Source organism: Stegostoma tigrinum, chromosome 39, assembly GCF_030684315.1.
Source record: "Stegostoma tigrinum isolate sSteTig4 chromosome 39, sSteTig4.hap1, whole genome shotgun sequence".
NCBI lineage: Eukaryota > Metazoa > Chordata > Chondrichthyes > Orectolobiformes > Stegostomatidae > Stegostoma > Stegostoma tigrinum.
The window spans coordinates 6,730,802-6,802,890 of NC_081392.1; positions in this window are offsets into that span (position 1 = coordinate 6,730,802).

The following is a 72,089-nucleotide window of genomic DNA, read 5'->3' on the forward strand; positions in this document are numbered from 1 at the left end:
AACTGCAGATGCTGGAGAATTCCAAGATAATAAAATGTAAGGCTGGATGAACACAGCAGGCCAAGCAGCATCTCAGGAGCACAAAAGCTGACGTTTCGGGCCTAGACCCTTCATCAGAGAGGGGGATGGGGAGAGGGAACTGGAATAAATAGGGAGAGAGGGGGAGGCGGACCGAAGATGGAGAGTAAGAGATTACAAGAGAGTTGCAATGGGAGAGAGATTCTCCATCTTCGGTCCGCCTCCCCCTCTCTCCCTATTTATTCCAGTTCCCTCTCCCCATCCCCCTCTCTGATGAAGGGTCTAGGCCCGAAACGTCAGCTTTTGTGCTCCTGAGATGCTGCTTGGCCTGCTGTGTTCATCCAGCCTCACATTTTATTATCTTGGAATTCTCCAGCATCTGCAGTTCCCATTATCTCTGATACTATTTTAACCTCACTGCGAAGCCTCTTCCAGGGATGCCTAACCTGAAGAAGTTACCCTCCTCCCTCCGGACCAACCTCAGGGAATCTCTCTCCCATTGCAACTCTCTTGTAATCTCTTACTCTCCATCTTCGGTCCGCCTCCCCCTCTCGCCCTATTTATTCCAGTTCCCTCTCCCCATCCCCCTCTCTGATGAAGGGTCTAGGCCCGAAACATCAGCTTTTGTGCTCCTGAGATGCTGCTTGGCCTGCTGTGTTCATCCAGCCTCACATTTTATAATCTTTGTGGTACCCCACTTTCTATCATACATGCATTACTTGTGTGGTAGAATTGCAAAGGAATGTGTTAAGCCAGGGCTCCCTAATGTCCTTCAAGGAAAGAAATCTGCCATCCTCATTTTGTCTGGCCTAAACGACTCCAGATCTACAGCAATGTGGATGATTCTCTGAGCGCTCTGAAATGGCCAGACAAGCTATTCCGTTGTAACAATTACAACAGTCTCAATGAAATGAAACTGGATGGATCACCTGGCAGCAACTTAAGCAGCAGGAAAAAGCACTGTCGACCCTGATAAACCCTCTTTACTAACATTTAGGGGCTAGTGCCAAAGTTGGGAGCACTGCCTCACAAACGAGTCAAGCAACAATCTGACACAGTCATATTCACAGAATCATACCTTACAGACAATGTCCCAAATACCACCATCACCATCCTTGGATATGTCCTGTCCCACTGGCAGGACAGACCCAGCACAGATGGCAGCACTGTGATATACAGTCGAGAGGGAGTGGCTCTGGAAGTCCTCAACTTCATGATGTCTCACAGCTTCAGGTTAAAAATGTGCAAGAAAATCTCTTGCTGATTACCATGTATCATCCTCCCTTGGCTGATGAATCTCTACACCCCCATGTTGAGCAACACTTAGAGGAAACTCTAGGGTGACAAGGGCACAAACAGTACTCTGCTTGGGGGATTTCAATGTCCACCACCAAGTGTGACTTGGCAGCAGTATTAGCGATTGTGTTGGTCAGGTCCTAAAGGGTACAACTGTGAAAATGGTTCTGCATTAGGTGGTTAGAGAACCAACAAGCAAGAAAACCATACCTGACTTCCTCCTTACCAATCTGTCGGTTGCAGCTGTATCTGTCCATGACAGTATTGGTGAGAGTGACCACCATACAGTCCTTATGAAGATGAAGTCTCATTTTCACATTGAGAATAACCTCCATCATGTTGTGTGGCATTATCACTGTGCTAAATGAGACTTCACACAGATGTAGCAACTTAAGAGTGGACATCCATGCCCAACAGCAACATCTCTGCACCCTGAGGACCGAACATATCCCCCGCTTGACCCTCACCATCAAGCCAGAGGATCAACCTTGGTTCAACAGACAGTGCAGGAGAGCATGCCAGGAGCAGCATCTGGTGTACCTGAAAATGAGCTGTCAACTTGGTGAAGCTAATGAGCAGGACTACTTGCATGCCAAACAGAATAAGCACCAAATGATAGACAGAGTTAAGTGATCCCACAACCAGTGGATCAGATGTGAGCTCTGCACTCCTGTCACATTTAGTCATGAATGATAGTGGACAACACACTGGGGGAGAAGGGTAAACAAATATCCTGATCCTCATGATGGAAGAGCTCAACACATCAGCGCAAAAGATAAGGCCAAAGCATTTGCAGTAATCTTCAGTGGGAAATGCTGAGTGGATCATCTATCTCGGCCTCCTCCTGTGGTCCCCAGCATCACAGGTACCATCCAATTTGATTCACTCTACGTGATGTCAAGAAATGGTTGGAGGCATTGGATACTGCTCAGGCTATGTCCAATGTTGTTCGGGTCCAATGTCCTGTACAGAAAAAGCAGAACAAATCCAACCTGGCCAAGTATCACCCCATCAGTCGATCATCAGTAAAGTGATGGAAGGTGTCATCAAGTGCTATCAAGAGCACCTGCTTAGCAATAATCTGCTTAGTGATGCCCAGTTTGAGTTCTACCAGGGCTACTCAGCTTCTGACTTCATTACAGCCTTGGTTCAAACATGGACAACAGAACTGAATTTCAGAGATGAGGTGAGAGCGACAGCCCTTGACATCAAAGCCACATTTGATTAAGTGTAGCATCAATGAATCCTAGCAAAGCTGGAATCAACAGGTATCAGGGAGCAAACACTTCACGGCTTGGAGTCATACTTGGCAGATAGGAAGATGGTTGTGGTTGCTGGAGATTAATCATCTCAGCTCCTGGACATCTCTGCAGGAGTTCCTCAGGGTAGTGTGCTAGGTCCAACTGGTTTCAGCTGCTTCAGCATCTTCCCTCCATCATAATTTGATTTATTTGATTTGTTTACTGTAGTCACATGTAACTAAGTACAGTGATAAGTTTTGTTTCATGAGCAGTACAGGAGATTGTAGCAAACACGGGCATACAGATCATGAGGTGGTAAGACAAAGCAAGGAATACGAGGTTACAACTCTGCAGAAGATGCACAAAGTAAGATCATCATTATTTGAAGTTAGAGAGGATCATTCAGCAGTCTAATAACTGCTGGGAATAAGCTGTTTTCAAACCTTTTGGTGCATGTGTTCAAACTTCTGTATCTTCATAAGGTCAGAAGTGGGGATGCTCACCAATGACGGCACAATATCCAGCAATATTTGCAAAATCTCGATATTGATCAGTTCATGTTCAAATGCAACAAAATCTGGAAAATATTCAGGCTTAGGCTGACAAGTGGTAAGTAACATTTGTGCCACATAACTGCCAGGCTATGACCATCACCAATAAAAGACATTCAATGGTGTTACCATCACTGAGTTCCCTCACTAGCAACGTTCTGAGAGTTACCATTGACCAGAAACTGAACTGGACTTGCCACATAAACATAAAAGCTACAAGACTTCCAATTCCCTGGCCCCCCCAACACCTCATCTTCACCACTGACATCCCTGTACACTTGTATCTCCCATACAAATGGCCTAAAGCCCTCCACTTCTTCCTCTCTTGCATCCCTACCAGTGTTCCTCCACTGATACCCTCATCCGCTTAACAGAACCTGTTCTTACCCTGAACAACTTTTCCTTTAACTCCTCCCACTTCCTACAAACTAAAGGGGTGGCTATGGGCACCTGTGCGGGTCCAAACAAGGCCTATCTCTTGGTAGGATATATGCAACAGTCCCTCTTCAGCTGTTACACTGGCAATAGAATTCACCAGTTTCAATATCTGCCCACCCCGCCCCGGCCTCAGCCTATGTACAACCCTCCCTCTCATCCCCACCTCCTTGACCTGACACAACACATCCATCTTCTTTCTTACCTACAGGCCCACCATTCCTACAAGCTATCTCTACAATGCCCGAACTGCATCCACCTATCACCATTCCACCTACCTTCCTGCAACATCAGTCCATCTCCGTCAATTTACTTCCTAGTCCCTTCCCCATCCCCAGTCCTGATGAAGGATCCCGACCTGAAACATCAACTTTCCTGCTGCCTTACCTGCTGTATTCTTCCAGCTCCACCCTGTATGTGCAATAGCTACAAGAGCAGGTCAGAGGCTTGGAATACAGCAGCAAGTAACTCCCCTCCTGACTCCCCAAAGCCTGTCCACCATCTACAAGGCACAAGTCAGGAGTGTAATGGAATAGTCCACACTTACCTGAACGGATACACTCCAACAACACTCAAAAAGCTGACACCATCCGGGACAAAGCCACACATTTGACTGACACTACATCTACAAGCACCCACTCCGTCTACCACAGCATGCCACAAGATGCACTGCAGAAATTCCCCAAAGACTTTCAAACGGAACCTTCCAATCCCATGACTACTTTGATCTAGAAGGACAAGGGCAGCAGATACGTGGCAACACCACCACCTTCAAGTTCCCTTCCAAGCCACTCACCATCCTAACTTGGAAATATATCACACTTCTTCACTGTCATTGGGTCAATATTCTGAAATTCCATCCCTAATGGAATTGTGGGTCAACCTAGAGCACGAGGACTGCAGTAGCTCAAGAAAGCAGCTCACCACCACCCTCTCAATGGCAATTCGGGGCAAACAATAAATGTTGGTTAGCCAGTGGTGTCCACATTCCAAAAATGAATAAAAAGAAATGTTGCATGGGTAACCCATATCACCACATTCAGCAGAGGGTTAAATTATGGAGAAGGAGACTAGTTGACTCAACAGCTGGTTTGCAATGCAGAGTGATGCCAACAGCATGGGTTCAATTCCTGTGACAGTGGAGATTTCCATGAACGTCCTTCTTCTCAACCTTTCCCACTGCCTGAGGTATGGTGAGCCTCAGGTTAAGTCTCTCTCTCTCGTGAGACAGCAGCCCTATGGTCCTCTGAGATTATGGTGACCTTACATTTACCTAAATACTGGGGGATGATATAATGTCTCAAGTTAAGGAACACTTTAAAGAAAGATGCAGGGCCTTGCATGACCCTGCTTCTGTGATTATCCATGTGTTGCATGTTAATGGATTGTTATTATTTTCCATTTTAAAATGTTGTTCATTGGTGAGGTGGCTCCATGAAGAAAAAGTATGTGGTGTCAATGATATCCTGTACATAGGGAAAGTGGTCCAGTGTTGAATCTCTGAGCTCTCTTCAGATGCTGGCAGAATTGAAAGGGAAGGTAACATATTGGTTAGCTGTGACAAATAGGGCATCAGCAGACTTCTTTAATCCAGCTATGAATTGCAGAGTTAGAGATATTAGTGATAGCTCCTGTAGCAAACTCAAGAGAAAAGATGGGAAAGAAGTTGGGGGCTGTGGTGGCCTTCAGAATCCTCAATTCTGCGTTACTTGGCAGTAGGTCTGCTCTTGGAAGCTTTTAGAAGATGCCTAGTTACTGATCCTTAATCAGGTCTGGAATAGTTAATGCAAACCCATAGGCCATGTATATCTGATATGATCTCTTCGCGTAAAGACTGTACCTTTTTATTTCTCCTGCTTTTTAAAACCATGGCCTGAAATGTGAAAGATCTGTTTTGAAACCCATAGATTAAGCAAGGAGTTTGATACCCCTTGTGAACCCTGTTTTTTATAATGGTGGATTCCAGCAATGAGCAGATGAATTGAAGTCAAAGGGTTGTTTACAAATGTAGCTGATGGGTGTGGATAAATGGAGCATTATCAATGAGAAATGTCCTCTGCCTGTTCACACCATGTGACTGGTTGTCAGATAGCTGAACAGCTTGGACTGTGAACAAGACATAAAGAAGCCAGTCAAACCAAAAAAGAAACCAACAGGTCTGCGGCAAAAGTCTCTCGTTCTCCATTGTCTGCAGATAAACAAAAAGAAAACCAGCCGATCTTTCCTTCATCAGCTAATACAAGCTGAGGGTTTACGTTTGATAAGTCAACCTAAAACTGGCCACCCCATGTCACTTGCAGGCCATGGAGACATTCAGAAAAAGGTAGATAATCAAAAAACATTCAGAACTGCATGAATAACGCAAACAGTTTTTGTGACAAAGACTACGGAACAGTTCCTCCAGTTTTCCCTATGCTCATGTGTTTTTGTTTTACTCTTTATGTTTATCTGCTTCTGTGGGGAAGTTTATACAAGGTTCAGAGATTTACCTTGTAAAATTTACTCAATTTAGTTTAATTGCTTACCTGCAGCTAAAATCCAATTACCTATAATAGTGAATAGTGATTCTTGTTTAGTACAGAAATCTGGCCTTGTGCTTTCTACCAGCTTGGATCTGAAAATCAGGCAGCTTGGAGATTTTTCATGTTTCTTTTAAAAACTTTTAACTTTTGTGATAACTCTAAAATAGCAAGGCTTGATATCCAGTATGCTATCTCAGTGAGTTATGACATTATGCCTTCCCCTCACCTTATATATTTTCAAAATTCTAACTGATCTCCGGTATAAGTTTTACATTCAACTAAAATGGTGTTAGATACCAATACATCAAGGAAGTATCACAAATTCCCCAGCATTTTAAATAACTGCCCACTTAATTTTCATAGAATGGGGTGTGATATGTCAGGGCTTAAATGCCTTTGGATGGACCAGGTGCAAATATGGGCTGAGAAATGGCAGATGGGTTTTAATCCAGACAAGTGTGAGATGATGCACTTTAGGAGATCAGATGTTAAGAAAAAGTATACAGTTCATAGGTCCCTGAACAGCACTGATGTACAGAGGGACCTGTACTAGTCCATAGCACCCTGGAAGTGACTATATGAGTAGACAGGGTGGTAAAGAAGGTATATGGCATGCTTGCCTTTATTGGTCAGGGAACTGAGTACAACAGTCAGGATGTTGTTGCAGCTTTAGATGACTTTGGTTAGGCCACTCTTAGAGTGTTGCATTCAATTCTGGTTGCCACATTACAGGAAGGATGTGGAACTTTGGAGAGGGTGCAGAAGAGATTTACCGCATGCTATCCTGATTAGAGGGCGGTTAGTAAATCTCGGGTTGCTTCCTCTGGAGTGGCAGAGGCTGAGGAGAGACATGATAGACGTCTGTAAAATTATGAGGTGCTGTCAAACTGATAGGTTTGGCAGTCAGAATCTTCATCCCAGCGTTGAAATGTCTAATACTAGAGCGGGTAAATTAAAGGAGATGTGTAGGACAAGTTTTTGAGACAGAGAGTGGTAGGAGTGTGAAATGTGCTGCCAGGCGTGGTGGTGGAGGCAGATATGATAGGAGTGATTAAGAGACTTTTAGATAAGCACATGAATTTGCAAGGAATGGAGAAAGGGCAGGCAGAAGGGATTAGTTTAATTTGGCGGGGATGGTAAGAACTGCAGATGCCGGAGAATCTTATCTTCTTTTCTGAAGAAGGGTCTAGGCCCAAAACATCAGCTTTCCTGTTGCTCTGATGCTATTTGGCCTGTTGTCTTCATCCAGCTCTACACCTTGATATCTTAGTTTAATTTGGCATCATGTTTGGCACAACATCATGGGCCAAAGGGTCCATCCCTGTGCTGTATTGTTCTATGAACAAATAAACTTGATAACACATGAACCAGACACCTTCAACTCAATTTCACAACATAGCTGTGTTGAATTGTTAATTAACAATAATGTGAAAGAGCAAAGGTTTGTTTCAGGCAAAAAGACAAAATGAATAGTACTAATACACAGTAGAATAGATGCAGGCAACTCACTAGTCCCACTGCCGACGTCGCTCCGCCCAACGCCTTCACAGCCAGCATCTCCAGACAAGACAATAACACCCAGCCCTGCCGAGTCTTCACCAGCTCCCCAGACCTCCCCCTTACTGAGGACGAACGGTCAGTCCTCAATAAAGGACTCACCTTTGTCCCCCTCCACCCACACATCGACGAATACAACTCTCGTTTGGATATTGAGCAGTTTGTCCGCAGCCTCCGCTTCCGCACTTATTTCTTTAACCATGATCCTAACCGTCCCTCTACTGACCCCTTCTCTGCCTCCAACGTACTCCTCCTCCTGGACACCACCCCAAGGCCTCCTACCCTCCCTCGACATCTTCATCTCCAATTATTGTCGAGACATCGATCGCCTCAACCTCTCCACCCCACTCACCCACTCCAACCTCTCCCCTGCAAAATGTGCAGCCTTGCGCTCCAATCCCAACCTCACCATCAAACCCGCAGAGGGAGGCGCAGTAGTAGTACGGAGCACTGACCTCTACATCGCTGTGGCCAGATGCAAGCTCTCTGACCCCTCCTCCTATCGCTCCCTGGATCATGACCCCACCCCCGAGCACCAAACCATCATCTCCCAAACCATCCACAACCTCATCACCTCAGGTGACCTCCTACCCAAAGCCTCTAACCTCATCGTTCCCCAACCCCGCACCGCCCGCAACTATCTCCTTTCCAAAACCCACAAACCTGACTGCCCTGGTTGACCCATTGTCTCTGCCTGCTCCTGCCCTACCGAACATATCTCCACCTATCTAGACTCCATTTTCTCCCCCTTGGTCCAGGCACTTTTCCCTACAAATGAAGCAAGTGCTACACCTGCCCCTATACCTCCCCCTCACCCCCATCCCTGGCCCTAAGAAGACATTCCACATCAAACAGACGTTCACCTGTACATCTGTTAATGTGATATACTGTATCCGCTGTTCCCGTTGTGGCCTCCTCTACATCGGCGAAACCAAGCGGAGGCTTGGGGACCGCTTTGCGGAACACCTACGCTATAACTACAGCTCCCAGTTGCGAACCTTTTCAACTACCCCCCCAATCCTCAAAAATGTCCATCCTGGGCCTCCTGCATTGCCACGATGACGGCACCCGAAAGATGCAGGAACAGCATCTCATATTTTGCTCGGGAACCCTGCGGACCAAGGGTATCATCGTGGACTGCGCAAGCTTCAAAATCTCCCCTCCCCCAACCACATCCCAAAACCAGCCCAGCTAGTCCCCGCCTCCCTAACCATTCCTCCCACCACAAGCCCCACTCCCACCTCTTACCCACTAAACTCATCCCACCTCCTTGACCTGTCTATCCTCCCTGGACCAACCTGTCCCCTCCCTAACTCCCCACCTAGATTAGATTAGATTCCTGCAGTGTGGAAACAGGCCCTTCACCCCAACACATCCACACCACCCCCTGAAGCATCCCACCCGGACCCATATCCCTATAGCCCACACACCGCTGAACACTACAGGCAATTTAGCATGGCCGAATCCACCTAGCGTGCACATCTTTGGGCTGTGGGAGCACATGGAGGAAGCCCATGCAGACACAGGGAGAACATGCAAACTCCACACAGATAGTCGCCCGAGGCTGGAATTGGACATTGGTCCCTGGCGCTGTGAGGCTGCAGTGCTAACCACTGAGCCACCTACATTCACCTTCACTGGCTCTAACCCTGCCTCTTGACCTGTCTGTCTCCTCTCACACTATCTTCCCCTTTATCCATCTTCTATCCACCTCCCCCGTCTCCCTATTTATTTCAGAATCCCCTTTCCCTTTCTGAAGAAATGTCTCGACCTGAAACGTCAAACTTTCCTGCTCCTCTGATACTGCTTGGCCTGCTGTGTTCATCCAGCTTCACACCGTATTCTCTCAAAAGAGGATATGTTTTTCGACGCAAGTTCCACAAGCATTTCTCTCCTTTCCTTCATAAATAAAGAAGGTACACTACTTTTAAGTGCAGAATGAACAAATGAAGAGTTTTCTTGACATAACTAAAAAGCTAAATGGCTTTTAAAGTGCTTGAAATATTTTTACAAAACGGTAGGCCCTCTTTTCAATATAAGTATTTATTTCGGCAAATGGTTTGTTGTATGTAATACACTTACGGATTTCATAATAGAAGCATGGAATTTCTACATTAGGTTCGATACAGTCAAAGTATATGTTATTTTTCTCGGTGCTGTACTGAAGTGTGTAGGAAATATCAAAAGCAAGTCTGTTTCCAGGTGGACATCCTACATAGACTTTCAATCGTGCATCACCCTGTGAATTACAAAGAACTCGCTCACGATAGTTTCTTTTTATATTGAAGCTAAATCAAATACTCAATAAATGGTCTCCAGATTATCATGGAAATATACTTTGCAATGCCGTGTATGAACAGAGCGTGCAAAGCCCTTCAGATGAGTGTCTACGCAGGCTATATACACTCACCTTATATGTATACAAAACAGTTTAAATTTGCCATGTACTTAAACTAATCGTGTATATCCTCCAAAAATAATTCTTGTGGACAATAGGCACATTGCAAGTTTCTTGTGAGTTACTTAATAAATGCCTTTTAAGAAATACAATTGATTTAAATTTTGTTACCTGCATTACAATGTTATTATTATACTCCTTGAAACAAACAAGATCAGAATTCACCACCTGAGAAAGGAAAGTAGATTTTTATTAGGTAGAAATTCTCCTACATATCAAAAATAAATGTGGAAGTCAACTGCTCCACTGTTTATCTATAAGAACAATCAATAGGTTTTGCAATATTATTGTAACGATTACCATGTTACACTCTGTGAAACATCAGCAAAATATTGAGTCTTTAGCATGCATATGTTGCACCTAAACTAGCACTGTACTTGAATTGTCCAGCTCTGTTATTATCAATCATCACTAATGTCAGTGATGGTCAGTGTATAGCACTCTCATTTCCCAGTTAGTTAAAAAGTGCTATAGTGAGTGGGGCCAGCCTTCAGTAATTTGGGCTATGTCTCACGGGAAGGAGAGATCATGTCCAGAGTGAAACACCACTCAAGTGAATATATCATTTGGGGAATTTGGAGGTCAGGTTGGAATTCGGAGGTAAGATTGGAAATTAGTGCAAAGGGGAAGAGGTGTTTTATGATAACAAAGTGTGGGGCTGGATGAACACAGCAGGCCAAGCAGCATCCATGCCTGCTTTTTCTTTCAGTTCATAGTTTGTAAGTTTTTTTGAAGAAGGTAAATTGAAGGCAGGTTCAGGAACCCAGCACATAAGAGTAACATGAAAGGTAAAGCATAAGTTCGTTGGTTGGCAATTGCTGCTAACGTCACTATCCATTATAGCTTGAAGATAAAGATGAGTAATATTTAGATGCTATAAACTAAAAGACCAATAAAAATGTTTTAAAAATCAAATCAAGACCAAGTAATTAAAATAGAAATGCCGGGCAGGCGATGCATTGTAACTGTATGATGTGGGAGCTGGTGGTCCCCTTTAAGGTTTATAGTGACCGCACTTGTAATACGTGCTGGTTGCTTCAGGAACTCTGGCTCAGAGTTGTGAGCTGGAATCTGAGCTTTGAACACTGTGACACATCATGGGGAGGGATGGTTACCTGGATGCTGTATTTCAGAAGGCAGTCACACCCCTTAGATTAACAAGCTCAAATTTGATCAGTGGTCAGTGTCAGGAGGGTGGGACTAGCAGCAAGGCAGGTAGAGGAATCCAGCAGATAGTGAAGGGGACTCAGTCCTTGAGCTTGTCTAACTTCTTTGAGATTCTTGTTCCTTACGTAGATGAGACTGGGGCTGTAAGGAGGAAACTGATCATACTACCTTGGTACAGCACACCACACAAGAGGTGTGGGGGAAGGAGAGAGAAATGTAGTTGCACTTGGGGAAAGTGGAGTCAGGGCTGTGTTGCCTGCCTGGTGCCAGCATCAGGATATCTCTTCCAGGCTGTAGAGGAACACAGAGTTGGACGGAAAGATAAAGTTGTCATGGTCCACAGGTACCAACAATACAGGTAGAAAGAGGAAAGAGGTTCTGCTGAGGAATACAAGCAGCTAGGGGATAAAATAAAAGCAAAACCAAAAAGATAATAATTTCCAGATTACTACCTGAGCCACCAGCAAATCGGTATAGGTCAACAAGTTTAAAGAGGTAAACGTGTGGCTCAAAGATTGGTGTGGAAGAAATTAGTTCAAATTCATGAGACATAGGGGAAGGAGGGAGCTGTTCTTATGGAACAGACTCCACCTAAATCATACATAAAACTGGAAGAACTACAGATGCTATAAATCAGGAACAAAAACAGAAGTTGCTGGAAAAGCTCAGCAGGTCTGGTAAGATCTGTAAAGAAACAGCTCTGATTTTTTTTTCTTCACAGATGCTGCCAGACCTGCTGAGCTTTTCCAGCAACTTCTGTTTTTCCCATTTGAATAATCCTGGGACCAGAGCCTTGGCAAATTGCACAACTAAGGTTGTGGATAGGGCTTTAAACGAAATAGTGAGGGGTGGGATCAGTTCCATGGAAAACTATGGACAAAATTAAAGGCAGTGAGGGCTTAGCAGAGGTTAAATTTTCCAGAACAAATATTAGGTCAGACAGTATGGAAAGGGTCAGGAATTTAACTTCAGGCACAGCAGATATGTGGACAAAAATGAGAAGGCTGATGGTCAATGCAAGACTGGGGGTCTTGTATTTAAATGCACGCAGTGGCTCAGTGGTTAGCACTGCAGCCTCACAGTGCCAGGGACCTGAGTTAGATTCCAGCCTCGGGCAACTGTCTGTGCAGAGTTTGCACATTCTCCCCGTGTCTGTGTGGGTTTGGTCTGGTTTCCTCCCACAGTCCAAAGACATGCAGGCTAGGTGTGTCGGCCATGCTAAATTTCCTGCAGTGTTCGTGAGTGTGTGGGTTATAGGGGATGAGAGGGGGTGGGATGCTCCAAGTGTGGACTTGTTGGGCCGAAGATAAGAGAGAGGCAAAAGCAGACACAGGATCACTGGAAAATAAGCCTGGAGTAGTAGTAATGGAAATAAAGCAATGGTGGAGTAACTGAATCAATACTTTGCGTCAGTTTTGACAGTGGAAAATTCCCGTGCATGTCAGAAATTCAAGAGTCGGCAGAAGAGGTGAATGTAGTGGCTGTCACTAAAGAAGAGGTGATGGGGAAGCTCAAAGGTCTAAAGATGGATAAATCAGCTGGACCCAACCTGAGTTCTGAAGGAAATAGCTGAGGGATTTACAGGCATTGGTGTTTATCTTCCAGAAATCACTTGAGTCAGGGAGGGCCCCAGAGGACTGGAAAATGGCTAATGTAACCTCCAGATTAAGAAAGGAAGGAGGCAGAAAACAGGAAACTATAACTTGTTTAGCATGACCATGACCGTTGGTGTTTATTATTAAGGAGTACTAGGAATTGCACAATAAAATGGGGCTGAGTCAGCACAGCTTCATCAAGGAGAGATCATACCTGTCAAATCTGTCAGAATACTTTGAGGAGGTCACAGGCAAGTTAGACAAAGGAGAGCCAGTGGATGTGATCTATTTGGATTTCGAAGAGGCCTTCAACAAGGTGCCACACAGGAGGCTGCTAAATAAGAGCCATGGTAATTGGGGTAGGACTCACAGGAATTGAGGACTGAGTGACTGGCAGAAGACAGAGAGTAAGAGTGAAGTGGTCTTTTTCAGGAAAAAAACTGGTCACTAGTGTTCCACAGGTGTACTTGTTGGGACCACAAGTTATATGTTAATGATCTGGACGAAAGAACCGACAGTATTGTTGCTAAGCTTGCAGATTATGTAGCTACAAGCTACATAAGCTTGTAGCTATGTCTACATAGCTTGTAAGCTAAGTAGAGGGGAAGGTAGTGTTGAAGAACCAGGGAGGTTGCAGAAGGACTAGTATAGGCTAGAAAAGTCAGCAAAGAAGTGGCACATGGAGTACAACGTGGGAAAGTGTACGGTTAGGCACTTTGGTAGAAAGAAGAGGCATAGACTATTTTCTAAACAAGGAAAGACTTCAGGAATCTGAAGCAGAAAAGGACTTGGGACACCTTGTTTGGATTTCTCTTAAGGTTAACATGCAGATTCAGGAGCAACTGGGAAGGCAAATGCAATGTTAGCATTCATTTCAAGATCAGAGATGTACTGCTAAGACTGTATAGGGCTCTGGTCAGATTACATTTGGAATACAGTGAGCAGTTTTGGACCCTTATCTAAGAAAGCGTGTGCTGGTTCTGGATGGGGTCCAGAGAAGGGTTTACAAGAATGATCTGGAGATGAAGAATTAAGAACATAGAACACTATAGCACGGTATAGGCCACTCGGCCCATGACAGTGTGCTGACCTATTATCCTACTAAAATCAAATATCCTGCATATCCTACATTACACTATCATCCATGTGCCTATCCAAGATTCACTTCAATGTCCCTAATTTATCTACCACTACCACTGCCGGCAGCACATTCCACATGGCCACCATTCACTATGTACAGAATTTACCTCTGACGTCTCCCCTATACCTTCCTTGAAATTATGCCCCCTCAAAATAGTCAAAGCCACCCTGGAAAAAAAGTCGCTGGCTACCAACTCTATCTATGCCTCTCATCATCTTGTACACCTCCATCAAGTCACCTCTCATCCTTCTTCGCTCCAATGAGAAAAGCCCTAGCTCCCTCAACCTTTTCTCATAAGAGCTCCCCTCCAGTCCAGACAGCATCCTGGTAAATCTCCTCCGCATCTTCTCTAAAGTTTCCACACCATTCCTCTAATGAGGTGACCAGAACTGAACACATTAGTTCCCACAATATTCCACGTGTGGTCTAACCAGGGTTTTATCAAGCTGCCTTCTCACCTCGCGGATCTTAAACTCAATTCTCCTACCAATGAAAACCAACACACCAAATGCCTTCTTTACAACACTATCAACTTGGGTGGAAACTCTGAGGGATCTATGGGCATGGACCCCAAAACCCCTCTGTTCCTCCACACTGCCAAGCATCCTATTATTAACCTTGCACTCTGCATATAAATTTGACCTTCCAAAATGAATCACTTCACACTTTTCTGGGTTGAATTCCATCTGTCACTTCTTTGCCCAACTCTGCATCCTGTCAATGTCCCGTTGCAACCTACTACAGCCCTCCACACTATCCACAAATCCACCAACCTTCATGTCATTGGCAAACTTACTAACCCGCCCTTCCACTTCCACATCCAAGTCATGTATAAAGATCACAAAAAGCAGAGATCCCAGAACAGCTGCCTGCAGAACACCGCTGGTCACCAAACTCCAGGTTGAATATTTTCCATCTACTACCACCCACTGTCTTCTTTTGGCTGGCCAGTTTTGTATCCAGACAGCCAAATTTCCATGAATCCCATGTCTCCTCACCTTCTGAACGAGCTTACAATGGGGAAACTTATTGAATGCCTTGTTAAGATCCATTTCCAACACATCCACTGCTTTGCCTTCATCAATGACTTTTGTCACATCCTCAAAGAATTCAATAATGTTGTGTGGCATGACCTGCCCCTCACAAAGCCATGCTGATTATTTCTAATCAACTATACTTTTCCAAATAATCATAAATACTATCTCTCAGAATCCTCTCCAATAATTTGCCCACTACAGAGGAAAGACTGACTGGTCTGTAATTTCCAAGATTATCCCTATTCCGTTTCTCGAACATGGGAATGACATTTTCCACCCTCCAGTCATCTGGTACTACTCCAGTGGACAGTGAGGACACAAAGATCATTGCCAAAGGGGCAGAAATCTCTTCCCTCGTTTCCCAAAGAAACCTCGCATATCTGGCCCAAGGGACTTACCCATCCTCATGTTTTTCAAAGTTTCTAGCACATTTGCCTTCCTAACCTCAACCTGTTCAAGCATATCTGTCTGTTTCATGCGGTCGTCACCAATGTCAAGGTCCCTCTCACTAGTGAATACTAAAGCAAACTATTCATTAACAACCTCCTCCAAGTCCAGTGTTTCCGCACACAAGTTCCCTCCACTAGCCCTGACTGGCTCCACCCTCACTCTGGCCACCTTCTTGTTCCTCACAGATGCACAGAACACATTGGGTTCTCCTTGATCCTACCTGCCAAGGCTTTTTCATACCCCCTTCCATCTCTCTTGATACCATTCTTCAGTCCCTTCCTGGCTACCTGGCAGCCCTTCAGAGCCCTGTCCAATCCTTGCTTCTTCAACCTTAAGTAAGCTTTCTTCCTCTTGACTGGACGTTCCAGATGTCTTGTCATCCAAGGTTCCTTCACCTTAGCAGCTCTTCCTTGCCTCAGTGGAGCAAACCTATCCAGTACTCTATCCAGCAACTGCTCCCTAAACAACTTCCACATTTCTGTTATGCATTTCCCAGAGAACATCTGTTCCCAATTTATGCTCTTCAGTTCTTGTCTAATAGCATTGTAATTCCCCCTCCCCCAATTAAATGCTTTCCCATACCGGCTGCTCCTGTCCTCTCCATGACTACATTAAAGGTCAGGGAGTTATGATCACTCTCACCGAAATGGTCTCCCACGTGAGATCTGACACCTAGCCTGGTTTGTTGCCAAGCACCAAAACCAATATGCGTCCCCCCCCGTCCCCCCAGCCTCCTAGTCGTCCTATCTACATATTGAGTCAGAAATCCAATGTGTGCACACCTGTCAAAATCTACTACATCCAAATTATTTGTACTTAGGAGCTTCCAGTCTATATTCGGGAAGTTGAAGTCATGCTTGACAACAACCCTATTACTTCAGCACCTTTCCACAATCTGTTCTTGAACCTGTCTCCCATATGTGTCTCTGTTGCGATTGGGGGGGTCTGTAGAAAACTCCCAGTAAAGTGACTGCTCCTTTCCTGTTTCTGATTTCCACCGATACTGAGTCAGTAGACAAACCTTCCTTGACGACCTCCCTTTCTGCAGCTGTGATACCTTCCATGATTAGCAATGCCACTCCCCCACCTCTTTTATCTCCCTATTTCTTTTGAAACATCTATACCCTGGAACATCTAACAACCATTCCTGCCCCTGTGTTATCCAAGTTTCCACAATTGGCCACAACATCATAGTTCCAAGTAGTGAACCATGCTCGAAGTTCGTCACCCTTATTCCCGACAGTTCTTGCATTGAAATAGACACACTTCAACCTGTCGCACTGACTGCAACTTTGCCCTATCAATTGTTTATTCTTCCTCACAGACTCTCTGCATGCTGTATCTGCCTGTGAACTGGCTACCCCATCCGTAGCTCTGGTTCCCATCCCTGTGCCAAACTAGTTTAAACCTTCCTGAAGAGCTCTAGCAAACCTCCCGCCCTGAATATTGGTGTTCCTCCAGTTCAGGTGCAATTCTGTCCTTCCTGTACAGATCCCACCCTTCCTCAGAGGGTATCCCAATGATCCACATATCTAAAGCCCTCCCTCCTATACTAGATCTGTAGCCATGTGTTTAACTACACTTACTCTCTATTCCTGGCCTCACTAGCCCGTGCACCAATAGTAATATGCTTGTCCTGGCTTTTAGTTTCCACCCTAACTCCCTATATTCACTTTTCAGGTACTCATCTCATTTCGTAGCTATGTCACTGATACCGATGTGCACCACGACTTCTGGCTACTCGCCCTCCCCCTTAAGAATCCTGTTGACTCAATCCAAGACATCCCTGACCCTGGCACCCAGGAGGCAACATACCATCTGGGAGAGATAATGGGAGCTGCAGACGCTGGAAAATCCAAGATAACGAAGTGTGGAACTGGATGAACACAGCAGGCCAAACAGCATCTTAGGAGCACAAAAGTTGACGTTTCGGGCCTAGACCCTTCATCAGAAAAGCTTTTCTGATGAAGGGTCTAGGCCCGAAACGTCAACTTTTGTGCTCCTAAGATGCTGTTTGGCCTGCTGTGTTCATCCAGCTCCACACTTTGTTATCTTATACCATCCGGGAGTCTTGCTCGGTACCACAGAATCTCCTGTCTGTTCCCCTAACATCTGAATCTCCTATTGCTATCGCTCTCTTATTCTCCTCCCTTCCCTTCTGAGCCACAGAGCCAGACTCAGTGCTAGAGACTTGGCCGCAATGGCTTTTCCCTGGTAGGTCATCCCCCCAAACAGTATCCAAAGCGGTGTACTTATTATTGGGGAAACGGCCACGGAGGATCCCTGCACAGTTGCCCATTCCCTTTCCTTCTCCTGACGTCATATGAGCTGTAATTGAAGATTCCACATCTGTACTTGACCTATATATGACGGTCCTATGGTCTCATAAATATTGCAAAAGAGCATGGAGAGCAATTCCATAAGCAACTTCATAGAGACAGCAAGGACATCAGTTCTATAAACAGTGATGTGAGAGGGTCGGGACAGCAGATTCGTAAACAGCATGAGATTAAGAGTGAAAATAGCAGATTTATAAACAGTGATAAAGAGACAGTGACGACAGCAACTTCATAAACAACAACAGACAAAAAGCAGAGGCAGCAACTTCATAAATACAGTGAGGTAGCTTTACAAGCAATGATGGAGAGACAGCAAGGAAACCAGCTTCATTAACAGCACACAACAGAAAGCCAGGACAGCAGCCTCCTAAACAATGTGAAACTGGTGAAGACAACAACCAGACACAGAAGACAACAGACACAGTGCAAGAGAGTGCAGGGACATCAGTTGCATAAAACGTGCAAGAGTCAGGACTGTAGCTTCATAATCAGTGCAAGAGAGAGGATGGAGACAGCACTTCATAACTTAACAAATAGCATAACAGAGTGCAGGAACAGCAGCTTCACAAACAACACAAGAGCAGGCACACCAATTCATAAACAACAGTGTGTAGGGTCAGCAACTTTATAAACAGCTTAAAGAGAGCAGAAATATTTGCTTCATACCAATGCAAGGGAGAGCATGGGGGTGAAGCAACCTCATAAACAGTGCAACGGAAAGTAGGGACAGCAGCTTCATAAACTGTACAATAGGGGAAGGTGAAGGGGAGGGGGTAAGTTAGAGCAGTTTCATGAACAGTGAGGAACAGAGAACTTCACAGACAATAGCTCCGTGTCTTACCTGGGAGTAGAGCATGGGGGATGAGGGTGAAGAAATTGAGTGAAAAACATCTATGTCAGCACATTAGTTAGCTGACTAGCCAGTAAATCCTTTGTTTAAGGGATATGTAAAAATAGCTGGTTTAGGGCACCAGAGTTCAGGGTATTCTGTAAGACGGCTCAGGATAAAAAAGCAGATAGCAAAAGTTTCTACAAATATGTAAAACAAAAAATATAAGGTAAATATTGGTCCTTTCATGGACGAGGAGGGAGATTTAATAATGGGAAATAGCCAAGGCATTGAACAGATATTTTCTGTCAGTCCTCAAAGTGGAAGACACAAATAATACAAATAATTGATGACAAGGAGCCAATGGCAGGTAAGGACCTAGGGACCATCATGTAGTGTTAGGCAAGTTAATGGGGCTAAAGGTAGACAAGTCTCTTGGCCCTGATAGAATGCATCCCAGGGTACTAAAATAGATGTCAGGGAAATGTGCTCGCAATAATTTACAAAAATTCGCTGGAGTCTGGGGTGGTTCCGGCAGATTGGAAAACACATATGCGATGCCACTGTTTAAGTAAGGAAATGGATGAAAGGCAGGTAACTATAGACCCCTTAGCTTAACTTCTGTAGTGGGGAAAATGCTTGAATCTATATAAGGAAGAAATGGTGAGGCATCTGGATAGAAACCGTCCCATTGACCAGATGCAGTATGGGTTAATGAAAGGCAGGTCATGTTTAACTAATTTACTGGAATTCTTTGAGAACATTACAACTGCGGTGGACAACAGGGATCTGGTGAATGTGATGCAACTGGATTTCCAGAGGGCATTCAACAAAGTGTCACATAAAGGGCTGCTGCATAAAATAAAGGTGCATGGCATTACAGGTTATGAAGCAACATGGAGAGAGAATTGGTTAACCGAAAGAAAGCAAAGAGTGGGTCTAAAAGGGTTGGCAGTCTATGACTAGTGGTGTGCCTCAGGGATCAGTGTTGGGACCGCAATTGTTCGTAATTTATATCGATGATTTGAAGCTGGGGGCCAAGTATAGTGTGTCAAAGTTCACAGATGATACTAAGATGAGTGCAAAGTGTGCAAAGTGTGCAAAGAAGACAGAACGTCTGCAGAGGGACAGGTTAAGTGAATAGGCGAGGGTCTAGCAGATGGGGAGTACAATGTTCGTAGATGTGAAGTCATCCATTTTGACAGGAATAACAGCAAAACAGGCTATTACTTAAATAGTGAAAAACTGCAGCATACTGCTGTGCAAAGGGGCCTGGATGTCTTCGTGCATGAATCACAAGAAGTTGATTTGCAGGTAGGCAGGGAATTAAAAAGGCAAATGGAATTTTGTCCTTCATGCTAGAGGGGTGAAGTTTAAAATCAGGCAGGTTATGCTACTGCTGTATAGGATGCTGGTGAGGTCACAGCTGGGGTATTGTATACAGGGTGGGGCTCTTTACTTGAGAAATAACATATTGATACTGGAATGGGTGCACAGGAGGCTCACCAGGTTGATTCTGAAGCTGAGAGGGTTTGCTTATGAGGATTGAGTAGACTGGGGCTATACTCATTGGAATTCAGAAGAATGAAGAGGGATCTTATAGAAACATAAAATTATGATGGGAATAGCAAGCAAGGAGGTTATTTTCATGAGCAGGTGAAACTAGAACTAGGGGGCATAGCATCAAAATAAGGGGGACCAAATTTAGGACTAAGGTGAGAAGGAGTTTCTTCTCCCAAAGGGTTGTGAATCTGTGGAATTCCCTGCCCAGTAATGCAGTTGAGGATATCTCATTGAATGTTTTAAAGCAAAGATAGATCGATTTTTGAACTGTAAAGAAATTAAGGATTATGGTAAGCAGACAGTTAGATGGAGCTGAGTCCATTAAAAGATCAACCATGAACTTGTTGAATGGCAGAGCAGGCTCGAGGGGCCAGATGGCCTACATTTGCTCCTATTTCTTATGCTGTTATGTGTGTTCTTAGGTACTTATCTGGCTGAATTCCAGATCAGGTTTATTCATCAGGTACTGTACAACATAAGGGAGGGGTAGAAATACCTAGACACTTTATTCTGGAAGACTGTCACACCTCTTAAAACAGAGTTGTTAGTTTACATCAGCAGTGAGGGCTAGGATGATGTGACTGAATGAGGCAGGTAAAGCATTGAGTAAATAATAGGAGAGAAGCCTTTGAAATTACAAGCAGGTTTGAAGTGTTCTCAGTCTATGTGGATGTAAGTGATGTCTGCACAAGATGGATGAGCAGTTTGGCTATGGCATCACAATAAAGGAAGCCATTCAAGCAGAGGTGAGCAAAATCGACTGTAGTGGTAGCCAGGACAGTAATTACAGAATTGCTACAGTGCAAATAGAGGCCATTTGGCCCATTGAGTCTGCCTCTTTTTATTCATTCACAGCATTTATTGCCCATCCCTAATTGGCTAGAGGGCAGTTAAGAGTCAACCACATTACAGTGAATCTGGAGTCACAAGAAGACCAGACCAGTAAGGATGGCAGTTTCCTTCCCTAAAGGACATTAGTGAACCAGATGGATTTTTCCAACAACCGGCAATGGATTCATGGTCATTATTAGATTCTTAATTCCAGATATTTATTGAATTCAAATTCCACCATCTGCTGTGGCGGGATTTGGACCCCAGACCTCAGAACATTATCTGGTCTCTGGATTAACAGTCCAGCCATAATACCACTAGGCCATTGCCTCGACCCTCTGAAGAGCATCCTACCCAATTCCTGTGTTTATCATTGCTAATCCACCTAGCCTAAACATCCGTAAACACTACAGGGCAAATTTGCTTGGCCAATCCCTCTAACCTGTACATCCTTGGACTATCGCAGGAAACTAGTGGACCTAAAGGAAACCCACAAAGACATGGAGAACATGCAAACTCCACACAGACAGTCATGCAGGCTGGAAGTGAACCCAGGATCCTGGGTTGTGAGACAACAGTGCTAATCATTGTGCCACTGTGCTATTCAAAATTGACGGGGATTTATGCCCTTTATTGCACTGAAGAGTGTAAGTCCAGAAGATGTGTTACCAACTTGGTGCCAGGGTTCAGAACATCTGCGCAGGGCTGGAGAAAACCTTGGAAGTGAAAGGGAAATGATCCGGTTGTCGTGATCCACATACATACCAGCAACATAGGTAAGATAGAGAAAGAAGTTCTGCATAGTCATAATGAGGTGCTTGGCACTAACCCATGTGTCAGATTCAGTGAGAAGACGAGGGTGATTAGGTTTGGTGGAAAGAGAGGTGATTATGTCCAATAGTAGGAAAAGCATTGTCCATCATGGTGGTGTCAGGTTTGTGGGTTGGAGTGTGGTGGGTCATGGAGGACCCAGTCTGCAGTGGAGAGGGGGATGTCTGTTAGCTGACATGAGGGGGTTAGATGGGTCCAGAAGCTGGGGACACAGGTGACTACTGGTTGTGTGTCAGGTCTGGTTGATGGGAAGGGATTTCAGATTCAACTGGGAAATGACAGTGTTGAGGCCAGCATGGATAGCGGGCTGGGTTGGATTGGGTCAGGTGTGGCAATGAGGTATTAGGTCTGAAAGGCAGGAAAAAGTTTATCTGGTCCAATTCCTCCACATCCACCCCCAAGATGAGGCGTTCCACTTCTGGACACCCCAGATGTCCTCATTTTTCAAGGACTGCAATTTCACCCCCTCTCAGTGGTCAAAAACACGCTCCACTGCATCTGTTGTGCTTCCCGCACCGCAGCCCTCACACTCCCTCCCCGCAATAAAAACAAAAACAAAATTCCCCTTGTCCTCATATGTCACCCCATTAACCTCCGGATTCAACGCATTATTCTCTGCCACTTCCACGACCTGCAATCTGACTCCACTACCAAGGATATATTTCCCTCCCCATCCTTATCTGCCTTCTGGAGGGACTGCGCTCTCCGCGACTCCCTCCACACTCCCCACTAGCCCCACTAACTGCAGAAAGTGCTACACCTGCCCCTAAACCTCCCCCCTCACCTCCATCCCAGGCCCCCAAAAAACCTTCCACATTCAACAGATGTTCACCTGCACATCCACTAATGTGATCTATTGAATCTGCTGTTCCTGATATGTCTTCCTCTACACTGGGGAGACCAAGCAGAGGCTTGGAGACCACTTTGTGGAGCACCAACGCTCAGTTCACGACACACACAATCGCCCAGTCGCAAACCACTTCAACTCCCCCTCCCACTCCCTGGTCAACATGTCCATCCTGGGCCTTCTCCGGTTTCACAACGATGCCTACACCCACCTTTACTAGCTTCATTCCCACCTCCTTGACCTGTCCGTCTTCTCTCCCACCTATCTGCTCCACTATCTACCTGCTACCACCACCGCCCCCTCTCTATTTAGGTCAGAGCCCCTTCCCTCACCCAGTTTTGAATAAAAGTCCAGACCCGAAACTTCAGCTTTCCTGTTCCTCTGATGTTGCCTGGCCTGCTGTGTTCCTCCAGCTCCACACCTCGTTATCTCAGACTCCAGCATTGGCAGTTCTTACTATCTCAGACTCCAGCATCGGCAGTTCTTACTATCTCTGAGTGAGTTGAGCAGTATCGGATAGGGTGATGGGTTGAGCATGTTGTCAGGTAAAGTGGGGTTGGGGAGTAGGGTTGGTTCAAATCAAGTCCAGTGGTAGTGGATTGTTGCCATGGTTGCCAGAGATTTAAGATTTAGAAGCAGGCCATTGAGCCCATCAAATCTGTTCCACCATTCAATGACATCATGCTTATCTGATAATCCTCAACTCCACTTCCTTCCTTTTGCCCACAACCCTGATTTCCTCCCCGATTAAAAACTTGTCTACTCGTCTTTGAATATATTTTACAATCCAGTCACAACAGCTCCCTGCAGTAAAGAATTCCACAGATCTGGCCATTAGTTTCCCTGGCACTTTTTCTCAATCAATAGTTAACATATTTATTTTGTCTCCTTCTTCTGTCCCTTGATTACTTAGTGATTTTGGAATGCTATTATTGTGTTCTACAGTGAAGATGCAAAATATCTATTCAATTTCTCCTCCATTTCCTGATTCCCCAATATTACTTGCCAAGCCTCGTTCTCTAAGGAACCTTTGTTCACTCTGGCCTCTCTCTTTCTTTTTATATAGGTAAAAAGGCTCTTGCTGACTATCTTAATACTACTTGCAAGTTTGCCCTTAAAGTTTATGTTCTCGCTCTTTATTATTTATTTTGGTCATCTTTTGTTGGGTTTTAAACGTGTCCCAACACTCATTACCACATCATGTCTTGTCTTTCAATAATACATTATTCTTATCTTACCTAGTTAACCACAGTTGGCTTACCTCCTCTCTAGAATCCTTCTTTCTCAATGCGTTATATCTTTGTTCGGAACCATGAACTGGCAAATGTCTTTCCTAAGGGATCTATTTACGCCGACATAATTTTATTAAAGTTGTCTTCATTTCTCCTCTGTGCTGTACAGTTTTATATGACACTGTTCTTGATTCAAAGCAATATCAGAGAGGTATTCCCAGAAGACCCCTTTCTAAGTATGGTTTTCTAAGGTTAGTTCACCTTTACCTCAAAGGTTTCTTTCAATGCCTTCTGCTCATGATGCTGAAAATACTGTCCCCACACCTAGGTAAGGGCATGTTATTTTCTAAAATAAAGATAGAAAATGCTGGAGAAATGCAGCAGGTCTGACAGCATCCACTGAAAGTGATTAGATATGTTATGAGCTGATTGAGAAAGGTGATTGGTTCCTCTACTTTTAAACCCCTTTCCATCGGTCATAACAAACACATTATTCTATGCTAGCATGCAACTTTTACATTTCATGTACTTTCCTTCAGTGAAAGAGAAAGGAATTTTAGTACCATCACTCCAAAAACAATAAAAATGTGACAACCCACACATATACACAGAAGTTGGGGAGGAATGTCTAGTATAAATAGGATGGTAAAGGCACCTGCAGTGTAAAGATCTTAGAGTCCTTGAGTTATGAGAATGATCTGGATTGCGTTATCATCTTTGAGGTGAAATCCTTTCTAAAACTCAATATGTGGATGAGGCATGCTCTCGAGTTTCTTCTTCCAGAGGACAGGGAGAGCTTTGTGATCAGCTGCCTGAAGGCAAAAGATGGCTTGGTAACGTCATCCCAGTCTGATGTCCTGAGTACCAGCCAATCTTTTATGCCAGACTTTATGACGTGAAGCCCAGAGACACCATGGTCACCCAATTGGTCCTGTCCTCTATCACAGAGGCCATAGATGATAGTACATGGGAGAGGCTGGACCAGCTGTTATCTCTGGATGAGCTGGCCAAGGCCCTCGTGTCCTTTGAAAAGAATAAAACTCCCAGAATCGACAGCTTATTGGTGGAGTTGTGTTCAGCTCAAGGGACTTGATTGGCAAGGACCTGCTTGAGTTGTACGTTGTATGTTTCTGACAAGGACCATATGCAAATTCATGAAGAATGGTATCATCACCCTCTTCTACAAGTGGAAACGGGAGAAGAAGGAAATTAGAAATCAGCAACCTATTTAATTGCTGAATGCAGATTACAAATTACCTGTCTGAGGTGATCGCCATCCGAGTCAGATTTGCTGTGGGATTGGTGATTCACCCTGACCAAACCTGTACTGTACTGGGCAGGATGATCTCTGAGAGCATTCCTTTGGGATATGACCAGCTACATACAGGACAGGGCTTGGGCATCTGCCTCATCTTCCGGGACCAGGAGAAGACCTTTGACAGGATATCGCACATATAGATAAGGGGCGGTACAGTGGCTCAGTAGTTAACTCTGCTGCCTCACAGCGCCAGGGACCCAGGTTTGATTCCAGCCTCAGGCAACTGTCTGTGTGGAGTTTGCACTTTGTCCCTGTGACTGTGTGGATTTCTGTCAGGTGCACCAGTTTCCTCCCACAGTCCAAAAATGTGCAAGTAGGTGGATTACTGCTAAAACATGCTAAATTACCCGTAGTGCTCAGGAATGTGAACGTTAGGTGCATTAGCCATGGGAAATGTAAGGTTACAGGAACAGGGTAGGGGAATGGGTCTGGGTGGAACAATCTTTGAAGGACTGATGTGGACATGATGGCCTGAACGCCCTGTTTCCACACTGTGGGGACTCAAAAGGATGTGGAGCATTCTTTTAAAATTGAACTTTGGTGAGGGAAAATTAAATTTGACTTGCACTACACTAATATTGTTAGTGCAGCCTTTATCAACGGGTGGGAATCAGAAAGCTTCCCAATCCTCATCTGGAATCAGGCAACACTCTGCTACCTTGTCTGTGTGGTGTATAGAACATTTTGCCAAGTCCATCAGGAAGGATGCGAGCCTAAGAAAGGTGACTATTCTGGGTAGCAGATGTCCACAGGTCAGTCCCTCTCTCTACATGGATGACATTGCCATTTTCTGCTTAGATCCCCCAGTGTGCACTCAAGAGAATCTACAGAGTTTGAGCTGACCTTGGGAGCTAAGGTAAATCAAGGCAAGAGAAAGACCATACATTATTTTTCCCGATGAAACCTTTTAGCCTCTACAATTCTATCTACTATATTATGATGTGCAATCAGATCTATTTCTTTGTCAAAGTTTCACGTCACCCCTCCCGTAATTTATTTTATTTGTCCAATTGCATTTCTGCTGTCTTGTCATATTAATGGTTATATTAATACAAGTTGCTATTGTATACATTGAATGTTTAGTTATTCTCATTATTTCAGTTCAGTCTCACCTTTATGGTAACTGAAAGGACCACCAGGTTTTCACCTGACAAACTCTGTTCGGCATAGTATTTTCGATCTTTCACTGTGACCTGAAGAAAAGGAATGCAAGTGAAATAGCACAACTAAAAAGGAAAAACAGCAGTGATTTGAAAAATGTCCTTAAGGTAGCAGGGTAAGGAATGAATTACAGTTTTGAGACATTTCTGCAGCAACTTTACTCTGCTTAACAGTCTTTTAGGTGAGAATATGGGGTGTCTAGATTTATTCATTGATTTGATTGAGAATTAGTGCAATAATTAATGAGCTGAATTTCTAGCACTGCACACAATTTGAGCCTGGATTTTCGGGTGTTGGGCTGGGTGTGACCTGATTACAAGATTCCTATCCCATTCTCATTTCCAGCAATTTTAGCCGATGTGAGATAATGATTCAGGTAGTGAGCCCACATACAGCATTTCCATCTGACACCTCCTAATCTTCAGCAAATAAATGCACAGGCATGGAAAAATCTCTTCAAAGACAAATCAGGTTATTTCCAGGTAATAAAGGTATCAGTAACAAGAGTTATCACTTCCTTGCAAGCTATGTCAATGTTTTCTGTTGGGATTACTGTATTATCTATTCTTGGAACTCAGATGAGCCATCATCATGCAGTTACCTGAAAAGCTAGATATCTGGAAATCTGCTCAGCCTTCTTTTTGATACAATTGACACATTAAGAGATGTGAAGTGAATTAAAGCTTTTTGGCACTAATACTACGAATTAGTACAGTCCATTGGCATCATTGATGAGATTATGAAATAAGTAACTGTTTATAGCAGAATTTTCAAAGTTTCTTTGGCCATGGTGTTGCTGTCAGCAGCATTTCAACACTTCACAACATTTCACGGGTTCTGTCGCAGGTACAAGTAGAGTGGGTATGAAAGATACATGGGAGGGCATGGATGCAGCATTGAAGATATAAGAGATCATTCAGGTGTCATTGTAGGAAGGAAGGGATATATACGGAATTTTGGTGGTTGTGAAGTAAAAGGAGTGCACAGTGTAGGCATGAGGTCTTAACAGTCAAGATTTCAGCTGGGTCAATATCCTAGGAAAAAAACAGTTTGGTCATCTAACCATCCACTTGCTTCCACTGACTGCAGTGAGCCTGACAGGGTTGATATTGAGAGATGCTTCCCCTAGTTAGAACAAAGGGAACAGTTTCAGTATGAGAGATCTCCCAGTGGAGACTAGATGAAGAAGAATTTCTATTATCAAAGGATTACACGATAGAAATGTGGAGATTGTGTAAGGAATGCATACTGCATGTGATCAATATGTTTGTCCTGAGCAGGCAGGGAAGATGCAGTCGAGTGAGAGAGCCTTGGTTCTCGAAAGAGGTCAAATGACTAGTTAAGAGGAAGAAGGATGCTTATATAAGGTTTAGGAAACAAGGATCGGTAAAGGCTCGAGAGGGATACAAGTTAGCCAGGAAGGAATTGAAGAAGGGGCTTAGGAGAGCTGTAAGGGGGCATGAGAAAACCTTGGCAGATAGGATCAAGGAAAACTCCAAGACCTTTTACATGTACGTGAGGAACAAGAGAATCACCAGAGAAAGGGAAGGGCCAATCAAGGAGATGTAAAGGGAATTTGTGCACAGTGCCTAAACACACAGAATAGTTCCTGAATGAAAGATAACGAAGTGTGGGGCTGGATGAACACAGCAGGCCAAGCCGCATCTAAGGAGCACAAAAGCTGACGTTTCAGGCCTCGACCCTTCAAGAGAAAAGGGGGATGGGGAGAGGATTCTGATGGATGAACACAGCAGGCCAAGCAGCATCTTAGGAACACAAAAGCTGACGTTTCAGGCCTAGACCCTTCATCAGATTCTGAAATAAATAGGGAGAGAAGGGGAGGCGGACTGAAGATGGATAGAGGAGAAGATAGGTGGAGAGGAGAGTATGGGTGGGGAGGTAGGGAGGGGATAGGTCAGTCCGGGGAGGACAGACAGGTCAAGGGGGCGGGATGAGTTTAGTAGGTAGGAAATGGAGGTACGGCTTGAGGTGGGAGGAGGGGCTAGGTGAGAGGAAGGACAGGTTAGGCAGGCTGGGACGAGCTGGGCTGGTTTTAGGATGCATTGGGGTAAGGGGGATTTTGAAGCTGGTGAATTCCACATTGATACCATTGGGCTGCAGGGTTCCCAAGCGGAATCTGAGTTGCTGTTCCTGAAACCTAAGGGTGGCATCATTATGGTACAGCAGGAGGCCCAGAATGGACATGTCGTCTGAGGAATGGGAGGGGGAGTTGAAATGGTTCACGACTGGAACGTGCAGTTGTTTACTGCGAACCGAGCGTAGGTGTTCTGCAAAGCGGTCCCCAAACCTCTGCTTGGTATCCCCAATGCAGAGGAAGCCACACCGTGTACAGCGGATGCAGTATACCACATTGGCAGATGTGCAGCTGAACATCTGCTTGATGTAGAAAGCCATCTTGGGGCCTGGGATGGGGCTGAGGGAGGTGGTGTGGGGGCAGGTGTAGCACTTTCTGCGGTTGCAGGGGAAACTGCCGGGTGTGGTGGGGTTGGAGGGGATTGTGGAGCAGACAAGGGAATCGAGTAGAGAGTGGTCTCTCCGGAAGGGAGACAAGGGTGGGGGTGGAAAAATGTTTTGGGTGGTGGAGTCGGATTGTAGATGGCGGAAGTGTCAGAGGATGATGCGTTGTATCTGGAGGTTGGTGGGGGGTGGTATGTGAGGACTAGTGGGTTCTGTTTTGGCGGTTATTGCAGGGCGGGGTGTGAGGGATGAGGTGCGGGAAATGCAGGAGACACGGTTGAGGGTGTTTTCGACCACTGCGGGGGGGATGTTGCGGCTTTTGAAGAACAAGGACATCTGGAATGTGCGGGAGTGGAATGCCTCATCCTGGGAGCAGATGCAGCGGAGGCGAAGGAATTGGGAATAAGGGATGGAATTTTTGCAGGAAGGTGGGTGGGAAGAGGTGTATTCCACTGAGTTGTGGGAGTTGGTAGGCTTAAAATGGACATCGGTTCATAGGTGGCTGCCTGTGATGGAGACAGAAAGGTCCAGGAAGGTAAGGGATGCGTTGGAGATGGTCCAGGTGAACTTAAGGTTGGGGTGGAAGGTGTTGGTGAAATTGATGAACTGTTCGAGCTCCTCTTGGGAGCATGAGGCGGCGCTGATACAGTCATCAATGTAACGCAGGAAGAGGTGGGGTTTAGGGCCAGCGTAGGTGCGAAAGAGGGGCTGTTCCACACAACCCTACAAAGAGGCAGGCATAGCTTGGGCCAATGCGAGTACCCATGGCCACCCACTTCATCTATAGGAAGTGGGAGGAATTGAAAGAGAAGTTGTTGAGGGTGAGGGCGAGTTCAGCTAGGTGGATGAAGGTGTCGGTGGAGGGGGACTGGTCGGGTCTGCGGGACAGGAAGAAGCTGAGGGCTTAAGGTCATCTGCATGGGGAACACAGGTGTATAGGGATTGGACATCCAAGGTGAAAATGAAGTGTTGGGGACCGGGGAATTGGAAGTTCTGGAGGAGGTGGAGGGCGTGGGTGGTGTCACGGACATAGGTAGGGAGTTCCTGGACCAAGGGGGAGAAAATGGAGTCCAGATCGGTGGAGATGAGTTTGGTGGGGCAGGAGCAGTCGGAGACAACAGGTTGACCAGGGCAGGCAGGTTTGTGGATTTTGGGAAGGAGATAGAAGCGGGCCGTGCGGGGTTGGGGAACAATGAGGTTGGAGGCTATGGGTGGGATGTCACCTGAGGTGAGGAGGTCATGGATGGTTTGGGAGATGATGGTTTGGTGCTCAGGGGTGTGGTCATGAACAAGGGGGCGGTAGGAGGAGGTGTCGGAGAGTTGGCGTCTGGCCTTAGCAATGTAAAGGTCAGTGCGCCATACTACATTGCGCCTCCCTTGTCTGCGGGTTTGATGGTGAGGTTGGGATTGGAGCGGAGGGCTGCACATTCTGCAGGGAAGAGGTTGGAGTGGGTGAGAGGGGTGGAGAGGTTGAGGCGGTTGATGTCTCGACGGCAGTTGGAGATGAAGAGATCGAGGGAGGGTAGGAGGCCTGGGGGTGATGTCCAGGAGGAGGACTTGTGTTGGACGCAGGTGAAGGGGTCAGTGGAAGGAGGGTTAAAGAAGCAAGCGTGGAGGCGGAGGCGGCGGAAAACTGCTCGATGTCCAGACGTGACTGATATTCGTTGATGTGTGGGTGGAGGGGGACAAAAGTGAGCCCTTTTTTGAGGACTGACCGTTCGTCTTCCATCAGTGGGAGGTCTGGGGGGATGGTGAAGATTCGGCAGGGCTCAGTGTGGCTGTCTTCTCTGGGGTAGCTGCTGGCTGTGGAGGCTGTGGGCGGAGCAATGTCGGTGTCGGCTGTGGGCGGGGTTGCGTCAACGGTGGGCGGTCCTTAATGAATACTTTTCTTCAGTATTTGCAACTGAGAGGGACCTAGTTGCAGGGGAGGACAGTGTGAAACAGGCTGGTAGGCCTACGAGGTCGCTGTTAGTAAGGGAGATGTACCAGAAATTTTGAGGAACTTGGAGATAGGTAAGTCCCTCAAGCCTGATGGAATTTATCCAAAGATTCTACGGGAAGCGAGGGAAGAGTTCGCAGGGCTTTTGGCGATGATCTTTTCATCCTTACTGTCCACGGGTATAGTGCTGGAAGATTAGAGAGTGGCAAACAGCATTCCCTTGTTCAAAAAAGGGAATAGAGATAACTCGGAAATTACAGGCCAGTTAGTCTTACTTCAGTGGTGGGCAAAACATTGGAAAGGGCTCTGAGAGATAGGATTTATGATCACTTGATCAGGCATGGTTTAATTCCTGATAGCATGGATTTGTGAAGGTTTGTGACCAAACATATGGATGAAGGTACAGCTGTGGATGTAGTATACATGGATTTAAGTAAGGCGTTTGATAAGGTTCCCCATTGTAGGCTCATGCAGAAAGTAAGGAGGCATGGGATAGGGGAAAATGTGGCAGATTGGATTCAGAATTGGCTGACCCTTAGAAGACAAACGGTGATAGTGGACGGAAAATATTCAACATGGTGCTCAGTTACGAATGGTGTACCACAAGGATCCGTTCTGGGTCCTCTTCTATTTGTGATTTTTGTAAATGATCTGGACATAGGAGTGGAAGGATGGATTCGTAAGTTCGCAGACGATACGAAGGTGAGTCAAGTTGTGGATAGTGCGGAGGGTTGTTAGAGGCTACAAAGGCACTTTGACAGGATGCGGAGCTGGGCTGAGAAGTGGCAGATGGAGTTTAACCCTGAAAAATGTGAGGTGATTCATTCTGGAAGGACCAACATGAAAGCAGAATACACGGTTAACAGAAAGATTCTTGGCAGTGTGGAGGAGCAGAGGTATCTCGGGGTTCATGTCCACATTTCCCTGAAAAATGCCACCCAGGTGGATAGAGTTGTTAAAAAGACGCATGGTGTGTTAGCTTTCATTAATTGAGGGATTGAGTTCAACAGCCGTGAAGTTACGCTCTGGCTATACAAAAGCCTGATTCGGCCACATCTGGAGTATTGTGTCCAATTCCGGTCACCTTATTACACGAAAGATGTGGAAGCGTTAGAAAAGGTACAGAGGAGATTTACCAGGATGTTGCCTGGAATGGAGGGAAGGTCTCACTAGGAAGGTTGAGAGAGCTAGGGCTTTTCTTTTTACAGCGACAAAAGATGAGAGGTGACTTGATAGAGGTGTACAAAGTGATCAGACGTATAGACAGTGGACAGCCAGAGACTTTTTCCGAGGATGAGGTAGCTATTACGAGGGGGCACGGTTTTAAAGTGGAGGTACATATAGGGGAGACGTCAGAGGTAGGTTCTTTCCTCAGAGAGTGGTAGGGGTGTGGAATGTATTGCTGGAGACCATAGTGGATTCGGCCTTATTAAGGGCATTTTAGTGGCTATTAGATAGGCATATGGATGATAGTATAAGGTAGGGGTGGAGGTTAGATAGACCTTAGGTTTAGGGTAAACGTTTGGCACAACTTTGTGGGCCAAAAGGCCTGTACTGTGCTGTACTGTTCTATGCTCTATGTTCTGTCTAAGGATTGTTAATCTTTGGAAATCTCTACCCCAAAGAACAACAAAGGTAGGATAACTGAGTATATTCAATCATAAAATCCCCTTCAGTGTGGGAGCATGCCATTCAGCCCAGGAAGACCTCAACAACCCTCTGAAGAGCATCCCACCCAAACTCACCCATATCCACTCCTCCTATAACCCATGGCTCACCCACCTAGCCTACACATTTCTGGACTCTATGGCAATTTAAAGCATGGCCAATCCAGTTAACCTGCATATCTTTGGACAGTGGGAGGAAACCAGAGCACCCGGAGGAAACCCACACATACACGGGGAGACGAGAAGAACGTGCAAACTCCACACAGGCAATCACCTGAGTATGGAATTGAAACTGGGTGTTGGCACTATAAGGTACCTATACTAAGTGCTACAAGGCTGACTTAGATTTCTGATCTATAAGGAAATCAAGGATTATGGGGAGCAGGCAGGAAAGTGAAGTTAATGTCGCAATCTGATCAACCGTAATTTTATTGAATGGCAGTGCAGATTTGACGCACTGCACATTCCTAAATGCTCTTATTTATTATGTTCTTAAGCAGGACATCTGTGGTTAGTTATCTCAGTTGGTTGATGACTACAGTGTAGTACAGAATAAACCCAACAGCAATGGATCAACCCCAACATCAGCTGTTCTGAGGAAGGGTCACCTGACCCAAAACGTTAACTCTGCTTTTTCCTTCACAGGCCTGCCAGACCTGCTGAGATTCTCCAGCAACTTTATTTTTGTTCCCACACCAGCTGTGGTAGTTCATGGATGGCTGCCTCCCCACTTTTCCCAACGCTTTAAAGTGGTTACCTTCAAGCTGTACATAATCAATTCTCTCTCGCTCAGTCTCTAATTGAGAAAAATGCCTATTGTCTTTTGTGGACGATCATTCCCTACTCCTGTAGATCATGACTCAAGAAATGCGCCTCACTTTAACTTGCTAGTTTTTGCACATCCATGATTTTGATTTATTAAGTACCAGCATACAGAGACAACCAGTCAAGAGAAAATCGCTGATTTGGAAGGTAAGATTATCTCTTATTTCAATAGAAGTGGTATTTGTGAAGCATCCTATACCATAGCAAAACACTTTTCATTCCAATCCCAAAACTTATCATCAGATTATTAGTGGGGGGTTTTGCAATTAATTCTCCACGACAATGACCTCCCCAGCACTTTATCCCCATTACCCCCTGTCTTCTCATCTCTCCAACGCAGAATGTTGCAAGTTGCTAATGGTCAAATGAATGACTGGCACAGACAATAAAAAACAGTTTTTTTTTAATGTATCCACATTTCAATTAAGAAAAAAATGGAAAGAAGATGTGAAAGTGTCTGCTGGATTGCCATAAACCAAATTTTATCTGTCAGTAAAACTGAAAGTTAAAGCTATCACTAAATGTGGCAATGACTCCATTGAGTATTAACTTAACTAAATTCTGCCCCATTATCTTTGTATATCTCAATATGCTATACGTACCTTATATATTAGGCTCCCTCGATTTACTATCTCCTTTCTCTCTAGCTTAACCAGAATATATTCTGGGGAGGAAACATGTGCTGACATCCATACCTGATTAATATCATATTCAACACCAGATTTTCCTGTAAGACAGAACATAAATTGTTACCTGTGTGCTCAATCTTGATTGAAAAAAATCTCATTCATAGTTTAGGAAAGGTTTTATAGTATCAATAGAAAACTTTACTTAGAAAAGCAGTGCTAAATCTATCTGTAGTAGGATTCCTATGCTTGTAACATTCTAATGTCAGGTCTTTTCTTCTGTTGTTACCTGTGTTTCAATACACTTTAGAGCTTCCTCATTACAGGTCAAATGTTACGCTCTATAATTCTTAACATAAAATTCAGTATTCCACAGACCAAGTGTGGCTCACAAGCACCAGTACTGACCAAGCTGGCTGAGTCTTAAAGAATTACAAAAATTGTAGGATTCTAGATATCATTCTGATAAATGCGAGCTTCACTTTCTCCAAGACCAATATATTCTTTCCAAGGTGTGCCCAAATCTGCTCACAGTACACTAGGTGTAGCCCGAAAAGTTCATTTTGTACACGTGGAATATGACTGCTACCTCTCTACCTATTCTACTCCTGTTGTTATAAAAGCTGGTATTCCATTGATCTTTCTGATTATTTTCAGTCCCTCTTCAAGATATATTAATAATCCATGCATGTGAGCCTCCAAATGACATTGGCCTCCACTCTTTCCAGATGTTTTCCATTGACAAACAACCCAGGTAATTTTGGTCCATAGTGAATTACCTCGTATCTGCCTACATCAAAATTTATTTGCTAAAGTTTTGTGTATTCAAAATGACCTATCAATACCAATTATAATTGATAAATATGGAGAATAATTGAATCCTCAGATTAATGTGGTCACTAGTAGTCATAATGTCTAATTGAGAGGGAGGTAATGGCTTAGTGGTATTATTGTTGGCCTGCTTTAATCCAGGAACCCTGGTAATGTCCGGGGAACCATGTTTGAATTCTGCCATGGCGTGTGGTCTAATTTGAATTCAAAAAATGTCTGGAATTAAGAACCTAGTGATGACCATGAATCCATTATTGATTGTTGGGGATAAAACCACTCAGTTCACTAATGGCCTTTAGAGAAGGTCTGGCCTACATGTAACTCCAGACCCACAGAAATGTGGCTGACTCTTAACTCCCCTCTGAGTAGATGGGGATGGGCAATAAATGATGGCCTAGCCAGCAAAGCCATTATCCCATGAATGAATAAAATAATCTGCCACTGGAGTTCCTGCCTTACTCAGCCAATTTTCTATCTTGGTTAATAAGCTGCCTTCAATGACCATAACATGAACTGAAAGTCTTTGAAGACTTTTGTGGAAGTTCTTATAAGTAATATCCACAGACATACCATGATACAACACTATATCCATCTCACTAAATATTTAATCCGATTTGTCAGGCAGAGCTGTCCATCACGAAACAATGCTAGTCTCTTTGATCACATGTGTGATGACGCCATGGATTCAAGAGGTTATTTGTCCTGTTTTTTTAGAAGAGGGGTTATTAGATGGAAGTGCCAGCAATCTACCAAAATCACGAAAGCAAACAGCTTGTGAGGCCTTGGATAATTTTTTTAAAGTTGGATCAATAGAAACAGCCTGAATGGGTGGGGTGGAGCTCTCATAGAACCAGGATTTTTAGGCTTTACAGCAGCAGAAGCTGCTAGGGTCTCAGCAGGGTTGTAAGACAGTGAATCTCTCCCAGCTGCTACACGCCCTGAGTTTTCTCTGGATATTTTCTCTCCTGGGTTGCCGGGCCCGTCAGTGAGCTTCAAAACTAGAGATAAATCAATGTAACAGGTTGAGGGGAATCCTGAGAAATTTCCATATCCCCCTTCAATCAGTGACAGCCCTCAATGTTTTAGTGTGTAGACTGCAAAGTTGTCCTTAAATGCTTGACTAGTCTGTAAGACAATGTTGAGCCAGTGAAAGCAACACATTGTGCATCTGTTCTCAGTAGACAAATGCATTACAAGGGAGCGTGAACATCTTCAGCTGCCCTTTGTACATTTCCAAGACTTGAATGGCAGTATAATGTAATAAAAATCTGATAGACAGAAAGGGACTTTCCCTCCAGAGATGTGATAAACCAATGATTCTGCAATCTCACACATAAGACAGATGTAATTGCAGAATGCATGTGTAGGCCTGGCTGTAGCACAATGCTTGCATACACTGTACTGAACTTCAGGCTTATCCAATTAATGTACAATGCACCGAACATGATGGTTCAAGAATCCCGGGCATTTGATGCTATCCACAGTAAAAGATTTGACTGCTTATGAGATGAAATAACTCCGCAGAGGCTGATATCACATCACCAGGTCACCCTTAATTTATACATGAACAGTCCTTGATTTTAGTACTGCTTCTTCAGAGCCAGCTCTCAGAGTGTTGGTATCTCTGATACTCCCTTTTTAATCTGTCATTCAGGGCTCCTTGGTTGGACCAGATTAACAGTCCCAATCAGGCAAATATCTGTTGCTTGGATTGTGGATAAAGTCGTTGGCTTACTGACCAAGCTGGCTTGTTTTTGTTCAGATGTTTCATCCCCATGCTAGGTGACATCATCAGTGGAGCCTCTGATGAAGGGATGCTATTTTACTCTGCTTGGAATTTATACTCTCTGGTCATTTATGGCAAGTACTGTCATTTCTGGTTTTGATCTGTATGGGTCTATATATGGTGTCCAATTCTGTATGTTTGTTGATTGAAGTACGAGTAGAGAGCCATGCCTCTAGGAATTCCCATGCAGGTCTATGTTTGGCTTGGGCTACTATGGTTACTTTGTCCCAGTTAAACTGATGGTCTTCATTATCTGAATGTAAAGAAATTTAGGAGAGTTCATCATGCCGTTCTGCAGCTAGCTGATGTTTGTGTATTCTGGTGGCTAGTTTCCTTCCTGTCTGTCCAATGTTTGACAACTGACCCTATGTATGTCCAACCACTTTGAGTGGGTGTCTACAATGACTAAGAGCATTGGACATATGAAAGGACCTGCCTAGTCAATGTGGAACTAAGTCCAAGGTTTATCCAACCATTCCCACAGATGTGACAGAGCTGCTGGTGGTAATCTTTGTCCTTGTTGGCATTCTGGGCATTGTCCCACCAAAGCAGCCATGGCTGCATTCAGGCCTGGCCATCAGACATAACTTCTTGCCAATATTTTTACTTCGGAGATTCCTCGTGGAGTTTAGCCAGTTTTTGGTGGTGACATCTGCTTGGGACAATTACTCTTGCTCCCTGTAACAATCTTCTGTCTCCTAATCTGAGTTGGTCTCTCCGGCCCAAAAAAGTTTCAACTGTAGTCGTGACGTCCTTTCGTTTCCCCCATCACCACCACTTGTTTCAGTTTTGAAAAGACTAGATCTTTCTGCATCCAAAGTCTGATATGGTCAGCTGTGACTGGGAGCATATCCAGAAAATTCAGTACCATTCCAGGTTTTCCTGTTGGCAGTGCCAGTGGGAGTCAGCTCAATGCATCCACATTCGCTACAGCCCTCCGAGATAGTGTTCTAACTTGTAATTATAAGCACTCAGTATTACAGACCACTGTTGAATGTGGCCCAAGCTGTGGGCAGCATCGACTTGTCCTCTTTAAGCTGACCAATGAGGATGGTAAGAATGGCAGATTTCCCTCCCTGAAGGACTTCAGTGAACCAGATGGATTTTTCCAAACTGCAACGGTTTCATGGCCATCAGTATATTCTTAATTCCAAATTATTCTCGAATTCAAATTCCACCATCTGCCATGGCAGGATTTGACACCGGGTTTCCAGATGAAAAACTAAAGTAGTTGTATCAAAAAGCATAGACAAAGAAAGAATCTTAGTGTGTCCCAGAATGAAGTCTTGATGAAATGGAGACCATCACCTACTCAAGCAGGTAAGAAATGGGCAGCAATTCATTCATGGATTATAGAAACGGGGTGCTGCAGGTAGCATATTAATTACTGGTGGGAGGTCACTTGGGAGTAAGTAAAACTCAAGCAAAAACACAAAAACATTTTGATTGGCTTAGACTGCATAAAGATGTGGTTGAATTTTGCCAGACTTGTCAGGTAATTGGAAACCCTCAGGCAGTGATAAAACCAGCAGCCTTAATACCCATTATGACATTTGAGGAACGTTTTACAATGGTCTTAATTGCTTGCACAGGACCCCTACCTAAAAGATGCGACTCCAAGCCCACGGCAATATGGTTGATTTTCAACTGCTGCCTGAAACAGCCTAGCATTTCTCTGGTTTCAGCCTGTGGCTTTGTTCCAGATTCCCATCACTCTCTGGGTGAAAAAGATTTTGATTCACATCTAAACTTATTGTTCCAGCCAGATTCATCATACTTAATCCACCCTTTGTCTTACTGTAGAGGCTCCTCAGTTTTAATTGGAGAAAATCCTAGAATTGGGAACAGAAGAGCACAAGTTCTCATGTGGAGATGGGAAAAGCTTCCTTGTACATTAGCATTAGCAGCACTCAACAAAGCTCCAACAGAAAGAGGCCAGCACCAGAGATGCTCAGCTCCACCTCTACTTCTAAAGAAGAAGGCACTGAATCTTCAGAAGATGCACCAGCAAGGCTTCCACTTACAAACTCTACGAACTCAGAGATTTCACCCTTGTATGTACTTTATTAGAGACTGTCCCTGCTGCTCAGAAGGGAAGGTGGAAGAGGAGCAGAGCATTAGTCATTGGGGACTCCATAGTTAGGGGGATAGGTAGGAGGTTCTGTGGGGACGAGAGAGACTCACAGTTGGTGTGTTGCCTCCCAGGTGCCAGGGTGCGTGATGTCTCTGATCGTGTTTTTGGGATCCTTAAGGGGGAGGGGGAGCAGCCCCAAGTCGTGGTCCACATTGGCACCAACAACATAGGTAGGAAGAGAGATGGGGATTTAAGGCAGAAATTCAGGGAGCTAGGATGGAAGCTGAGAGCTAGGACAAACAGAGTTGTTGTCTCTGGTTTGTTGCCCGTGCCACGTGCTAGTGAGGCGAGGAATAGGGAGAGAGAGGAGTTGGACACGTGGCTACAGGGATGGTGCAGGAGGGAGGGTTTTGGATTCTTGGATAATTGGGGCTCTTTCTGGGGTAGGTGGGACCTCTACAAGCAAGATGGTCTTCACCTGAACCAGAGGGGTACCGATATCCTGGGGGGGAAATTTGCTAAGGCTGTTCGGGTGGGTTTAAACTAATTCAGCAGGGGGATGGGCACCAAAATTGTAGTTCGACTATAGAAAAGGTTGAGAGTAGGGTGGTCCGAAATAAAGTTTCAGGGAAGCAAGATGGCACCGGCAAGCAAGAAGTTGGATTGAAGTGTGTCTACTTCAATGCCAGGAGCGTCCGGAATAAGGTGGGTGAACTTGCAGCATGGGTTAGTACCTGGGACGTCGATGTTGTGGCCATTTTGGAGACATGGATAGAGCAGGGACAGGAATGGTTGTTGCAGGTTCCGGGATTTAGATGTTTCAGTAAGAACAGAGAAGATGGTAAAAGGGGCGGAGGTGTGGCATTGTTGGTCAAGGACAGTATTACAGTTGCAGAAAGGATGTTTGGGGACTCGTCAACTGAGGTAGTATGGGCTGAGGTTAGAAACAGGAAAGGAGAGGTCACCCTGTTGGGAGTTTTCTATAGGCCTCTGAATAGTTCCAGAAATGTAGAGGAAAGGATAGCAAAGATGACTCTCAATAGGAGTGAGAGAGACAGGTTAGTTGTCATGGGGGACTTCAACTTTCCAGATATTGACTGGGAACACTATAGTTCGAGTACTACAGATGGGTCAGTTTTTGTCCAGAGTGTGCAGGAGGGCTTCCTGACACATTATGTAGATAGGCCAACAAGGGGCGAAGCCACATTAGATTTGGTACTGGGTAATGAGCCTGGCCAGGTGTTAGATTTGGAAGTAGGTGAGCACTTTGGTGACAGCGATCACAATTCTGTTATGTTTACTTTAGTGATGGAAAGGGATAGGTGTATACCACTGGACAAGAGTTATAGCTGGGGGAAAGGCAATTACGATGAGATTAGGCAAGATTTAGGGAGCATAGAATGGGGAAGGAAACTGCAGGGGATGGGCACACTAGAAATGTGGAGCTTATTCAAGGAAAAACTCCTGTGTGTCCTAGATAAATATGTACCTGTCAGGCAAGGAGGAAGCTGTAGAGTGCGGGAGCCGTGGTTTACGAAGGAGGTAGAATCTCTGGTCAATAGGAAGAAGAAGGCTTATGTTAGGATGAGATGTGAAGGCTCAGTGAGGGCACTTGAGGGCTACGAGGTAGCCAGGGAAGACCTAAAGAGAGAGCTCAGAAAAGCCAGGAGGAGATATGAGAAGTTGTTGGCGGATAGGCTCAGGGTAAACCCTAAGGCTTTCTTATAGGTATTTAAGGAATAAAAGAATGACGAAAGTAAAATTAGGCCCAATCAAGGATAGTAGTGGTAAGTTGTGTGTGGAGTCAGATGAGATAGAGGAAGCGCTAAATGAATATTTTTCAGCAGTATTCACTCCAGAAAACGACAATGTTGTCGAGGAGAATCCTGAGATACAGGCTACTAGAATAGGTGGGATTGAGGTTCACACGGAAGAGGTATTAGAAATCCTTCAGAAGGTGAAGATAGATAAGTCCCCTGGGCCGGATGGGATTTATCCTCAGAACCTCTGGGAAGCCAGGGAGGAGATTGCCGAGCCTTTGGCATTGATCTTTAACTCGTCATTGTCTACAGGAATAGTGCCAGATGACTGGAGGATAGCAAATGTGGTTCCCCTGTTCAAGAAGGGGAGTAGAGACAACCCTGGTAATTATAGACCAGTGAGCCTTACCTCAGCTGTTGGTAAAGTGTTGGAAAAGGTTATAAGGGATAGGATTTATAATCATCTAGAAAATAATAAATTGATTAGTGATAGTCAGCACGGTTTTGTGAAGGGAAGGTCGTGCCTCACAAACCTTATTCAGTTCTTTGAGAAGGTGACCAAACAGGTAGATGAGAGTAATCCGGTTGACGTGGTGTATATGGATTTCAGCAAGGCGTTCGATAAGGTTCCTCACAATAGGCTATTGTACAAAATGTGGAGGATTGGAATTATGGGAGATGAAGCAGTTTGGATCGGAAATTGGCTTGCTGAAAGAAGACAGAGGGTGGTAGTTGATGGGAAATGTTCATCCTGGAGACCAGTTACTAGTGGTGTACCGCAAGGGTTGGTGTTGGGTCCACTGCTTTTTGTCATTTTTATAAATGACCTGGATGAGGGCATAGAAGGATGGGTTAGTAAATTTGCAGATGACACTAAGGTCGGTGGAGTTGGGGATAGTGACGAAGGATGCTGTAGGTTGCAGAGAGACATAGATAAGCTGCAGAGCTGGGCTGAGAGGTGGCAAATGGAGTTTAATGCAGACAAGTGTGAGGTGATGCACTTTGGTAGGAGTAACCGGAAGGCAAAGTACTGGGCTAATGGTAAGATTCTTAGCAGCGTAGATGAGCAGAGAGATCTCGGTGTCCATGTACACAGATCCTTGAAAGTTGCCACCCAGGTTGACAGGGCTGTTAAGAAGGCATACAGTGGTTTAGTTTTTAATAAAAGAGGGATCAAGTTCCGGAACCAAGAGGTTATGGTGAAGCTGTACAAAACTCTGGTGCGGCTGTACTTGGAGTATTGTGTACAGTTCTGGTCACTGCATTATAGGAAGGATGTGGAAGCTTTGGAAAGGGTGCAGAGGAGATTTACTAGGATGTTGCCTGGTATGGAGGGAAGGTCTTACAAGGAAAGGCTGAGGGTCTTGAGGCTGTTTTCATTAGAGAGAAGGTTGAGAGGTGACTTAATTGAAACATATAAAATAATCAGAGGGTTAGATAGGGTGGATAGGGAGAGCCTTTTTCCTAGGATGGTGACGGCGAGCACGAGGGGGCATAGCTTTAAATTGAGGGGTGAAAGATATAGGACAGATGTCAGAGGTAGTTTCTTTACTCAGAGAGTAGTAAGGGAATGGAAGGCTTTGCCTTCAACGGAAGTAGATTCGCCAACTCTAGGTACATTTAAGTCATCATTGGACAAGCATATGGACGTACATGGAATAGTGTAGGTTAGATGGGCTTGAGATCGGTATGACAGGTCGGCACAACATCGAGGGCCGAAGGGCCTGTACTGTGCTGTAATATTCTATGTTCTATGTTTATCTAGATTAGACTTGGGAGTACGTTCACAAGATACATGTTTGCAGCTGGTTGAGAAAGAAATTCTTCATGTCTTTGACACTCAGAGGCCTACTACAGAACTGATGCTTGTTCTGTCTCTAATCAGAAGATGATTCCATTATTTCAGCCATTAATAATTTGATCAAAACGTACACACTCCAGTCGCAGAAGAACTGGTGGATTTGTCAGATGCACGTGGCAACTTCAACTGAATGATGACAAAGTCCACCAAGGCTACCACTACCGTGCTGAACCTAGCATGCAGGCCTCTTTCTATCGCCAGCAACAGGCTGGTAACTGGTCCAGGATACTCTATGCCCGCTTGGATATGTGCATGGGTCTGCACTCCATTGCTCTAGCCATAGGTGCTCAGCATCAGTGGCAAGGTAAAAGGGGGGCAGTGGACTTCGATCTCATGCCAGGTGCCCCTGCCTCTCAGGGTAATAGGGTGCCAGCAGGTAACTATAGCAAGGAGGAACCACACATAGGGCCACCAGAAGCTTGGACTCAGGATACTACATAGGCACATCCTTCCTCCAGCTTCTGAGGCTAAAGCCTAAAAAGAAAAGTCCGACACGTGGAAGACAATCCTGCACCGGAGTAGAACACTGTCAACAGACATGAGCCCCCTAAACCCAAGCAGCTCCAGAGACAACCATCTAAGCCTCCTCTATTAGCAGAGCAACGTAAAGAATAGGCTCCCTCCACCACAGCTGTGGAAGTCAGGAATGCATTCAGATTAGTGAAGGGGACAGTGGAAGAGAAATTGCTTGAAGGTTTTTATTCCTACTTTCCCTTGGGCTTATTTTGTGTTTCAATATCGGTGTATTGAAGCAAGGTACTCTGCAAAGTACTGTAATAGTATCAATACACTTTCCACATAAAATCTTTAAAGATCTTTAAATATGGCACCAACAGTGAAAACACCGAGATCCTCCTAATTGCATGCACTTCTACTTCTCTTACCATGTGATTCAATTGAGAAGGGTGTCAAAGACACCAGATGTGTAATGAACAAGGTGAAGGGCAGGAAATTGTGTAAGTAAAGCATTCTGAGGCACTGCAGACCAGGTACGATCAATCTCACTCTACTGACGTTTTGCCTGAAAATGGGAAAATTCCACTCTTAGACTCTCGGAATTTCATAACAATGGGTCATAGGCTAATCACTCTCACCTTTCATAAGCAACAAAGAAGTATGCACAGTAGTCCAATCTGCAGGAACCATATAGAATCAAAAGAACTTTGGAAGATTATAGCTCAAGAATCTGCCATTTTCTCACCTACATTTTTTTTAAAACCGAGAAAAATTAACATCTCCTGTGGATTTCTTACTGTTTAGTGGCATTATTTTCTTCACTTATTATTTTGTCGATGTTAATGCTGCTGAGGCCCTGATGCTGAGATTTAGTATTCATTACTTTGCTGACCTCTTCCTCTAAATTAGCTTCTGGGTGACAAGAAATATCCCCTTCAAACTGGCTTGTGACCCTGATGAGAAATCCAAAGACTGAAGGTCAAGATCAACATATTGCTCCCACATGTGTCATTGAGCAAAATGATATCCTGCTGAATCAGGTACCTAGACAGGTCAAGGCAAATCCTTCCACCAGCGTGTCCAGAATGATTGTGATGTGTTGCAATCTGCTCAATGTTGCACAGCAATGAGTTTAGAGATGGAAGTGGAATAAAGCAGACAATGCACATTGTCACTGAATAAATTTGAGATTGACATGATGGCCAACATGAAGATGCCAGTCCAACATTAGCTGCATATTTCACCATCTAGAATGCCAAGGCAATCTAGTTATGCAGATTCAGTTAGTTACCAGCACCAGGCTAATGGCAAAACTATGTGTACTGTCGATACTTCCTACGCTCCAATATCATTCATTCAAAGCAGTCTTGAAATTAGGCGTCTGATTGCCCCTAATCAATTCATACCTGCTTATTCATTATTAATCAATTGAAAAGACAAGTTGCCAGGCAGCAACCAATGAATGGCAAAGTATGCAGAACAATTCATTTTATGCAATTCTACTAAAGTACAGCAATTTCAACATCACATATTTGTGGATTGCTGAATGAGATACAAGGCTTAACTCTGATGTACTTATCTAAGATATGGTTTGTCCGATTAGCATGCATAACAATAACTTTCACTGTATCTTAGTACATATGGCAATAATAAATCAAATCAAATCAATCTTCCTTTTCCTAAAGCTCTTATGTGTCACATCAACATTTGACAAGTCCAAGAAATCCATAAGGTTACCTGTCGCACCTTTTAAACAACTGATGAAAGAGAAATTTTCAATTTAACATATGAAGAATTCTACTACTTAAATACATATTAGAAAATATGAACCAGGAAGAATACTTTTCAAATGAAGGTGCTTTCTTAAAATTAAACAGCTTGCGATATTTCAATCTGTTGTAAAAAGCTATTAAAGAACTGTCATATGTTATCAGATATTTCTCAATATTTCTGATGTCAATTCAGAACCTATAGTCAGGTTCAATGACTGTTCCAGTACTCGTATATTGTGGACCTAATAATGTTATCACCATTTAGTTTTTAAATAAGAATTTTTAAACAAAATAAGTTAACCTAAATAAATCTTCTCAAGCCACTTAATTCTATTTAAGTAGGAACCAGATGCATGGACTCCCTGTAAATTATGAGGTGATTCTAGTGCTTAAGTATAACAGGCTAAATGTTTCAACTCACCATTGTTCATAGTGAGGTACACAATGAATTTGTATGAGCTGCTCTTATCCAGATAAATGACAGAAGGCAAACAGTCATGGATATTTGCATCATAGTGCTTCCGGTAATCATATGCTTCTACGTAGAAACCACCTTGAGAGAGTTTGTTACTGGCCAGATAGAAGTAGTAATGCTTGAGTAGAAAAATAAAAACAAACAAAAACAGAAGTTCCATTATATGAGATTATTTTCTGAGTAGGAATGGTGGAAGTACATATATAACACAACTGAAAGGGAAATGGTAGTAAAGTGGAAATATTACTGAACTTTTAATTCAGAGGCCCATGGTAATAAACTAGGGATATGAGTTAAGGTCCCAACACAACAGAGGCTGAAATATAAATTTAGTTAATAAATCTCAGCTTGAAAGTTGGTCTTAAGTGATGTTGACTGTTATTTTCAAAAACCCATCTGGTTTATTAATGCCCTTTCCAGAAGGAAATCTACCATCCTTGTCCGGCCTACATGTAACTCCATACTCACAGCAATATGTAATCCCTTCAATTACACAATGAAATTGTTTTGCAGACAATTCAGTTTCAGGGCAATTAATGATGGGTATGTTCACATGAACTCTCTTGAAATGTCCAGAGCCTTCCCCTTTTTTGATCAGTCACCCGTGAGTCAGTGAGCATTTCCTCTTGGAAGTCACCTGTGATGACCAAGTTCCAAGTCAAGCAGTTGCTCTGGAAACCTGGTATCAGGCATAAACATTTCCTGCCTAGGCCTAACAAGGGACCTATATGACTGAAATATTACTTCCATCCCTTTATATTCCAGCTATTCAAATGAAAGCTTATATTCTATCACTCTTTTTGATTTTATTTTAAACTTGTCGTCTAGTCTTTAATGTTAACACGGATCCATAATTTTTCTGTTCCTCGTCAGTACCTAGCTTCTCATCATTTTTAAAAAGATCACTGATTTATCTTTTTTATATCTAAGCTGACTTTTCTCACACTGAACTCCATCTGCCGCAATGTTCCCTACTCACTTAATCAATAATATTTCCATTGCAGTTTTTTGTTTCCACTTGCACTCCTTATTGTGTATCTAACATGACCTCATCAGCAAACTGGACAATAAAGCTTTCTCTTCCTTCATCCAAGTAATTGCCAAAAATAGTGCAAAACAGAGGCTGATACAAACTTCTGGAAGACACTACTCGTCACATTCTGCCAATTAGAAAATGGACCCATTATCCAGACCTGAGCCCCACTTTGAAAGTATTTCAAATGATTGCTGCGAACTCCATGCACCTTCATTTTTTGTCAACAGTGTTTCTGTTGCGCTATTTTTAATTGATTCTGGAGTCCCAGATAAATCACATCCATAAGTACTCCCTTATCTAATGTATTTGTGAACAATTTTTTTAAAAAACTAGGTTTAAAAGGCTTGACTTGTCTCTTATTCATACTGGCTTTCTCTGATCAGTCTATCAGAACTGTTTATAAAGCAGTAATTAACAGACAGCATAGTCCATGCATGATGTAAATTTGAGGTATATTGTTATTAGGAATTTAGATTCTAAAGGAGAAGTAAATGGGTATTTGGTTTTATTTCTGAGAAGGAGACTTGTATTTTTAATTATAAAAAGGTCAGGTGGTCATTTTGAGTGGAGGACTGCTGACTTTTCCATGAAACTAAGTAACTTGAGTGAAATAAGCCAATCAGCTACTTTAGAGGTTAAATGCTTACTGCTTACAAAATCAAAAATCACATGACTCTAGATTACAGTCCAACAGATTTATTTGAAAACACTAGCTTTCATAGCTCAGCTCCTTCATCAGGCATAATGTGGAAGAGGAGGTATACTGACACAGAATTTACAAGCAGAAAGGTAAGGCTTACACCTCCTGTTGAATCTTTAATCAGTCAGAAAGAAGACACAGGTTTCTACTGATTAAGATGCAAATCCCAGAATTTTTCTTTCAAGTCATTGCCCCAAGATAATTAGAGGTTTTATCAGTGTATACAAGAGCTGTCACCTCAGGTCATAGAATGCATTTTAGGTATGAAGCCTTGTTTGGAACCTGTCTGTGTTTTAACCTGGAGTTAGGCTGGTTTTATTTTTTTGGAAAAAATAGAATGTACCTGCAAACACACAAACACCTTGGATGAAATAATTCACCCTGTAGATTTCTATGTATGTGTGTGCGCAGGCACGCAAGAGATTGTGAGAGAGTGTATGTATGTGTGCATGTAAAAGAAACAGTGTGTGTGTAAGATAGGATCTGCATGAGTTTGCAAGTGTGCGAGTATGTTTGTGTAAGACAGCATGTGTGTATGTGTGCGAGCCTGTGTGTGAGAGTATATAGTGTGGTGGGTCCACCTGTAGTGCGACTTGAACCCAAGGTCACAGTTGAGGCCATCCTCATGAGTACGGAACTTGGATACCAGCCTCTATTCATCGATTTTGCGCTGTTGTATATTTTAAAGTCTGACTTGAAGGACGCTTATCTGAAGATTGGAGGCTGAATACTCTTGCTTGCTAAAGTGGGAGGGAACACCCCTGTCTGGTGATTGTTGCGCAGTGTCCATTAATCTACTGTTGTAGCATCTGCTTGGCTTTGGCAATCCTTGCCTGCAGCATATAAGACAAGACAATGTTGGCCACGTCACATGAGGATCATACACTCCTACACACACACACACACACACACACACACACACACACACACACACACACACACACACACACACACACACTCTAAACAAGGGCTCACACCTAAAATGCATTGTCTGACCTGTAACTATCTAAGGGAAACAACTTGAAAGACATTCTGGGATTTGCATTTAATTACCAGAAACCTGCATCTCTTTTCTGATTAAAGAGCTGGAAAAAAGTACTAAACTGCTTCAGCAGTCCAAGGAGGAGGGCTAAAAAGGGTTGAACCTTTCTTTTTTGTTTTTAATGTTAGGATCTTTCTAAATTTCATTTATATATATAGCTTTTTATCCTTTTGCATAACAACTGGTGTTCTTTCTTAAAAGAACATTGGCAACCTCATGTGAATGTCTTTGAAGTACTGATAACCAAAAAAACCAAATGACAAAAATAAAATTTATGATCTATCAAACTATGTTTCCATGATCTGATCTAGCCAGTATTTCAGATCATAACACATATAAAAATTCTAAAACACTGTACAAATAAATCAATGCATAATTTTAATTATTTTACTTTTAAGCTTTGGAAAAAAAGGAAAGAAAATTTACTGTTTGCATTTTTTTACAGATTGTCCTTAAATGATGACCAGATGAATATTTGTTCCAAAATTGTCTCTACCTTTCAGAAACATTTTCAACAGTTATATTTTTATCAAACCTGGGCTGTGCGTGAATTTTTCCACCACCTCCATGTTGGATCATGAACTGGATCTGCATACGGCTAAAAGGAAAAAAACCATGAGCTAAATCTTTATCAACAAAATCAGAATCTGCTAACTCTTTAAAGTTATTTATTGTGCAACACAAAACAGTTTGGCTCTGCAATCGTAAGGGGTTTCCACTGGCCTCTTGCAAAAGGTTGACAGTAGAACAGTGAAATCCCAATGTTTCAGGCCTAGTCCCTTCTTCAGAAAATTTTTTTCTGAGGAAGGATCTAGGCCCGAAACATCAGCCTTCCTGCTCCTCTGATGCTGCTTAGCCTGCTGTGTTCATCTAGCTCGACACCTTGTTATCTCAGATTCTCCAGCATCTGCAGTTCCTACTATCTCTAGATCCCAATTATCCTCTCCCACCTTGAGAAACTAAATAGTGTCAAATCCTGACAACAAAACAAAGCAGTTACGAATGCTATGGCTCACTGCTTACTTTTCTGAGTTTTCATCAAACTGAACCACCAGTAATATTTCCCCACAAGCATGGACACCATTCCTCATCCATCCTTACTCCACCAGGCTCACATTATCATGGCTGCTTTCAGATCAACTCACACCACTTCAGCTTTTCAAGTCACACTGGCCACAGGGACAAACATGCATCTTACATAGGATAAATTATATGTCTTTAGTTTACTTTCTTAGCACTGCCCCTCTTCAAGCTGACTAGGGTGCTTCCAAATCTGGCTGGAATTCAATTTTAGCATAGGCTCTTTAATCCTAATTTAAAGGCTGCAAACCTCTGTCTTTTGCAATGCCTTTCAGAACAAGGGGAAAAGCAGATAACTTGGCAATGTCCAATGCACTGAACACGAAGGAGATGAGTATACTGCTTTATGGCATTGTGCAACATCAATGTCATACCTGCAGTATGTGCCAGGGTCTTACGCACAACCACACTGTTTCGCTTTCAACCCAAATTGCCATTTATGAAGGTCATAAGGAGTCTAATCCATTAAGGGAATGAATGGTTGGGTTTGGGGGTGCCACCAGTCAGTCAACGGGCTAAATGAATGTCAGTCCACAGTTTTGGCCACAGAAAATAGGAACTGCAGATGCTGGAGAATTAAGATAACAAAGTGTGGAGCTGGATGAACACAACAGGCCAAGCAACATCTTAGGAGCACAAAAGCTGACGTTTTGGGCCGAGACCTTTCATCAGAAAAGCGGATGGAGAGAGGATTCTGAAATAAGTAGGGAGAGAAGGGAAGGCGGACCGAAGATAGATAGAGGAGAAGATAGGTTCAGAGGAGAGAATGGTGGGGAGGTAGAGAGGGGATAGGTCAGTCCGGAGAGGACAGACAGGTCAAGGGGGCGGGATGAGTTTAGTAGGTAGGAAATGGAGGTGCGGCTTGAGGTGGGAGGAAGGGATAGGTGAGAGGAAGAACAGGTTAGGCAGGCGGGGACGAGCTGGGATGCAGTGGGGTGAGGGGAAATTTTGAAGCTGGTGAAATCCACATTGATACCATTGGGCTGCAGGGTTCCCAAGCGGAGTATGAGTTGCTGTTCCTGTAACCTACAGGTGGCATCATTATGACACTGCAGGAGGCCCAGAATGGACATTTTGTCAAAGGAATGGGGGGTGGAGTTAAAATGGTTCGCGACTGGGAGGTGCAGTTGTTTACTGCGAAAAGAGCGTAGGTGTTCTGCAAAGCAACCCCCAAGCCTCTGCTTGGTATCCCCAATGTAGAGGGAACCACACCGTGTACAGCAGATGTAGTATACCACATTGACAGATGTGCAGCAGAACATCTGCTTGACGTGGAAAGTCATCTTAGGGCCTGGGATGGGGCTGAGGGAGGTGGTGTGGGGGCAGGTGTAGGACTTCCTGTGGTTGCAGGGGAAACAGCCGGGTGTGGTGGGGTTGGAGGAGAGTGTGGAGCGGACAAGGGAATCGCGGAGAGAGTGGTCTCTCCGGAAGGCACTCAAGGGTGGGGTGGGGAAAATTTCTTTGGTGGTGGGGTCGGATTGTAGATGGCGGAAGTGTCGGAGGATGATGCGTTGTATCCGGAGGTTGGTGGGGTGGTATGTGAGGACTAGGGGGATTCTCTTTTGGCGATTATTACGAAGGCAGGGAGTGAGGGATGAGGTGCAGGAAATGCGGGAGACACGGTCGAGGGCATTCTCGACCACTGCAGGGGGATGTTGCAGTCCTTGAAGAACAAGGAGATCTTGGATGTGCGGGAGTGGAATGCCTCATCCTGGGAGCAGATGCGGCGGAGGCAAAGGAATTGGGAATAGGGGGTGGAATTTCCGACACTTACGCCATCTACAATCCGACCCCACCGCCAAAGACATTTTTCCATCCCCACCCTTGTCTGCCTTCCGGAGAGATCACTCTCTCCGCGACTCCCTTGTCCGCTCCACACTCCCCTCCAACCCCACCACACCCGGCAGTTTCCCTTACAACCGCAGGAAGTGCTACACCTGCCCCCACACCACCTCCCTCACCCACATCCCAGGCCCCAAGATGCCTTTCCTCATCAAGCAGATGTTCACCTGCACATTCGCCAATGTGGTATACTGCATCTGCTGTACGCAGTGTGGCTTCCTCTACATTGGGGAAACCAAGCCGAGGCTTGGGGACCACTTTGCAGAACACCTACACTCGGTTCGCAATAAACAACTGCACCTCCCAGTCGCGAATCATTTCAACTCCCCCTCCCATTCCTCAGACGACATGTCCATTCTGGGCCTCCTGCAGTGGCATAATGATGCCACCCGTAGGTTACAGGAACAGCAACTCAGATTCCGCTTGAGAACCCTGCAGCTCAATGGTATCAATGTGGATTTCACCAGCTTCAAAATCTCCCCTCCGTCCATTGCATCCCAAAACCAGCCCAGCTCATTCCAGCCTGCCTAACCTGTTCTTCCTCTCACCTATCCCCTCCTCCCGCATGAAGCCGCACCTCCATTTCCTACCTACTAAACTCATCCCGCCCCCTTTACCTGTCCGTCCTCCCCGGACTGACCTATCCCCTCCCTACCTCCCCACTCTACTCTCCTCTCCACCTATCTTCTCCTCTATCCATCTTCAGTCCGCCTAACCCTCTCTCCCTATTTATTCCAAAATCCTCTCCCCATCCCCCATTTCTGGTGAAGGGTCTCGGCCCAAAACGTCAGCTTTTGTGCTCCTAAGATGCTGCTTGGCCTGCTATGTTCATCCAGTTCCACACTTTGTTACCTTAGGTTTGGCCACAGTTGGTCAGTTGCATGGTCCTATCACAGTCAGTATTCTTGCAGTCTGGGGATTAAGACACAGACAGTCCTGCAAGTTGAGCGCAACAATTTCAGAAATCATGAGTGTCTCAATCAGGCTGTTATGGCAACAAATCATCTGGAAGCTGCACTGTGCCAAGCTATGGTGTCATGTCAAGTCAGTCCAAGGGGTAGATCTTTGTCAGAAATATAAACATTGAGTAGACTAGGGTGACACAGTGGATCAGTGGTTAACACTGCTACCACACAGTGCCAGTCACCTGGATTTGTTTCCAGCCTTGGTTGAGTGTCTATGCAGCTTTCCTCTGGGGTCTCTGGTTTCCTTCTATCTGCAAAAATGTGGAGGTTAGGTGGGTTGTCCATGTTAAATTGCCTATAGTGTCTCGGGATATGTTGGTTAGGTGGATTTGCCATGGGAATTGCAGGGATAGGGTGGGGTTGTGAGTTTGGGTGTGATGCTCTTTGGAAGGTTGGTATGGACTCCGTGGGCTAAATGGCCTGCTTCCACACTTATGATTCTTATCACAAGATAAACCTTGCTCTTCTGGGAAAAGTGGGAAGCTCGAGTCTGGGGTTGGGGCTCACTGGACAGGGTTACTAATGGAGCAATTCAAGATAAATGGGCGGGATCTCATACAGTACAATTCTGTAGTGTCATCTATTTTCAAATGAGGCTTGATTTCATTGAAAAATATTTTTGCCTTGCAATAATTAACAATAAAAAATGGCCTCAAACAATCATGATTTTTTTTTGCATCAATTGGACCCATCATGTCAGATAAACAATGCATTCCAGACTTCCAACTTAAAAGGATCACCTGGCTTTACCATTTATACATCACTTCTCATACATGACACTGGAAGACAATACTTTGGAGCTACTACATTTGCACACTGAACTGTAATTATTATAGGATACAGTCTGTGATGTTCAAGGCTGACCCTTTTTTGGAAAAGTTGCTTCTACAGTGAATGCATGCTTTAATTTCAACCCCCAATGTACTATTAGCACTTTGGTTCGGCAACATACATCTGATACAGTTGTAAACCTCGGAACACAATATTAAGGCATGACATTTGCTTACTTGTGAAGACATGTCAAGGCATAAGATGGTACTTCATTGGGACTAATGTGAGGGATCAGGAATACAGGTACTGGTATGACAGACAAATCAGAAGGAATCATTTAACTCAATTGGCTGGATGGACAGTTTGCAATACAGAATGATGTCAACAACGTGCGTTCAATTCCTGTACCAACACAGGACAGCATGAAGGCCCTGCTTTCTTAACCTCACCTTTGTATAAGGTGTGGTGACTCACAAGTTAAATTACTGTTACTCGTGTCTGGAAGTTTTTGTGCTTGGCACTAACAGCTAGGGAAGTGATTGCTGGGCCTCTTGCTGAAACACCTGTATCATTGAAGCCACAGGTGAGGTGCCAGAAGACTGGAGGTTGGCTGACATGGTGCTACTATTTAAGAAAGATAGTGAGGAAAAGTCCGGTAAGTATAGACTGGTGAGCCTGACATCAGTGGTCGGCAAGTTGTTGGTGGGGATCCTGAGGGACAGGATTTACACGTATTTAGAAAAGCAAAGACTGATTAGGAATAGTCAACATGGCTTTGTACATGGGAAATCATGTCTCATGAACCTGATTGAGTCTTTTGAAAAAGTAACAAAGAGGATCGAGATGAAGGCAGAGAGGTGGAAGTGATCTATGTGGAATTCAGTAAGACATTTGACAAAGTTCTGCATGGTAGACTGGTTAATAAGATTAGATCACATGGTACACAGGAAGAACTATCCAGTTGGATACAGAACTGGATCAAAGGTGGTAAACAAAGGATGGTGGTGAAGGGCTGCTTTTCAGACTGTCGGGCTGTGTCTAGTGGCATGCAACATGGACTGGTGCTGGATCCACAGCTTTTCATCATTTATATAAATAATTTGGAGGTGAACATAGGAGGTACAGTTGTAAGTTTGCTGATGACACCATAATTGGTGGTGTACTGGACAGCAAAGAAGGTTACCTCAGAGTACAATGGGACTTGATCAGATGGGCCAAGGGGTGGCAGATGAAGTTTAATATAGATAAACATGAGAGGCTGCATTTTGGAAAAGTGAATCAGGGCACGGCTTATACACTTAGTGGTAAGGTCTTGGGGAGTGCGGATGAACAAAGAGACCTTGGGGTGCAGGTTCATAGTTCCTTGAAAGTGGAATCGCAGTAGACAGGATACAGGTAGTTCTGCTATAACGCATGCTTCGTTAACACAAATTGGCTGTAACATGATTGGTGAATAGTGGATGCTGCTTGGATAATGCAAACTTCCTGCTGTACAAGTATAGTGATTTTCTATAGCAATTTCCATAGAACGTGACTTTTCTTGATGATTTTCTACAGCGTGATTTTCTATGGCACGAAGTTACGCAATAGCACAACTATCGCACTACAGGAGAAATACCTGTAGTGAAGGTGTTTGGTACATTTGCCTTTATTGGTTAGTGCACTGAGTATAGGAGTCGGGAGGTCATGTTGCAGCTGTACAAGACACTGGTTATGCCACTTTTGGAATAACAGAGATAACAAAGTGTGGAGCTGGATGAACACAGCAGGCTAAGCAGCAGCTTAGGAGCACAAAAGCTGACATTTCGGGCCCAGATCCTTCATCAGAAAATTCTGGTCTCCCTGCTATAGGAAGGGTGTTGCGAAAACTGAGAAGGTTCAGAAAAGATGTACAAACATGTTGCCAGGATTGGAGGGTTTGAACTACATAGAGAGACCCAATAGATTATTTTCTCTGGAGCGTCAGATGCTGAGGGGTAATCTTATAGAGGTTTATAAAATCATGAGGGGCATGAATAGGGTGGATCAACAAGGTCTTTTCCCAGAGGTAATGGAGTCAAAAGCTAAACAGCAGAAGTTTAAGGTGAGAGCGGAAAGATTTAAAAAGGGACCTAAGGGGCAACTCTTTCACGCAGAGGGTGGTGCATGTATGGAGTGAACTGTCAGAGGAAGTGATGGAGGGTGGTACAATTACAACATTTAAAAGGCATCAGGATGGATACACAAATAGGAAGGATTTGGAGGAATATGGGCCAAATTTTAGCAAATTGAGCTATATTAATTTGTGATTTCTAGTTGGCATGGACGAGTTGGACTGAAGGGTACATGTCTATGCTGTACATCTCTATGACTTTATAACGTTGTAACTGCTGTGTTATTTGACACTTTGGTAATGTGCCAGGCCTCAAGGAATTCTCCAACCAAAAGTTTTGTCTCAGATGTGTGAGCTGATAATCTGTAGGAAATGGTTAGTTCACAGTACATGTGGACTTAGTTAGTTTTGCACTCCTGAACATTTAAGTTGATGAATAAATGTTTCTGAACGTATGCATGGTATCTGCAGCTAATTCTATATTACGTGGCTGACAATCACAGGTTCTTCTCACTGTTGGTGAAAAAGCAGCAGTCACTGAAAAAAGGCAGAAACATGGCATGACACTGAAGTTAGGCAGCTTTTAAGGCTTCAGTCAGCATATGTTATCCAAGTCTTGTGCAGTGCAGTCCCTAATGATTGGTGGCAGATTGGAAGCAAATCTGAGGCACTTCCTTTTCATGCTTCCAACTTTGCTTCACTTTTAACATTTCTGAATTTGTTGCAGACTGCGATTGAATTGCTTGAGTATCCTATATGGTAGCAGTTAACCTGAGAGCAACAGAGTTTCACGCAGCTTCCAAAGTGTAATGAGCTAAGCTTCAAATACGGTGCCAGCAGAATGAACATCACAAGGCTCTAGCAGCAGAAACCTCTGCCTCTCATGGTGCACTATTCCATGAGCTGAGAGCCATAGAGACCAGTTGGATAATGTTTTGGAAGATCATAGTGTCGTCTTTTAATCTAATACTGTCCTTAATCTCCTGTATAAACTTCAGATGGGTCATTCCTGCTGGGGTTATTTTAGTGCAATGTATTTTGTTAAACATTTTGAATTATTTGTTCAAATGTTTCACACTGTTTATTTACCACCATAACTTTTCATCTACTTACTCAATCAAATATAGCCAACTCTCTCCTCATAACTATATAAGTGGCTTTAAAGTTGATTTTCTTGTTTAAGATTGGAGAATGTCATTTTCAAATGTAATGCAGGTTTCAAATGTGTTATGATCAACATGCTTCAGTGGATATTTTATTATTACATTATTAATTAACCCTGTCTTATTGAACAAAGTCAGAAGTCACACAACATCAGGTTATCGTCCAACAGGTTTATTTGAAATCAGACACTTTCGGAGCACTGCTCCTTCGTCACTTCACCTGACCAAGCAGCAGCACTTTGAAAGCTTGTGATTTCAAATAAATGTTGGACTATAACCTGGTGTAATGTGACTTTGCCCACTCCAGTCCAACACCAGCACCTCCACATCATTGAACAATGATAGTGGCAATGTATTGTAATTCCCACCAGGAGACCTTTTACAAGTATGTTGCCGACCTGGCACATGAATATTGACAGAGGTTCCAACACTCCTTCAATTTAAAGCCTGACCAGAAATTTCCCATGCTCTTATCACCTACTGTTGGTGCATATTGGAAGAATTTGCAAGTTGTAAATTAACCCTTTATGGCTTCCTTGGCCATAAAGTTCTGCACTGGGATCTGCCAAACATGGAGCTACTATCTTAGAGGCATTAACACTACCCATTGTGTCACAATATCCTTCAATTCACAATGCAGATCTAAAACAGCTTTATTCCTATTTAGTTCTATAGAAAATTGCTTGAAGAAAATGTCATGGACGCATTATACAAGCTCATCTTCCACTCCATAAATGCCAAACTAGTTGGTTCAATGTCCAGTTTATATTAAGATTAAAGTGTCTCACAACTGTTATATTGCCTTTGTTACAGGTTCCAGTAATACCTTTTTTGACGTATTGTCCAACAGCAAAAATTCTGTTAGGAGACCTATAAACGGTGTTTCCTGACTCTGGCTAATCCTAATCTTCATTTATGGTGATTCTGCTTCCTGCTGTTTTGAGTTAAGATCTTTCCTTACTTATGTCTTACGCCAGCCTTTATTGTCAGGGATACCCCTCCTCCGTTTTCATGCTACCTGCCTTTTTGAAATGCCGTATATTCTGAGATATTTATTTCCCAGTCTTAGTCACCTTTAATCATCTCTATGATACCAATTACATCTTCACATCTATTTGTAACAATATGTTCTTGCAGATGTACCAGTCCTTCAAAGTGATTTCAATTTATTTGACTACATCCTTGCAATGGACCATACATTCTGATGCACTATTACCATTAAATTCTTAGCCCTTTCCTGTCCCACTCATTTGATGCTTTATCAATGTCAGTACTTTTTTATTGCCTCAAGTTTTATCTATAATTTTGATATCTCCCCTCATTTGAATCCTTCATTTTTCCATTGTCTTTCTCCACGTGTGCTCTGTCTCTTCCTGCTAGACTGATTACCATAACCCTGCCCTGTACTATTACCTTGCTCTTTCTCTTTAAATTTACAAATCTCCTCTTAGATGAATCCTCCCCCACTACTGACTTTATAGGTCTCTTTAAAACCTGAGTTATTCAAGTCAGCAGTACACTAATTCTCGCACTGTTCGGGTGTAAGGGTGTCTCAATGGCACTGCTCCCCTTTTCCCAATTGTTGGTCTCGGTGCCCCATGAATTAAAATAGATACGTCCCACACCAATATTGAGTTCTGCATTCAAATCTTGAATCATGGACTGAATTTCACCAAAAATCATGTGTGTCAATTTTGGCTAGCTTTATGGAGGATTTTCTCTATGAGCTTTAGCAAGTTACCTCGTACAGTTCTCTGCAGCTCACCTCATTATGAATGCACAATGCCTCTATAAGTACCGCACTCATGCGATCATGCATTCAGCAGTAGCAGAAATACTCACCACTTCCCAGCACCGTGCTCCCATATTTAATCCCTGACCAGGTGGACTACTGCCAGAAGCTGCCCTTCAAAGTGCGTATAACGGGAGAGAAACAAAAGAGAAATGCTTTTATGTTTCTATTCATTTCGTGGGATGTGGGCGTTGCTGGCTGGCCAGCATTTTTTGCCCATCCCTAATTGTCCTTGAGAAGGTGGTGGTGAGCTGCCTTCTTTAACCACTGCATTCCTCCTGCTGTGGGTTAACCCACAATGCTTTTAAGGAAGAAATTCCAGGATTTTGATCCAGCGGCAGTGAAGGAACAGCAATATATTTCCGAGTCAGGATGGTGAATGACTTGGAAAGGAACTTGGATGTGTTTGTGTTCCCATATATCTGCCGCCCTTGTTCTTCTAGATGGCAGTGGTCATGGATTTGGAAGGTGCGGTCTGAGGATCTTTGGTGAATTTCTGGAGTGCATCTTATGGACAGTACACACTGCTGCCACTGAGCGTCAGTGGTGGAGGGAGTGAATGCTTGTGGCTGTAGTGCCAATCAAGATGGCTGCTTTGTCCTGGGTGGGGTCAAGCTTCTTGAGTGATGTTGGGGCTGCACTCATCCAGGCAAGTGGGGGCTATTCCATCACACTCCTGACTTGTGCTTTGTAGATAGTTGATAGGTTTGAGGAGTCAGGAGATTGGTTACTTGCCACATTATTCCCAACTTTTGGCCTGCTCTTGTAGCCATTCCTTTAATGTGGTGATTCCAGTTGAGTTTCTGGTCAAAGGCTATTCAAGGAAAAGCTCCTGTATGTCCTAGATAAATATGTACCTGTCAGACAGGGAGGAAGCTGTAGAGCGTGGGAGCCATGGTTTACGAAGGAGGTGGAATCTCTGGTCAAGAGGAAGAAGAAGGCTTATGTTAGGGTGAGATGTGAAGGCTCAGTTAGGGTGCTTGAGGGCTACGAGGTAGCCAGGAAAGACCTAAAGAGAGAGCTCAGAAGAGCCAGGAGGAGATATGAGAAGTTGTTGGCGGATAGGATCAGGGAAAACCCTAAGGCTTTCTATAGGTATTTAAGGAATAAAAGAATGACGAAAGTAAGATTAGGCCCAATGGTAGTGGTAAGTTGTGTATGGAGTCAGATGAGATAGAGGAAGCGCTAAATGAATATTTTTCAGCAGTATTCACTCCAGAAAACGACAATGTTGTCGAGGAGAATCCTGAGATACAGGCTACTAGACTAGGTGAGATTTAGGATCACACGGAAGAGGTATTAGAAATCCTTCAGAAGGTGAAGATAGATAAGTCCCCTGGGCCGGATGGGATTTATCCTCAGAACCTCTGGGAAGCCAGGGAGGAGATTGCCGAGACTTTGGCATTGATCTTTAACTCGTCATTGTCTACAGGAATAGTGCCAGATGACTGGAGGATAGCAAATGTGGTTCCTCTGTTCAAGAAGGGGAGTAGAGACAACCCTGGTAATTATAGACCAGTGAGCCTTACCTCAGTTGTTGGTAAAGCATTGGAAAAGGTTATAAGGGAAAGGATTTATAATCATCTAGAAAAGAATAAATTGATTAGTAATAGCACGGTTTTGTGAAGGGAAGGTCGTGCCTCACAAACCTTATTCAGTTCTTTGAGAAGGTGACCAAACAGGTAGATGACAGTAATCCGGTTGGTGTGGTGTACATGGATTTCAGCAAGGCATTCGATAAGGTTCCCCACAATAGGCTATTGTACAAAATGTGGAGGAAGGGAATTGTGGGAGATATAGCAGTTTGGATCGGAAACTGGCTTGCTGAAAGAAGACAGAGGGTGGTAGTTGATGGGAAATGTTCATCCTGGAGACCAGTTACTAGTGGTGTACCGCAAGGGTCGGTGTTGGGTCCACTGCTTTTTGTCATTTTTATAAATGACCTGGATGAGGGCGCAAAAGGATGGGTTAGTAAATTTGCAGATGACACTAAGGTCGGTGGAGTTGTGGACAGTGACGAAGGATGCTGTAGGTTGCAGAGAGACATAGATAAGCTGCAGAGCTGGGCTGAGAGGTGGCAAATGGAGTTTAATGCAGACAAGTGTGAGGTGATGCACTTTGGTAGGAGTAACCGGAAGGCAAAGTACTGGGCTAATGGTAAGATTCTTAGTAGTGTAGATGAGCAGAGAGATCTCGGTGTCCATGTACACAGATCCTTGAAAGTTGCCACCCAGGTTGACAGGGCTGTTAAGAATGCATACAGTGTTTTAGCTTTTATTAATAGAGGGATCGAGTTCCGGAACCAAGAGGTTATGGTGAAGCTGTACAAAACTCTGGTGCGGCCGCACTTGGAGTATTGTGTACAGTTCTGGTCACCGCATTATAAGAAGGATGTGGAAGCTTTGGAAAGGGTGCAGAGGAGATTTACTAGGATGTTGCCTGGTATGGAAGGAAGGTCTTACGAGGAAAGACTGAGGGACTGGAGGCTGTTTTCATTAGAGAGAAGAAGGTTGAGAGGTGACTTAATTGAAACAGAAAATAATCAGAGGGTTAGATAGGGTGGATAGGGAGAGCCTTTTTCCTAGGATGGTGACGGCAAGCACGAGGGGGCATAGCTTTAAATTGAGGGGTGAAAGATATAGGACAGATGTCAGAGGTAGTTTCTTTACTCAATGAGTAGTAAGGGAATGGAAGGCTTTGCCTGCAACAGTAGTAGATTCGCCAACTTTAGGTACATTTAAGTCGTCATTGGACAAACATATGGACGTACATGGAATAGTGTAGGTTAGATGGGCTTGAGATCGGTATGACAAGTCGGCATAACATCGAGGGCCGAAGGGCCTGTACTGTGCTATAATGTTCTATGTAATCAGAACCCCCAGGATGTTGATAGTGTTGATAGTGATGATAACACCATTGAATATAAAGGGGTGGTGGTCAGATTGTCTCTTAGTCATAGAGTAATACGGCATGCCCAAACTGGTCCATGCTGCCCATTCAGCTAGTTCCAATTGCCTGCATTTGGTGCACATCCCTCCAAACCATTTTCATCCATGTACCTATCCAAACGTTTTCTTAAATATTGCTATTGTACCTGCCTCAACCACTTTCTTTAGCAGTCCTTTCCAAATATGCACACTCTCTGCATGAAGAAGTTTCCCCTCGGGTCCTTCTAATCTTCTCCCCTCACCTTAAACCTATGTCCTCCAGTTTTCAATTCCCTATCCCTGGAAGAAAGGCTATATGCATTCATCTGAACTATGCCCCAAGTATCAGAGCCTGGCATTTTTGCAGCATGAATGTCACTTGCCACTTGTCAGCCCAAGCCTAGATATTGTCCAGATCTTGTAGCATGTAAATATGGACTGCTTCAGTATTTGAGGACTCACAAATGGTGCTGAGCATTGTGCAATCATCAGCGAACATAACCACTTCTGACCTTATGAAGGAGGGAAGGTCATTGATGAAGGAGCTCAAGATGATTGGGCCGAGGAGACTACCCTGAGGAACTCCTGCAGAGATGTCCTGGAACTGAGATGATTAACCTCCAACAACCACAACCATCTTCCTACGTGTCAGGTATGACTCCAACCACCGGAGCGTTTGCCCCCGATACCCACTGATTCCAGTTTTGCTAGGGCTCCTTGATGCCACACTCGGTCAAATGCAGCCTTGATATCAAAGGCTGTCATTATCATCTCACCTCTGGAATTTAGGTCTCTTGTCCATGTCTGAACCAAGGCCATAATGAGATCAGGAGCTGAGTGGCTCTGGTGGAACCCAAACTGGGCATCACTGAGCAGGTTATTGCTGAGCAAGTGCTGCTTGACAACACTGTTGATGACATGTTCCCTCACTTTACTGATGATCAAGAGGAAACTGATGGGGTAGTAATCAGCCGGGTTAGATTTGTCCTGCTTTTTACGTACAGGACACACTTAGGCAATTTTCCACTTTGTCAGGTAGATACCAGTGTTGTAACTGTACTGGAACAGCTGGCTAAGGGAGCGGCAAGTTCTGCAGCACAAGTCTTCAGTCCTATTGCCGGACTGTTGTCAGGGCGGTAGCCTTTGCAGTATCCAGTGTCTCCAGCCGTTTCTTGATGTCACATGCAGAGAATCTAATTGGCTGAAGACAGGTATCTGTAGCACTGGGGCCAACTGGGGGAGGCCGAGATAGATCATTCGTTTGGCACTTCTGGCTGAAGATTGCTGCGAATGCTTCAGCCTTATCTTTTGCGCTAGAGATAATGGGTACTGCAGATGCTGGAGAATCCGAGATAACTAAGTGTAGAGCTGGATGAACACAGCAGGCCAAGCAGCATCTTACAGCACAAAAGCTGACGTTTCGGGCCTAGATCCTTCATCAGAAAAAAAATGATGACACCTTCCCTCACTTTACTGATGATCGTCAGGAGACTGATGGGGTAGTAATCGGCCGGGTTGGATTTGTCCTGCTTTTTATGTATGGGACGCACTTGGGCAATTTTTTTTTTCTGATGAAGAGTCTAGGCCCAAAATGTCAGCTTTTGTGCTCCTAAGATGTTGCTTGGCCTGCTCATCCAGCTCTACACTTTGTTATCTTTTGCACAGATGTGCTGGGCTCTTCCATCATTGAGGATGGGGATATTTGTGAAGCCTCCTCCTCCAGTGAGTTGTTCAATTGTCCACCGCCATTCACGACTGGACGTGGCAGGACTACAGAGCTTAGATCTGATCCATTGGGCGTGGGAACATATGTCCTGGGTGACACTAAGTGACATATAAACAATCTCACATTTGTACATATATTATTAACAGCATAATTTGTCTAATTAATTTGCCATTTTAACTGCAGCTACAAGAATCAAGCTACATAGGTTAACCATACCATTTTAGAAATCTGTTGAAGGGACTGCTGCTCTTTTCCCAATGTCCAGCATAGCATAACACTTTGTCATTATTCAGTGTGGGAGCATCACATACTGAAAAGCCTTGCAACTGTTCAAAACATTAATTTTTTGGAAAAAACAGAAACAAACAAAGAAACAATAAATAAATAAAGCTGCATTTGCTTCTAGGAATAAACAGGAGCTGTTTGCCTTTTGAGCAACAACAAATTTCCAATGAATGATCACTGCACCCAGCTCATATGAACCTGAAAGAACAAAGTGTGAAGCTGGATGAACACAGCAGGCCAAGCAGCATCTTAGGAGCACAAAAGCTGACATTTTGGCCTGGACCCTTCATCAGAGAGTGGGATGGAGAGAGGGTTCTGAAATAAATAGGGAGAGAGGGGGAGGCGGACCGAAGGTGGACAGAGGAGAAGATAGGTGGAGAGGAGAGTATAGGTGGGGAGGTAGGGAGGGGATAGGTCAGTGCGGGGAGGACAGACAGGTCAAGGAGGCGGGATGAGGTGGGAAATGGAGGTGCGGCTTGAGGTGGGAGGAGGGGACGGGTGAGAGGAAGAATAGATTAGGGAGGCAGGGACGAGCTGGGCTGGTTTTGGGATGCATTAGGGGAAGGGGAGATTTTGAAGCTTGTGAAGTCCACATTGATACCGCGCTGCAGGGATCCCAAGCGGAATATGAGTTGCTGTTCCTGCAACCTTCGGATGGCATCATTGTGGCACTGCAGGAGGCCCAGGATGGACATGTCATCTAAGGAATGGGAGGGGGAGTTAAAATGGTTCGCGACTGGGAGGTGCAGTTGTTTATTGCGAACCAAGCAGAGGTATTCTGCAAAGCAGTCCCCAGGCCTCCGCTTGGTTTCCCCAATGTAGAGGATGCCACAATGGGTACAGTGGATACAGTATACCTCATTGGCAGATGTGCAGGTGAACATCTTGCAGGAGGGTGGGTGGGAGTAGGTGTATTCTAGGTAGCTGTGGGAGTCAGTGAGCTTGAAATGGACATCAGTTTCTAGCTGGTTGCCTGAGATGGAGACAGAGAGGTCCAGGAAGGTGAGGGATGTGTTGGAGGTGGTCCAAGTGAACTTGAGGTTGGGGTGGAAGGTATTGGTGAAGTGGATGAACTGTTCGAGCTCCTCTTGGGAGCAAGAGGCGGCGCCAATGCAGTCATCCATGTAACAGAAGAAGAGGTGGGGTTTGGGGCCAGTGTAGGTGCGGAAGGGGGACTGTTCCACGTAACCTACAAAGAGGCAGGCTTAGCTTGGGCCCATGCGAGTACCCATGGCCACCCCATTTGTCTGTAGAAAGTGGGAGGAATCGAAAGAGAAGTTGTTGAGCGTGAGGACAAGTTCGGCTAGGCGGATGAGGGTGTCAGTGGAGCGGGACTGGTTAGGCCTGCGCGACAGGAAGACCTCCTCCAGAACTTCCAATTCCCTAGTCCCCAACACCTCATCTTCACCATGGACATCCAGTCCCTATACACCTGCATTGCTCATGCAGATGGCCTCAAGGGCCTCCGCTTCTTCCTGTCCTTGAGAGTTCTCAAGGATATAGGCATCAGCCAGATCCCAAGTTATATAGTGTAGGCTTCATAGTATCATAGAATCCCTACAGTGTGGAAACAGGCCATTTGGCCCAACAGGTCCACACTGACCCTCTGAAGAGCATCCCACCCAGACCTACTCCCCTGCTCCAATCCTGTAACCCTGATTTTCCCATGACTACCTAGCCTGCACATCCCTGAACACTATGGGAAATTTAGCATGGCCAATCCAAATAACTTGCACTTCTTTGGACTGTTGGAGGAAACCGGAGCACCCAGCAGAAACCCATGCAGTCATGAAGAGAATGTGCAAACTCCACACAGTCATCCAAGGGTGGAATCAAACGTGGGTCCCTGGCACTGTGAGGCAGCAGTGCTAATCACTGAACCACTGTATGACCCTAAAGTTGTGATATGGATTATTGCAGATGGCTGGTTCATTTATAGATTGGCGACTCTGTTGGGTTATGATATGGCACTCTCAAAGCACCAGAAATAAAATCTATACTGCACCTGCAAAAGCCATCTATATTGGCACAGCCTCCTGCCTGGCCTGCAGCGTTGACTCCATCATGATTAAGAGATCTCATAAAGGTCTCAAATGGATCCCTGATAACATCTAGTTACAAAAAAAAACTTAGTGTAGCTGTCACCTTGACAGCCATAGGAAGAAGATGGCTGTTTATTCCTGGGGGTCGTAGGTTCCACTCCAGCAGTTGGTATAATTCTGTGACGATGTATTCAGTCTGCACTAACAATGACTTAGCCATCTGGAGGAAACAGCAATGAGCATGATTGTCTCTGGGCCTCCTGTGCCTCCTCCGCATCATGTGGGGACTTCAGCTCTGACTTTTTCATGTGGAGGCTGTTTAGCAGCTGCTGGAGGTTGGTGCAGGTCCTGAGCTTGCTGGTGCATCCCTTCCTCCTCAATTTCTCTGTGCCTCTTTCGGTTTCTCTTTTGATCGTGGTATTCAAAATCATAAGGATAGAAAGGGAGAAGCTGTTCCCAATGAAGCAAGGATTAAGAACCAGATGAGACAGATTGGGAAAAGAAGCAATACCAAATGAGAAAAAGTTTTCTTTCCTGCCGTGAGTGTTAAGGTCCTGAAAGCGCTGCCAGAAAATGTGATGGAGGCAAGTTCAATCAATGCATCTAGGAGGATGCATTGATTGAAAAGGGAGAAATTCACCAATGATCCTTTGACAGCATCTTCCAAACCCACATTAACTTCTATCTAGAAGGACAAGAGCAGCAGATACAGGGATACACCATCACCTTCAAGTTCCCCCCCAAACCACTCACCATCCTGACACGGAAATACATCACCATTCCTTCACTGTTGCTGAGTCAAATTCTGGTTCAAGAAGGCAGCTCACTACCATGTTCTCAAGGGCAGCTAGGGACAGGCAATGAATGCTGACCAGCCAGCGACACCTACATCTCACAAATGAATGAAAAATGCAGGGCCATGGGTGTAGGAGGTGAGATGGCATTAAGTTCAACAACATCTTTTATGCTGCAAGCATTCTATGACTCACACCTTTGAAGAAGACAAATTATAAGAACTACTTTGTGAATTGAACTACTTCCCCATACAATATTTGGAGCAATGCCCATTTGGATGACGTGGCTGATACCTCATCCATTACATAGGTGATTTTCCCCAAGCTTTCTGGTACAATGCACACATGGGTATCAAGATGAGATCTAAGTGACAGCATGTAGATGAGACATTCTTAGTCCCCTCTAATGATCTGTTAAACTAGAATAGATTACGGGTAGATTAGATTAAATTCCCTACTGTGTGAAAACAGGTCCTTCGGCCCAACCGTCCACACCGCCTCTTGAAGTATCCCACCCAGACCCATCCCCCTATAACACACACACCCCTGAACACTATGGGCAATTTAGCATGGCCAATCCACCTAGCCTGCACATCTTTGGACTGTGGGAGGAAACCCACACGAACACGGGGAGAATGCCAGACAGTCACCCAAGGCTGGAATCGAACCCGGGTCCCTAGCACTGTGAGACTGCAGTGCTAACCACTCAGCCACCGTGCCGCCCTACGTGCCGTCCCACCCGGTTAGAGGGCAGTGTGTGCATTTTGTGTAACAGTCAGAATCACTTCACTTGGAATTACTTTTACCATCAGATTTTACAACTTCTTCAAAAGATTTAGAGAAGTTTTTGATTCAGGATACTTTTTCAGAGGTTACGTAGGCATATTGTAACAGCCCCATTGATATACTAAATAGCATCTCCTTGCATCAAATAATTTGTCAATAACTAACGATAAACTGACAAGACTATATGCTTTAGGTGCTTGGCTTACCTCCATTTTGAAATGTTGAGATCACAAAAACCTCTCCAGTCAAAGAGAATAATCTTAGATTTCATCAATTTGTTAAATATATGAACCGGAAGATTATATTTTACAGATCTTTTCATTTGGCACCTTAAATTGAATGCCATCAGAGTCAAAAGTCTAGTCTGCTCTAAATCTCCTTACTTTGGTGAGCACTGTTCTCACATCCCCAAGTGCATCATTTTAGCATATGAACAGGTGGATTAGAAACAGAAATAGGCCACTTGGCCCCTCAAGACTCTTCTGCAATTCAATGAGATCACGGTTGATCTGATTCTTCCTGATTCCCACCTACTCCCAAAAACCACTCAGCCCTTATGTTGTGGCACTGGTAACTCATTATCATCATAATTAAATATTAACAAACTTGTCTACATTTCAGGGACTCCTAAAGAGCCTTCTTCCATGGCTTAAATTTTCTGTTAACATTGTACATGTCTGTCCCGCAAAATCCTGAAGTGGCTCTATACAGGCTCTGGTGACTTACTCCAAAAGCTAGCTTAAAATAGCTTGACAGCCAGAATTGTCTATCTTCCACATTTCCTTTAATTTTGCAACCATCAACTGAATCTTATACTTTATTCTTGTTAACTTGAAATGTATTATCTTGAAAATATTCCCACATTAGCTTGTTAGTTTAGGACATCACTAATTTTAACAAAAATATTTCTTGTGGCCTTATAGATATACATTGCTTCTTTATGCTTAAAAACAGTTTTAATAAAAAATCCATTTGTCAATTACTCAAGCTGAGTTAATACTCCTAAGGAATTATAGTCAAATCCTCTGTCAGTTTAATACATTCAGCCATCTTACAATCTATGACATGGGTTAACTTAACTATTTTCCTTACTCGATAATAGGTAGAATGCAGCCACAGCAGTCCATGGACCAATCCTTGATAGACAGTCAGTGACAGATCATTATACAATCCAGTTTCAGAAAAGATCCAAGGTGGCTTGGCGATATAGTGCTGTATTCGGTTGTAATATAAGGGCGGAGCTAAAGTTTTAATCGACATTACTCCAAAAGGACAATTGTCTAAAAATGAGATGCCATTACCACTGTAAAACAAAATACACAATTTATGTCTCATATAATGTTTGTTTCCAGCATAAAAGTAAAATCAATAAAGCAACTTACTAACCAGCTAGCTTGAATATTAATTGTATCAAGCAATAAAATGTGACGAGATAAAGCAAGTTCTTGGGGCCATCGCAGCCATATCTGTTAAACACCTCATCTTGTGCTTAAGTACCTTACAGCCTTCAGGACTCAACATCAGGTTTAATAACTTCAGATGGTGAACACCTGCTTCTCTACTTTTGTTACTTATCCCACAACCCCCAGCTCCTGTCATGAAATGGGTCACTTTCAGCAAAGCCAAACCCATTTTCAACTATTCATAGATAGTAGGAACCGCCGATGCTGGAGAATCTGAGATAACAAGGTGTAGAGCTGGATAAACACAGCAGGCCAAGCCGCATCAGAGGAGCAGGAAGGCTGACATTTCAGCCTAGACCCTTCTTCACTTCAGAAGAAATTTCTGAAGGAGGGTCGGGGCCTGAAACATCAGCCTTCCTGCTCCTCTGATGCTGATTGGCTTGCTATGTTCATCCAGCTCTACACCTTGATGTGGTAATGATGTGGTATCCTCTATATTGCAGAGGCTGGGTGACTGCTTTGCAAAACATCTGCATTCTGCCCACAAATGTAACCCTGTGCCTCCTGTTGCCTGCCACTTCAACACACCACCGTGTTCCCTAGCCAACATCTCTGTCTTGGGCTTACTTCAGTGCTCTTGTAAAGCTCAGTACAAGCTTGGGAACTTCCACATGTGGAATCTACAGACTTCAGGACTCAGTTCACTAATTTTAGGGACAAAAGAACTGCAGATGCTGGAATCCATGGTAGACAAACAGGAGACTGGAAGAACACAGCAAGCCAAGCAGCGTTTGGAGGAAAGGAGCAGTCAATGTTTCGGATATTGCCCTTCATCAGGAATGGACTTTGTCAACAATTTTAGGGCCCAAGTACCATGTTCCTTGTCCTTACTCCAATCCCTGCACACGTCCCATAGGTTGGTTCCATAACTATCCCACTGTCAGATAATAATGGCCACCATTTGCAGCTAATAATTCCCCCAGCTGACCTTACCCATTCTTTTGGCTATTAAATTGTTGTTGTCTCTCTCTGCATTCATGTCCACCTATAGTTTCCTTCTTCCGTCCTCCCCCCATCCCACCTATGGCACACATACCCATCTTTTCCTAGCTACAATCGGTTCTGAAGAAGGGTCACTGGGCCTGAAACATTAACTCTCCACTGATGCTACCAGGCATGCTGAGTTTTCCCAGCAATTTCTCTTTTTGTGTCAGTGAGCTATATAACAGCTCGTGAAAAGTCCAGTGATGCACCTCAGCCAATCCATGAACTGGGTATGCGTCCCTTAGCACAGTGTCCTTGCTGCAGCATAAAAATGACAATTGCCTGTGCAATACATGATACCTTCTGGAATCATAGAACTTTACAGTACAGAAGGAGGACACTTGACTCAACACATCTGTTTCGGCTGCCAAAATATCTACCCAGCTAGACCCACTCACCAGCCCCATCTCAGTAGGTCTCTAACTTTATCACTTTTAAATTTAAATCCAGCTCTCTTCTGAACCCTCCTATGGAATCCGCCTCCAACACTCTCCCAGGCAGCGCAATCCAAAGCCTAACAACTCTCTGTGTAAAGTAAATTCTCATCTCATTTCTAGCTCTCTTGCTGACAATCTTGAAGCTGTGACCCCTGGTTACTGGCATACCAACCAGTGGAAACAGAATATTCTTATTTAGCCTGTCAAATTGTCATAATTATCATAACTTCAATAAGGTTCTTAGGATTTCAATGTTCTTAGAGGCTGGCACGTGTAGGATGCCAATGTCTGTGGAAGTAGGATGCATCTGGTCGATAACCATAGAGTGTGCCTTGAGATGGTGGTGCCTGACAATGGAGGATATCTGTAACAGGTGTCAAGTTGAACCTGCCAGGTGCTCGTTCTGGTTTCCTTGTCAAGTTTTCCTGAACTTAACCTTTTTTGGTAAGCTTGGTTATTTCGAAGTCTGAATATTAATGAGGTGAGTTGTAGCATTGACAAAATACTTTACAATCAATAACGGCCGTTAATTGACGACCATTGGTGCCCAGAATCTTGCCATGCCACTTGTGGAAAGCATAAAAGATAGAGTGAGATGACTTATTGCCCAATTCTGCCAAGCATTTTGCTATAGGCCAAGGAAGTCAAACCCTTTAAGATTCTGCCCTACACAAATATAGCAAAATAGTGATCACTGATAAATCTGTCATGCACCTGGCATAGTCATGCAAATTTGTGCTTCACAGTAGTGCCACTAGGAAACAACTGATTCTATACAGGCCAGGGGATTCTAGAATGCCTTGGCACTGATGATACCGAACACCTCAGGTGGGAAGAATGGGTTACAGGTGCTGTGGCTTCTGCTGATCAAATGCAGTGACAGGGAAGTTCGCACAATTTCAAGTGCAACATTATTTAAACTTTTCTACTGAAAGACAGGAAGGGGGATACAGCTGCAAGGATAGCAAATTTTAAAAGGAACAGCAAAAAGCTTACATGGACACCAGTGAATATACAAATTAGGAGGAGCAGACCATCCCGAATCTGTTTCACCATTCAATAAGATCATAATTCATCTAACTAAGGTTTCAAAGGTACATTGCCACAAATCATTGACCTCCTTGTTAGTCCAGAATCTATTTTCCTCTACTTTTAAAAATATTCAATGACATCACCTCCACCACTCTGTGATTAGTTGGTAAGTGGATTCTGACTGGTAGAAGCATTGCCAGAGAGATTGGATTAGGGACCGGTCATCAGCTACTTTCAAAGAAGGTAACTCAACTGTGATTGGTTGAGGTTTTATCATGGGGAATGTACCCACGTTTTTGTTTTAATTTTAAAAAATGCATTCCTTGGACATGTGCTTTCTGCTTGCAGAGGACATGGTCTGCAAATATGTCGCTTCAACCAAGTGTAAGTAAGCAAGTCCACCTGATAATCTGAAATTAGCTGCTTTCAGAATTGTGCAGTAAATCCTATGTGTGTGGTAAGGTGTGTGATTTATGTTTGGTTAAACATTTTTTTTTCAAAATACAAAAGTCCAAACTCAATGACATAAGGGTTTCCTGTATGTCTGAAAAACTTCATAATTAACTTGTATTTCTCTAGCCATGGTGATTTATTTTAAAACTCATTGTGAGAAAGGCTTCCTAGAGGTTCCTGTTTACATTGGGAGATCTTTACCAGTGAGTAGAGAAAATAGTTGTGCATTAGACACCAGTTTAGCAGGTCAAAGATTCATTTTTTTTTCTTCAAGGAAACATCCAAACCTTGGGAAGAAGTTTTTTTTAGTTTCAGTTTTACAGTTCTACAAGGTCTTGGCTAAAGGTAGGTGTGCAAAGCAGTTGCTCCTGGGCAAGGGCAAAGATAGTTTATACTTGTTAAATACGTTACCTCAGTTTAAGTTTAAATCTTCAGAAGACTTTGATCCGAACGCTAAAGGGATTATTTGAAGCTGAGAAAGATTAAGCTCAGTTGTATCAAGGCATCAGAAAAGCTAAATTAATAAAGAAGGGAATTCTGTTGTGACTACTGTAGATAGTCACTCATGGGATTGCACTTTTACATTGTGTTTCAAAATCTCTAAATTTGTGTTATATGCAAATAGTTTTTATTTTATCTTGAAATTTAATCATGAAATCAATCCAATGTTGGGCATGATGTTCCAAGCATTTCAAGGCAAATGAGGGAAGTGATATGTGAATTTCAGCACCCATGTGATGCCAGTTGTGTAGGTTATATCTCCCAAAGATGTTTTCAAAGCAACGTTCTTATCAAAGTGCATGCACCTCTGGCCATTCGCAACAGGCAGAATGCTGACAATAAACAACTAGCCCCTGCTTACAAAATGCAGAAAGCTGTGTCGCCATTATTAGACAGCACATACAGAAGAATCAGAACTGATCAAACTAGCACACCCCTGTGAACTCTGATGGGATGTATTCTTCAATTACAGGTACTATTCGGGCCTCCAATTCTAGTTTTACAGCTTCATTATTGATTTGGAAACATAGAGCCTCATATGCCAAAATTAACCAAAAATGTACGAATCATCACAACAGCTCAGGTATCAAGATAATGTACCAGCTGGATTATACCATGGGCTACACAGAAAAATTACACAAGAAACCAGAATTAGACACACCTTGGATTAACTACACATGGTAATGGGCTTAATTTTCAGACCTCAGTAGGTTTCCACACAACTCTACCCAGTGATGGAGCCTGGGAAAATTGCCACTGCATGAGCAATATTATTCCGGTTGTATTGGAAATTGAAAATGAAAGTTACAATTACAATTGAGGAACTATTGAAGGCAAATTTCAGGTGCACTGGTATGGCACACACCGATGCATAATTTCTGACTTTCATCTGATTTATCCAATTTATTCAACATCTACCACAGGCAGCTTTATGACCATAAAATTCAGACAAGTTCAAATTACAAGTTGAGCAGCATGTTTTCTGCTTTGCATGAGTAAGGAACACAAAATGAAAGAAATATATTTCTAAAATAGATACGTCAAATGGCCAAACTTCAAAGTAAAGTGAACGAAACCTAGTGTTAGAAATGGCCATGATTTACATTGTTGTCTTTACTTACAGAGAGTTCTCAGTATTGTAAGGCAAATTAAATAATTCCTGATAGGATAATAATTCCTCCACTGGGATTGCTCGTTTAAAGATTTT